The sequence below is a fragment of the Tachypleus tridentatus genome, chromosome 13 (assembly GCF_004210375.1).
Source record: "Tachypleus tridentatus isolate NWPU-2018 chromosome 13, ASM421037v1, whole genome shotgun sequence".
NCBI classification, from domain to species: domain Eukaryota; kingdom Metazoa; phylum Arthropoda; class Merostomata; order Xiphosura; family Limulidae; genus Tachypleus; species Tachypleus tridentatus.
In genome coordinates, this window is record NC_134837.1 from 230,698,442 (window position 1) to 230,770,530 (window position 72,089).

The 72,089-nt window shown below is 31.5% G+C and overlaps 2 protein-coding genes and 1 non-coding gene across 3 annotated transcripts; 1 reads left to right on the forward strand and 2 right to left on the reverse strand.

Annotated features, from left to right (window-relative positions):
• Positions 1-11,986: 11,986 nt before the first annotated feature.
• LOC143239645 (uncharacterized) lies at positions 11,987-14,780 on the reverse strand. Its single transcript, XM_076480965.1, has 3 exons — positions 14,562-14,780; positions 13,439-13,738; positions 11,987-12,821 (listed from the first exon to the last, which is right to left on the reverse strand). The coding sequence occupies exons 1-3, from the start codon at positions 14,685-14,687 to the stop codon at positions 12,324-12,326; spliced, it is 924 nt and encodes a 307-aa protein (XP_076337080.1). The 5' UTR covers positions 14,688-14,780; the 3' UTR covers positions 11,987-12,323.
• A 1,571-nt stretch (positions 14,781-16,351) lies between these two features.
• TRNAV-CAC (transfer RNA valine (anticodon CAC)) lies at positions 16,352-16,424 on the forward strand. Its single transcript has one exon. It is a non-coding gene; the product is annotated as a tRNA-Val (tRNA).
• Positions 16,425-26,788: 10,364 nt separating this feature from the next.
• On the reverse strand, positions 26,789-33,341 carry LOC143237212 (uncharacterized). The gene is made up of 4 exons (XM_076476209.1): positions 33,190-33,341; positions 29,671-29,715; positions 28,215-29,395; positions 26,789-27,725 (listed from the first exon to the last, which is right to left on the reverse strand). Exons 2-4 carry the CDS (start codon positions 29,696-29,698, stop codon positions 27,477-27,479), a joined length of 1,458 nt encoding a protein of 485 aa, XP_076332324.1. The 5' UTR covers positions 29,699-29,715; positions 33,190-33,341; the 3' UTR covers positions 26,789-27,476.
• Between the last annotated feature and the right edge of the window lie 38,748 nt (positions 33,342-72,089).

A 72,089-nucleotide genomic window follows, 5' to 3' on the forward strand; every position in this document is an offset into this window, starting at 1 on the left:
TTTGGATGCACTTTGCAGCCAAATTGGAATTAGGTTTCAAAGCTTGAAAAACATAGCATTCTCTGAGTTTCTTGACGCTGAAAACAAAAAGAGAAAAAAGTACTTCCTGAATTAACATTAAAATCATTGCAAGATAAGTATGGAAAGTAGTTTGATATTCATTGCTTGAAAAGTGGACTTTCGGTTTTATACGCTGACGCTTATTTGAAAGGAAAACCAGTGAAGGAATTACTTTATTGTTTGCGAAATGCCAAGTTAGACTGTGTGCGTGTTTTCTTACAGCAAAGCCACATCGGGCTATCTGCTGAGTCTACCGTGATATTAACGTTATAAATCCGAAACCTTATTGACTTGCGTTCAGTATCCTGTGAAATTTAAACAGGTTAGACAAGCTGGTAATAGATCTTCCTTCCGATTTGTTAAGGTAATTGTCACTGACATAGACAATCTGAAACTGGAGATGTGACAGTAGGAATCTGGTCTGGCAAAAGTGGGAAACAAATTATAGGTTACACTTTTACCTGTAGATACCACACATTAAGCTATCAAGTTAACATTTTGATGTTGTGATCAGGATATGTTAAATTGTTACGTTAAAAAATTACGTTAATTTTTGAGCAGTTGAATTACATTTTCCTGGAAACGAAACTTACCTTGAATTATACACGTGGTTTAGATCACTAAAGATTCAAAGATGTATGAGTTTCTACACTTCAAGAGATGAAATGTAGCAAAAAAAGTCTCTAGCTGCATCTCAATTCTTTTGATGGCTTTAGGCAAAAAAAGGTACAGTGTTTTGATCATAAACAAGGCCTCTATATGATACGCATACCTACAAGTAGTTTCAAGCCCTCAGTGCGAGAAAGATTCAGCTGGAGAAATCAAAAGTCCTCCTGGTGATGGAAAGGATTTATGGTACAGCTGAGAACCTTTCCAAAAAATGTAAGTGTGGTACTGAAGGCATCACTGATCCCATTTATGTTAAAAATCTCAGGCGATTGCACAGAAAGTCATCCACGAATTTTGATGAATTGCTCACAATTATATTCTTGGAAAAGTTGGCCAATTTTGCATAAATGTATCTCTGATAACCTGGATAGTAACTCTGATAACCTGGATAGTAAATCATAGTAAGATTGAAAGTTTCTGTTGATTTTCACCGAGTCATAAATGGTGCCTGAAAATTACACATGTCCTCTAGCATACAAGAAGAGCAACCACTGTTCATCGTAGTGAATAACACGGCAAGCATTGAATTTTTGCATCATGTGGTGTAAGCATATGGTTTTTAATATGTAATGATGAAATAAATATTTGTGTGTGTGCTCAAGCCTACATAGGTTGTCTTATACACAGACCACTTTGATTACTTAAAAGTGTACATAAAGATGAAATATGCAAGGATAAAACTGATCAGACACCTAAATAATCTGTTTTAATGATAGGTATATATTTTTGATCAAAGGTGCAATAATTAGCTTAGACTACAATGACAGCGTGTTTTATGTTTGCTTGATGTGGTAATGAACACATTTCATTTAGTAGTAAACTAAAATATTTACGTGCATGCTATTTCTCCCCTGGAGATAATACATTGTGAAGATATTCTGTACGGTACCGAGTGAGAAATGTGGTGAAAGAATTTTTTTCAGCTGTGGATGTTTGAAAATTTGTAAGTTTTACTATTATAAGAAGAAAATAAAACATGATTTAGAGTTTTTCAATGATCTCGATTAAGAAATAAGGTTGTTCTATGGTATTGAACCGTTTCTGAACTATAGAGGTTGTTCTATGGTATTGAACCGTTTCTGAACTATAGAGTTACTGTTGAAATTTAATCCCTGTATTACACTTGACGGATGTAGTTATTATTTATCAATTTTTCGTTAAGTAAATGTTTCTTTAAAGTTTAATACGTGCGTTGACTGCTTGAGTGAATTTGCATGGAAAATGAGAAAACATGTTGTTTTATTTATTCAGGTCATATTTAACTTGTTTCAGAAGACAAGTTGGTTTTGTGAATAAAGAAGTTATAAAACCTTCAAGGTTACGACGTGCATTTGTCATTGTTGGTACTCTAACTGATTTACTTTCGGTAACCACATAAAGAACTAGTTTACAGCTCTTACCCATTTTACAATTCGAACCAGGGCTCTGTAGTTTTAAGTATACTATTCAGTAGAAGCTTGGATGGTTGGAATTCTAAAGTATTTAATTAATTGTACGAGTCACCAAGTTTTAGTCATAATCTTTGATTGTAGAGGGCAGCAGTGCAGCCATAATGTCGGGAATTTTTCAGTAGCCTTCTTCCAATGAAAATTCTGGTGTATCATGATCTTTAAAATTCAGTTCTAGATCAACTTACATAAGAGCACATTTATCAGTCAAAAAAAAATCATATTCACATAGTAATATTACTTTAATAATTATGCATATACGATTTGTTCATCTAAGAGTCTGTAAATATCATTGGTTCGATTAACACATCAAATATCCAATGGTAACAAACAGGCTATTCTGTTTAGTTGACAACTGTTTATCACTTGGAACTCTCAGTATCTAGTGTTTATTTGTTCAGTATATAAGGTGATGTGTAAATAAAGGCATACGAAAGGAATATGGGTTTATATTGTTACCTAAAATATAGAAATTCTCATATAAATATTACACGTGTTGTTAGTATGCATACATACATATATTACAACAGTCTGATGATTAAGGCGTTCGATTTCCCATCTGAGAGTCCCAAATTTGAATCCCTGTTACTAAACATGCGCTTCCTTTATGGTAGCTGACTAGACTAGCCAACTGGGTGTAAGTCTCTCTTGGCTTACAATAAATATCGGCCAACTGCTAATTCGCTGGGACTAAAATCGAAATATAACAGAAAAGTGAATATATGTACATCCTTTTGTCCTTCTTGCTAAGCTTTTTACTAAGTGATTTTGAAAATCCTTTGATTTTTCCATAACTTTCGTACATATCCATCAATAACCTTGTTCGCCCCATAGTAATTACTTTATCATAGCTTTCTGTTTCACTCGACTATTGGTATTACCCATCATCAACTGAAGGTATAACTTCAACTACTCATTGTTTTTGCTCGTGTTGCTGAAACATCTCATTTTCTGAAATGGTAACTAAAAATTAAATTGTCATTTTCGTTATTGGGATTACGAGCTGCTCTTTTCATTTGAAAAACAAACGGAAACATATATCCAACTCAAAATACTTAATACACTCCCTCTCCAAGATAAACCAGTAAGATATTGATATTTTATGCACTGTAACAGTTAAACCAGGATATTAATTAGTTTTTTAAAGGTTGGGATTATCTTTGATCGTAGGTTGTCGTGACATTTTGTACAAAACCAATCAATAAAGTGAACATGTGATGATTTACTTTGTAAGAATAAAAGGGAACTCTTCCCTTACATCTACAAAATTTCTCTGTTGAATTTCAGTCGGTTATGGTTTCCCTTACTGACACTGATGTATTAGCGACATGAATTACATACTCCATATCATTATATTACAACAGATTTCAGGGTCATATATCCTGAGGCAAGTTATAGGTGTCTTATGCACTATGTTATATGGATGCAATATTTGTCCTTTAACAATAACCAACAAAATGTTGTTCAGTTGGTAAGAAAGTATATTTTGTCTACCCAGTTTTCAGACCAAATGAATTCTGTATAAAAAGTGGAAGAACAAGAGTGTAATGAAAGAAATAATAAAAATGAATAACACAAGGAAAAGTAAGGTAATTTGTATTTTGTATGTACTACTCACGACTGTGACGTTAAGGTAATTTTTATTTTGTATGTACTACTCACGACCTTTGTATTTCTTTACGACTGTAAACTGTGACAGTGCTTTATACCTTTCTCACATATTTTTGGAATACAGAAGCGTTTACTGAAACATTTGAAATATTCACGTAAAAACACTAATAGATGGTTTCAGTTTGGCTGTCAATCTACTCACCATAACTCCCGTGCAGCTATAATAAAGTAACTAATTTTGAAAATGAAACCGAGTTATCTGTGTTTTCAAGTTGACACCAAATGATGCCAAACATGACTTTATTATATGATTTGAATATATTGATCATTTGTGGAAACACAAGATGACTCTTAATATTATTCAACAAAAGTATATTGAAGAAACACAACCACTTCAGTGAGTTAATTACCTTATAGGATTATAACAGCAAAACTACAGAAGTACAAAGATACATCAACGAAGTGAAAAATCAGTAAGATAGAAAAGAATCTCAATAAGAGTATTTGTTAATACACTGACCGATTTAATAATTCTCTGTATACATCAAGAAGTTCCTAACTGAAACACCATTAACCACAAAATGTGAAAGAGAAAAAGGACCCATTTGCTATACCTGTTACCACTTATACAATGCCAACTGTGATGAGAGGACTTTCCTAGACTATTCCAACTACATCATTATGTTCAACAACATATTGAACTGATCCAACAATATTTTCCAATTGTAAAACTAGCACACTGACTATAGTGAAAAGGTAACACGAGAATCAAAGCAGATTCAGTTATAAATAGTGATGAAAAACATACTATTCGTCTTTTTGCCCCTTTCGAAGAATCAGTTTTAATAAAATTAAGCAATCATCCAGCTGAGATCAGTAACAACTGTCAGTTTGGTGTCTGCCTTATTGTTTCAAACATATTTTAAAATTAAAGTTTAGGAGTAACCTGAGAAGGAAACACAAAACCTAAGCTAAACTTGTGGAAGATGTAAAGTCTTGCTTAACTATCATATCCAGATACTCAATGTGATATGATGGATCTATAGCATTTAACTAATTCATAGATGCTATAAAAAGGACGTATAAAGTAAAGTAAACATACATCTGTAGGTGAAGTTCACCATTTGTTGATGAAGCTTGAATCCATTAGACTTATAACCATCTAAAGACACCATACATAAGTTACTGTAATGGATCTTCAAAATATCAACTTTCTTTAATAGTAGTCTAAAGAAACTGACACAATTAACTTGACATCTAATCATACAGAAGAGAAGAAATAAACTGAAAGAACACAGATGTTTGAAATGTAACTTAAAAGGTCAAACATGGTTATCGATATATTACATTAAATTAGAAGACTTTCTGCCATGTTAACTCAAGACATTTCAACTTCATATTTGCATTACATAAAATCATTAAATAAAGGAGTAAATCACACTGACAAACGGACGCTGTGAATATGTATTCAGTTCATAATAACAAACAAGAATTAATATTTTGTTTCATCGTATTTGTTTATTTGTAGAATGTTCTTCAAGGCTTAGAGAAATATTAGTTTAATTACAATATACTTTTGAAATAGACACATTTTTCTTATAACATAAAACATTAAAACTCTCTATATATTTATATTAAGCATCAGATTCATAACAATAGTTTAGTTTACAGCCTGTGTGGTCCTGAAATGGATTATATATGTCACTTCAGGAGCAAAATTTTAAAACCACATAGATACTGTAAGTATCACATTAAACTAATTGTAATGTATCGATATAGTTTGACTTCATGAGTTACATATATGACTATGCAGTCTTGGCCAAAATGCTTATAAACTATTTTAAATTTGCTGTCTACATACAAGGAGTAATTACTGAGTAAATGCCCGAGAAGTAACAGAGAAAGTAGTGTGTGATCTGACAAACATGCACGAGTTATTAGTATGGTCTGTATAATTTGTTTAGAGCGTTTGTTCATCCAAAGACACGTACACTCTTGAGTTGCATAAAAGTTTACTATATATGTTAATTAAATAAAGTTCTGAACTTTCGTTGAAAAAAAAAAAAAGAAGGAACATTGCATTCAAATTATAGATATTATATCTTATGTAATAATTAACGGGTTGCCTTGAAGTTTGGAATGTAAAGTAAGGGTCCAGAAGGCACTTCCACTGAAAATATATGATAGTTTGGGTTGCTACAGCCTAAGTTACAGAAAGTGGAAAATCGACGAAGAATCACCATTGTTAATAATAAAAATAATAAACAGTGTGTCCTGCAAGTTGTTTTTGCCGCACAACACACTACAGTATGTGTGGATTTGTCCTGATGGAGAGGCAAAAGCATAAAAAATGGATTATAAGATTTAAAAAGAAAATGTAAAGGACAGCGAATAAAGATAAAACTAATTACTTGTAGTTATTAGTCATATATAAGATAAAGTACTTCCAATTAAAGATAACAAAGGGCATGTTCTGTACTAGCTTTATTTATGTGTTAATTCTATCATCCTTTATTTTTGATTGAATACATTTATTATATCTTAAAAGCAACTTTCAGTCTTTATTTCCTTAAGAAGGTTTTCCTGAATCGCGATTAACGTTAAACTTGCAAGTCTTTGTTGTTGTTGTACCTTTCTGGCCAGGTGTGCTAAGGCGTTCGACTCGTAATCTGAGAGTCGCGAGTTCGAATCCCCGTCGCACCAAACATGCTCATCCATTCAGGCGTGGGGGCGTTATAATGTGACTGTCAATTGCACTTTTCGTTGGTAAAAGAGTAGCTCAAGAGTTGGCTGTGGGAGTTAATAATTAGTTGCTCTCCCTCTAGTCTCACACTTGAAAATTAGGGACGGTTAGCGCAGATAGCCCTCGTGTAGCTTGGCGCGAAATTCAAAAATAAACAATTTTTTTATTGTCTCCCGCTAATCAAACTGATTAGTAGTTCTTATCTATGCTTTTGGGCTTTGTTTGATCAGAAGCTATATATACTTAATATAATGTGTCAAGTGATATTATTGTGTGCGGTTTAACTATACAATTCATAACTGTAATTTAAAGACAAATAAAAATAAAATAGACAAGCCTATCCGTGAACTGAACAGACTGTTGCTTTTATGTGCATATTTAATCAACTATATGCTAATAAATTTACTGCTATTGGATTAAATAGGCACATGCAGGCTGCAATTATTAGCTACTTGTCATATAACCGAGTAGCATATCTGAATTATACTAATTCAATTTATGATTTACTGTTGTCTATATAACATATATATATATTATAAAATATACATTACTTGCCTTTATTTTTAGTCTTTATTTAAAAAACAAACGATTTCATTATTTTCTAACACAACATTTTAAGTATACAAATTTAATTGTATAAAACATTTTATCTGAAATTTAAATTTATTTATTTGTATTACAAAGACATATACATATTTTAATCAAATAAAAAAGTACTAGACCGGCGTTAGGGTCTTCTCTCGTCTCACTTCATCACGTGCTCTACTAAAGTTATTGAAAGTAAAGAAAGGTTATACACAAATCATAGAAGCTGGAATGTCACATCAAATATGTTTGAAAAGAATAAGATGTTAATTATCACTTTAAATGTTTAAGAAATGACCAAAAAAGTAAACAAATTTTGTTAATATTTTAATGAGTAGTTAATACTTTATAAATAATGTCTAGTATGTAAAGATAAATATACCTTGATCACAAGAAACCCACTTGAAGTAAAAATGTATTCTGAAGACAGCTGGTCTTAAAACTTTAATTAAAATAAAAGAGAGTTAATCTTTGTTAACTTAAAGATGACCTAAGAATGTCGAAACGTTGTTCTGTACTTTATTTTAATTAAAGTTTTAATACTCATACCAGCCGTCTTGAAAATACAAAGATAAATATAATATAAAGCGTATATAATATTTGTACTATTTTTGTCAACAGATGACGGTAGAAGTCCACAAGATAGAGATACTTCATCGGTTGACTACATATTATGTAATTATTCCCAAAGGAGAAAGTATAGTACTGACAAGATTTTATTATAACGTTGAGGAAAGGAGGTATGTGTCCATTAACAAGGTTGTAACATATCATATGAACATAAACATGTTTATCGTTTAGTAGTAGGATGTTTCTTTATGCAAATCATAATCCTTTTCCATTATTACCATGAACTTTAGCCTTTATTTCATTTGAATTTATTTTAGATCTTTACGTTCACAAAGGTCGTCTAATAACAATAGTTTTAACAATAGTACTGTTCCCTGTGAGACAGTGGTAAGTTTAAGGTCTTATAATGCTAGAACCAGGGGCTCGATTCCCCGCGGTGGACAAAGCGGTCAGTTTTCTTCAGAAAACAAAACAAACACTAGTACTACTTTTATTTTTCATTGTTTTAATATATTGTTATTAGACACTAAAAATACAAATGATATTATTACATACACAACACACAAACAGCACTGCTACATAGGTAGTTACGTAGAAATCGTTACTTGTGTGTGAGCAGATAGTATTATTACACGGAGTAGCACGAACAATAGTTTCATAGATGTTAACAAAGAAAATATTTTTGTGTACGTGACAACACACACAACAAACTGTTATAAATAATCAAACCAGGCGTTTCTGGTTGACAACACACACAACAAACTGTTGTGAATAATCAAACTAGGCGTTTCTGGTTGACAACACACACAACAAACTGTTGTAAATAATCAAACTAGGCGTTTCTGGTTGACACCACACACAACAAACTGTTGTGAATAATCAAACTAGGCGTTTCTGGCTGACAACACACACAACAAACTGTTGTGAATCATTAAACTAGGCGTTTCTGGTTGACACCACACACAACAAACAAACTGTTGTTGAAACACAACAAACTAATCAAACTAGGCGTTTCTGGTTGACACCACACACAACAAACTGTTGTAAATAATCAAACTAGTTTCTGAATAATAATAAACTAGGCGTTTCTGGTTGACACACACACAAACAAACTGTTGTGAATAATTAAACTCGGCGTCTCTGGTTGCTCATCAGCAAGTATGAATAAAGCCTTATAATGCTAAGATGTGAGGCTCGATTTATGTGGTGGGTACAGTTCAGATAGCCCGTTATACAATTTTGTGCTCAATAAAAACAACAGAAATAAACTAACAGTAATTAAATAAATAACAGTTAAAATTATTCACAGTAATTATTTGAAAAACGTGTTTAATACAACAAACAAACAAGTCATATTTATATTTATAATATGTTTATAAAAATAACCACAGATCAGAAATAGTGTACGTACTGTACGTATGTATATGTGTACAGAAAACGGCACACATATTTTTGTCGAATTTGATAAACAATATGTAGTAATTGTTATTATTGAAAATATCTTATCGTTTGCTTGATATATAAACAATTCGGAACCTTTTAGAAATGAAATAGGTGAGTGAGTTTAATTGAATAAGTGGAATATTAAATAAAAACAAACCAAGATTTGTTTATGATAGTAATTACTATTTTACGTTTATTTTACCAACAGGAACATAAACTAGATGATTTCTTTCAAATAATATTCCTAAAACACTATAATTTAAATAAAATGTCGTGTAAACGCTTTAAAATAACTTTTTTATGTAGCACGTAGTTGCTATACAGTTGACATCAGCGCAGCCTAATATGTTGTACACTGTTTATACATTTGCTGGCAGTCTTATTATTGTATGGTATACTGTTTATTTGTTTACTTTCAATATTTGGTTTGATAAAAAACAACATATTTATTTTACTGTGTCAATATATGGTTTAATTTGCTCACCTCATTTTTATTTATGATTCAGACTTTTTCCCCTTATTTTATCAGCTGACTCCCAAGTGGTTTAGCGGTACGTCTGAGGGCGTGTGTATTTCGTATAGCAAAGCCACAAAGGGCTATCAGCTCAGCGAACCCCTGATTTTAGCGTTGTAAATCCGGAGACATACCGCTGTACTAGCGGGGGGGCACGTCTGAGTGCTTGTAATATTGAAAACCAGGTTTAAATACTTGTGATGAACACAGCACACACATTTCATTGTATAGTTTTGTGCTTGATAACAAACAAACAAACAATTTTGTATATGTTTAGTCATTCGTGTCAAAGAGTGAGAAAAAATAACATTTAAAACGTCATTTTATCGAACCTTTTTGGTTCCCCTCTTTGAAAATATTTCGGGTCTTCACAGCTTTTTCATCCCAAACAAAACAAAACAAAACAACAACAACAATTGATAGCCAATTACTCTAAAATATAGTTATATCAATATTTATTATAATCTCGAGAATCGTCTGCAATAGCCTTGCTACTTCCTCTTGGGTCGGAACTGCCGTTTGTGAAACACTGGACTGGAGTTATCAATACAAAATAGCTACAACCACTGCAAAAATTACTAATACTGCTTCATCGAGATAAGAAATCAAATGTATAGTTCATAGAAATAAATGAAGCAAATGTTGGATAATGAATAAGTCACAAAATATGATATGCACTTTGAAAACAAAATTCTAGTTAGACCTGTTTTTAAATGCTAATAGAGACCTACTTCTATCACGATTTTTTAGCGAAGATTCCACTTTAATCAAATGTATCATAAATAATTATAACAGTTATTCAAAATAACTATCATTGAAAGATTTTTTAAAAATGAATGAATTGTTGTTTAGTTGTTGATTTTGAATCAAACACAAAGCTACACAATGGACTATCTGCGCTATCCATCATGAGTATCGAAACCCATTTTTAGCGTTGTAAGCCTGCAGATATACCGTTGGTGTCGGTAATATTAAAATTCACCAGTTAAAGGCCACGAGTGATTTCGATAGTCCACAACTAACTCTTAAGTTGTATCATTGACTGATTTGGTGGATTGAATGCTTGACTCGCAGTTTTTGGGCCGCAAGATCAGAACCTGCCGTCGAACATTTTCGACCTTTCATCCGTGAAAGGGTTATAATGTGACGGTCATTCCCACTATTCCTTGTTAAAGGATATTCCAAGAGCTGGTGGTGTTCACTAGCTGCCTTTTGTTTAGTTCATCTCTTCAAAATTAAGGATGGCAAGCTCAAATAGCTCTCGAGTAGGTTTGCTCTAAATTCAACAAATAAACGTAAGCATTACTGACTTTTAAGGTGAGTATTATGGGGAAAGTGTTATGAAGAGCTAAACTTATACAAGAAGTATTTGTGAAAGAAAGGGACAGCTTATATAAGATAAGTGGAAAGATAAATGAAGTAATGTAAAAATACTGTTGCAGCCTAAAGTTAAGTAAGAAGCAATAGCATACGAGAGAAGTTAATATTACTTGAAAATTGTGGAAAATAATAGATATGATGCTTATAATATTAAAGAAATGATCCTGGCAATATTCGGTGAGTCATATGTGTATGTAAGTAGCACAGATAATAGTTGAAACGTTAAAATGTTAAAAGAAGAGGCTACATACAATGTCTAGATAGTGGTAAAATGATATTTATTTCGGTGATCAATTTTGTGTTGGTTAATAATGTTATAAAGTTAGGTATCTAAATGTTGCACAAGGCTTTATCAACATCTGTAAAATAATGGGACTATTATAGTTTGTCTTATTATTAATTATGTCTGCATTAATTATATGTTATAAAATGTAACTCAGATGTTTCGTCGTCAAATGTATTTGGAGAAAACGTTGGTTGAATGTTACAGATTGTTTTCGTGGTGAACACATTTGCAGAATAAGGTGCCTGTTGTACAATGTCTCATTTGTAACTGTGTCTACAGAATAATGTGGCTGAATTTTGTAGAATATTTTACTGGTAAGTATATCAGCAAAATTAAGTAGTTGAATGTTGTAGAATGTTTCAGTAGTAACTAGGTGTGCAGAATAAAGTTGTAGAAAGTTTTATTTTGAAATACCAGTATAGAATAAGGTAACTGAAAATTAAAGAATATTTCGTGCTCACGAGCATTTAGAAGTCAGTTTGTTTGTTTGTTTTTTTAATTTCGCGCAAAGCTACTCAAGGGCTATCTGCGCTTTCATTTCAGTCTTACACTGCTAAATTTGGGACGGCTAACGCACGTAACCCTCGTGTAGCTACGCGCGAAATTAAAAAAAAAAAACAAACAACCTACGAAACGATAGCTTCGTCATAAAAAATCTAAAATCATAACAGAAAATCCACTTGCGATTTCATTTATTACGAACCGCTGCTATACGTACATAAAATTGTTATTTACGTCATATTTGCAAGCAATACAAAATGTAGAACTTTGCATAAACTGTTAGAACAAGCTTTTATTGTTTGGTTGATAGAGAATTTGACGGTCGTTATTCAATTAAAGCATCCTACTACAATCTCAAGTTGAAATATATTATACACATTCCAGTCAGTGTATTATATGCTGTAAAATATCCAGTTTTCCATAAACATATAAATACAAAACGGACGCAAAAACTTATGTATATATATATATATATTCCACTGAAATTTTTCTTAGAAAGATCTGAATGTTCGATTAATAGCCTTTAGAGTTGTGAGAGACCACCTCCAAAGGTAGCCCTCCATATCCTTCGTGAGTAATGGCGTTGGTCTGTGTTTGTAAGTGTCCAAATTGAGGTATGCCATCCTCAGATACAGGGACCTTCAGAAGAACATAGCGGACACCTTTCCTAGTACTCTTTGGAGGAGCTGGATTAAGAGCCTGGTGGTTTCTCAAAGTAGGGAGAATTTGTGATCTTGGAAGATGAGGTTGACTCACAAGGTTTGGACGAACAGGTTGGCTAACAAGAACCTGGCGTTCAGGGGGAGACTCAGGTACAGAACGAATCTGCCCAGTAATTATTTTGGGTTCTGGGATGATATAAAGCTGGGCGTTTAGTTGGTAAAAATCGGAAGCATCTTGGCAAGAAACATTGTACCACCACATGCATGTAAAAGTTTTTTGATTGAAAATGGAACCATTGGGACATAGGAAACTTTTGTGAAATCCCTCTCCGTAGCAAAAGTGAAAAACCTACAGTGATAAAGAATGTTGCTTATATTATACATCACATCAAATTTATTCATGCTCGAAGAATAATTATTTCAAAGATAATTTGATCGCTTTATGCAATCCTAGGTGAGAGATCCTTCTTGAAAGTAGAACTAGATAACATCTTTAAGTTAATATTACATCAAGAAGAAATGTAATTGTTCAGGTATGTTTTCTTCCAAACCAAGATTACATGAAGAAATACAGTTTTGTAAAAGGAAAAAAGAAATCAAGAGCAGGTAATCAATAAATCTGTTATAATTTTCAAAACATGTTTATGGTAAACATTCAATAAATTGTATCACTTGGATAAAACTAACGCTTTCAAGTTGAAGCATCTCTAATACCCAAGCTGACCTATATTTTAAAATTTACTGATATGAAGGTACACACACATATATATATATATATACAGTAAGGTGAACATCCAAATTCTGGTTGATAAAGTTAATCGAATCTTAGGAAACTATTATAATGAACAATTAAAAATTAAAGCGTGGGTACAAGTATCTCAAACCAAGCCAGCTTCTAAGTGGTTTACGGTAATAATATATCAGATACCTCAGTATCCGGATAATTGATTTATTTCACTATCATACCTGGCAGCCGGAGTCGACATCGGCATAATAGCCCGGATATTGACCTTCGCACGAGAAACTAGTCTGTGGTACATAATTGAAAACTGGATAATCTTGTCCCGCTACTCCAACAATTCCATCTGCGTCCGGATCTTCTTCTGTGGGAACTGGAAGCTCGTCTTGAGAGGATGTTAGTGGTCTCAGTTCTGGTCTTTGTATCTGAATTTGACTTTGAGAAATTATTTGCTGCTGTTGTTGTCCATGCGAATAGCCGTAAGACGGTAAATACACTATTTTATAACCTTGTCTATCCGGGCTTGTCTATAATGAATAAAATGCCATTATATAACTATTCGTTTTTAAGACACATTATTAAAATACATTAATAAATATGCTAATCATTACGCTAAATAAAAGACCGGATTAATGAAGTATAGATTTCAAACTTCAAATTTAATTATAAAAAACAACTTTTCTCCAACCACTGAGTCCTTTTATAAGTTAATATTAAACACATTATGAACGAAAATGTAATATTTTAGTTGTGTCCTGTGAATCGACAATTTAAATAAAATTACTCACGCTTATCAAGAAAGAAGTGCTGAAGAAGTTTATTGGTTTGTTTTGAACTTCGCGTAAAGCTACACGAGGGCTATCTGCGCTAGCCGTCCCTAATTTAGCAGTGTAAGACTAGAGGGAAGGCAGCTAGTCATCACCACCCACCGCCAAATCTTGGACTACTCTTTTACCAACGAATAGTGGGATTGACCGTCATATTATAATATCCTCACGGCTGAAAAGGCGAGCATGTTTTGTGTGACGGGGATTCGAACCCGCGACCCTCTGAGTACGACTCGAATACTTTAACCACCTGGCCATGCCGGGTCGAAAAAAGTTGATAGAAAATATTCTTAAATTACAAATTTTCCTGAAAGGATCTTTAATTTAAAATCCAAATTTTAATCATGTTTAATGCTTAAAATTACATATTTCATACTTTTACAAATGTATCGGTTTTGTAAAACTTAATTATTTCAATAGGTTTTATTTTCCTTACATGGTTGCTATTTCCAGAGTATGATAGTATACACTCTCCATTGGATATGTACTTTCAAATATGTTCAATGAACATTAAGACGCTTACCTGAGCAACCACAGACACCAGGAGTGCAAAAACGGCCAGAAGAAGTTTCATTTCAGAATTCTGGAAAACTGCTGTGCTGAGCTTCTGCTTCAAAGAACTAATGTTATTCAAATGTGGATGGCACATCTTTTTATACTTCAGGAAAGCGAACTCTAAGGCGTGACATTGTGATATCGGAAACGATACCCGTTGCTTGTGCAATTTGTTCCAGATCTGCCATATTCCGTTGTTATGGGAGAAGTACATTACCCACTGGTGATTTTCTGCGAAAAAGGGGAGGCGGCTTCTATTTAAGGATTAAGGTCTCTTGAATAGCGAGTTCTAGCACTGGGCGGAAAAAAGATGTTATACATATTTCACTATTAGAAAGTAAAACAACCAAAATCAGGTTGTTGCCGTTGGCTAAAACTCAAACGACTGATCTCTAGAGCAACGGGACATCAACGACTATCCCAGATGACCAATAGGGGGTTGGGTGGTGCAATACATCTTCGTGATCGAGCAAGTTCCGTAACCACCACCTGCTAGAAAAAACTAGTGAGGTATCATCAGGTTACTGACATGGTTGTTCGTACTGTTAATGATTGTTTAATTGAATTGGGTAAGATAGTGAGGAAATAATAAAAATGAACTAGAATTTGATTAATAACATAATTATTAGTAAACTAGCAGAGCTTAAATATTCTTTTTTTTAGCTTTGAAGGATACTTAAAAAATAAAATTATGAAATCACGTAGTCAACCAGTAATACAAAATAATTAGACTGTTTGGAACTCCAATCGAATAGCGCAAAATGAAAATTCTCTACAACGTGGTAAGAAAATGTCAGTGTAAGAACACTGAAACGAAACTGCCTGAAAATAAGAGAAAAGACAACAACAACAACGACACTAAAACAAGAACTCAGACAATTACAAGACATATTTCTGATCAGCTTGATTTGCAACTCCCTCAGTGACTTAGCAGTATGTCTGCAGACTTACTATAAACCGAGTTCTGATAGTCGTGGTGAGCACAGCGCAGGTAACTCATTGTGTAGCTTTGTGCTTAACGATAAAAACAAAATATTATATTTGGGCTTGGCATGCCCAGGTGGTTAGGGTGTTCGACTCGTGATTTGAGAGGGTTGGTTCAAATTCCCGTCACACCAAACATACGAGACCTTTCAGCCTTAAGAGCGTTATAATGTACGATTAATCTCATTATTCTTTGGTGAAAGAGCTGGCAGTAGGTGTTTATGACTAACTGTTTTCTCTCTAGTTTTTCACTGTTAAACTGGGGACGACTTGCACTGTTATTCTTCGTGTAACTTTATATAGTGGTATCAATGCAAGTCACATTAAGCATTCACTGTACATGCCGTCCAAACTTCAGTTCTCCCGCTGGTATAGCGGTAAATTTCGGGATATACAACGCTAAACTCAAGGGTTCGATTCCCCTCGGTGGACACAGTAGATAGCTCGATGTGGCTTTGCTAAAATAAGAACACACCCACACGCCCAGACACGGTAAATTATGATGAACAGTAAAAAATAAAATATAGTTCAGTAACGTAAAGTAAATAATATCGAACACCATTTTTGTTCATGTGTCAAATGAACAAATTAGTTTCAACATAAAACTGTAATTACTCTCTTGTGTTAGCATATACGATTTAAAAGTCAACTTGCATAACTACCTACGAAATTTTTTTCATAACTATGGTCCTGATATGTTGTTATATACTCGTACCAAATGGCAATACTATAGGTTGTATGATTACCTCAACTCCCGTGTCCTTTTTAACGGAAGTGCTAGTGGTGTAGTGGTTATCACATCCGCCTCACACGCGGAAGGTCCCAGGTTTGATCCCTGGCATGCACATTTTGCCCCCCGCTAGTACAGCGGTAAGTCTACGGATTTACAACGCTAAAATCAGGGGTTCGATTCCCCTCGATGGGCTTAGCAGATAGCCCGTTGTGACTTTGCTAAAACAAAAACACACACACACTCCTTTTTAACCGTCCCCCCCGCTGGTATACGGTAAGTCTTCGGATTTACAACGCTAAAATCAGGGGTTTGATTTCCCTCTGTGGACTCGACAGATAGCCCAATGTAGCTTTGCTATAAGAAAACACATACACACAACAATTTTAACAAAATTTACTTTTTGCCAGCCTTCTATTGTCAAAAGAGTCCTTCATATAGTACTATATAAACATTGTATACTGCTGCCTGGTAGTATCTATACGGTAACGTAGATAATTGTTTAATTATTGTCTAACAGCTCAGTCTGTTAGAATATTGCCTAAAATTTAATATTATTGACCGATAAACTCTGTTGTAGTTCTGTCTAAATTATCTGATATTTCTTAGTAAAGTACTATATAAAAGAATTCACATTATTATCTGACCGTTCCTTGTTACATTACTATCTTATGATTTCGTATTACTACATGATCATTCTCCGTTACAAATGCTTTCCAAAGATTTGGTATCATCGATTAGCTATTTCTGTTACAGTGTTGTTTGAAAGTTATATATTATTATTACATTATTACCCCTTATAATTTTGTCTAAAAATTATATATTATTATTATTATTGCCTCAGTGTTGGGCCCGGCATGGCCAAGTGTATTAAGGTGTCCGACTCGTAATCCGAGGGTCGCGGGTTCGAATCGCGATCGCACCAAATATGCTCGCCCTTTCAGCCGTGGGGGCGTTATAATGTTCGGTCAATCCCACTATTCGTTGGTAAAAGAGTAGCCCAAGAATTGGCGGTGGGTGGTGATGACTAACTGCCTTCCCTCTAGCCTTACACTGCTAAATTAGGGATGGCTAGCGCAGATAGTCCTCGAGTAGCTTTGCGCAAAATTCAAAACAAAGAAACAAACAAACAAAACAAACAAAGTCTCAGTGTCACCTGTCGGAATGTTTTCTAAACATTTTATGTCATTGTTTCACTATTTCAAATTGGAATATTGTTTAAATATTTCACCTAAGTGTGTCACATTTATGTTTTGTAGTTTCGTCTAAATATCTTAGTATTATTGTGAACTATTGTTATAGTACTATATAAATAATCTACGTTACTATCTGGCAATTTTATTTCCTAGTAATGTCTAAGTAGCTCATATTATCGTCTGACAGTCTCGGTTACAACACTCTCCCATTGTGTTACTATATTATTGTACTTTTGTTGCAGTTCTCTCTCAAGATGTTATATTATTATGTCTTTGTTGCCGTATTGTCTAGAAATATCATAACATTTTCTTAGAATAATATCTAAGAAGTTTTCTCTATTCTTTAATGCTCAGTTTCAATACCCTCTAGATGTTTTATGTTATTTTCAAACACATGCCCCTATTCTACTTTTGAAATAATTTCATATTAATGTTTGAAGCTTTTTATTACAATAATATCCAGAGATTTTATATTATTCTCAAGTGAATGTCCTTTATAATGTTTTAATATTTCTACTGATATTTCATAGTTGTAGGTTAGTCCTTAATCCGTACACTAAGCTGTCAAAGTAACACAGTTTTTATACTAAAAATATAATAATACAAACTTTAAAATATTAAAAACTAAACATATTTATGTCAGTATGTAACCGTTGTTAACACAGCATTAATTATAGAACATACATCATTATCTTAAGAATTACTGCTGTGGTATTTTCTAAACATTTTATTCTATTGTCTGAACATTTTCTGTTCTAACAGTTTATTCATATGTATTGTCTGGCGTTTCTTACACAGTACTGCCTGAAAGCTTCACGTTACTGCCGAACAGTTCCAATTACAATAGTATCAGAAGGCTGTACATTATTGTCTGATATTCTCTTTTGCAGTGGTGTTTAAATATACATGTATTATTGATTAACAATCCACGGTATGGTAGTGTATAAATATATTATTGGCTAACAATCCACGTTGTAAAAGTGTCTAAAGAAATTACATTATTGACTAGCAGTCTCTGTTGTAGAAGTATTTAAAGATGTTACATTACTTAAAGCGGTTTCTATTGTAGTAATGCTTGAAGATGTTACACTACAAAATAGCAGTCTCTGCCGTAGTAATGTATGAAAACGTTATATTACTGAATAGCAGTCTCTGTTGTAGTAATGTTTGCAAATGTTACATTACTGAATAGCAGTCTCTGTTGTAGTAATGTCTGAAGATGTTACATTACTGAATAGCAGTCTCTGTAGCAGTAGTGTCAAAATATTTTATATTATTGATTAGTAATCTTCGTTTTAGTAGAATTTAATTATTCTGTTGATGGATTTATTTGCAAGGAATCTTGTTTAAACCAACAAAATCAAGACATAAACACCTAACCCCTTTTGGTTGAAAAACTCGACCTTGTCATTAAAACATATGAAAAACAAAACAACTTCTTCCAAAACCTTTGACGATGTCACCACCAATGCTAGGTAAGGTCTAAACTAAGGTTTAAAATATATTTACATACTAGTATTCCCATTGCTTCTATAAATGAACATCATGCTTACAGTTTATATAATTTTTTGTTTCCTATTTAAAACTATGTGAGTGAAAGGAATGGTGACTAGGTTATAAATTTGTTAACTACATTATAATTACCATATCCTGTTTATTTGTTTTTGAATTTCGCGCAAAGCTACACGAGGGCTATCTGTGCTAGCCTTCCCTAATTTAGTAGTGTAAGACTAGAGGGAAGGACACTAGTCATCACCACCCACTGCGTGCTCTTGGGCTACTCTTTTACCAACGAATAGTAGGATTGTCCGTAACATTATAACGCTCCCACGGCTGAAAGGGCGAACATGTTTTGTGCGACGGGGATTCGAACCCGCGACTCTCGCATTACGAGTCGAACGCCTTAACCGACCTGGCCATGTCGCACCTACCATATTCTCTCCAGAAAAGGTTTTTCTCCCTAAAACCAGGGCTCACCCACAGTAACACTCTAGGTGCTAGATGTGTATGTATGTTACCAATTTGCACGAACAGAAACTGTTATAGTGTGGACAAATTCAAGCAAGCGAATTATAATCAGTATCATTTTCATTCAAGGCATTTACAAGTGAGATGTTTAAGTCTTTTTTGTTGCAAAGCTGCAAAATACCTGTGCTGTGCCCAACACAGGCATCAAAGCCCGATTTTTAGCATTATAAGTTTGCATACTTAATTTTGTGCCACCGGAGATTGCAGGTTTTCAGGATAAGGAAGTTATAGCACAACATTTGTACTTTTTATTTTTAACACTGATTATTTATTTATTTAAATTAACCTTACTGTCATTCATAAGAACTGACGAACAAGAGTAGATATCAACAATGACACCATTAAAGATACGTTTTATTTTTCCAATAAACGAATAATTTTCCAATGTTAGACAACTGCGTGATGGCTAACTTTGAAATACCCCTCTTTTCAATAAGGAAAACCACCTAAGTTTTTCTTTTATAACTTTACTCAAAAGGTACTAGGCTGGTAAATTATCTAAACCAATCAGAACTAAGAACTACATAATCTTCCTACCCTTGCCACTAAAATATACACATTTTTTAACTGTGTAGCCAAATACATGGAGTTTCGATAATTTTTCCAATATATTTTACATTTATCTATATCTTTCAATAACATTACGGGTTCTTATGGCTAACAGACTACCCTACTATCTTCACACCTATTCTTTATAAGGCCCGGCATGGCCAAGCGCGTAAGGCGTGCGACTCGTAATCCGCGGGTACGCGCCCGCGTCGCGCTAAACATGCTCGCCCTCCCAGCCGTGGGGGCGTATAATGTGACGGTCAATCCCATTATTCGTTGGTAAAAGAGTAGCCCAAGAGTTGGCGGTGGGTGGTGATGACTAGCTGCCTTCCCTCTAGTCTTACACTGCTAAATTAGGGACGGCTAGCACAGATAGCCCTCGAGTAGCTTTGTGCGAAATTCCCAAACAAACAAACAAACAAAATATTCTTTATAAAGAAAAATATGTTGAGGATTTTTTGTTACTTGTTATCTTTGAAACAATACATTTCTTATTTTTAAACTAATTCAAACTTGTCGTTCTTATTACATGATAAATTTGTTTGTTAAGTACCAAACTACACATTGAGCTGTGTGTACTGCCCTTACTACGATTTTCAGTTTTATAAGCCCTCAGATTTTCCGCTGAGTCATTTTATATTGTAAAAGAAGCACAAACGATTTCTCTACACATTTATATGCAGTTTTATACTTGAAACGTTAAGGTTTATACCCAGAAACTAACTAAAACTTGATATTAAAAACAAACAAACATAAACTGCAGATATTTTGTTTCCATATTTTCTAATTTGTATGTTCGCATTTAAAATCAGAGGACTGTAAAATATATTTCGAATTGGCCTTATATCTCCAACATGTAAATTATACTGTATAACGTTTTAACTAATTAATAGTATTGACCCATCAATTTCTGTCACTTTATTGTGCGCATAAAATGAATTTTGAGGCTGGTGGGTTTAAGTAACAATAATATAATGTTTTATACTACAGATACATTTACTGAAAAAAAAATACATTTTTCAGTGTATTTTATATTTTCGTTTTAACTGATCTGATTTTCTCAAATATTGTTTTGTTTGTCTGAAGTTAAGCACAAAGTTACATAATGGGCTAGCTGTGCTTTAATAATAGTGTAGAACAAGGCTATATTGGTCTATTTGCTGTGTCCACCGCGAAAAAGAACTCTGGACTTTCAGCTTATAAGTGCGTAGACTTATCACTGCTCAACAGTTACCATGTTACTTATAAGACAAGTTATCTCATAACCTGAAGCGTCGGCATACAGTAACAGTAACAACCTCATTTGTTCATATAAGCCTCTACAACTGAGGGTAAAGGTAGCATGTGTTTCATCATCCCATGTAGACCGGGTACAAGAAAGTGGAACACGAATTTATTAAAATCGTTCTTCGCACATTTAGTTTTAGATATTCAAGTGATAAGTCATGTATCATCATAAAAAAAAAATTCTCAGGAAATTCTCAGTAGACTAAATCCAGCGTGACAGCTTTAAACTTTCTACGCATGTCTTTATTTTTCGAACAATTTACCTTCTCTTTTAGTTTTGGTAATAGTGAGTTAATTTACGTATTTTCATTCTTTTGCTAATACTGGAAATATATTTATACTTATATAGAAATATTTTGTTATTTAACTCAGAAACAAGCCGAAAAAACAAACAAAAACAAAAAAGCTGTATTAACTGAAACGATCCCAGGGTTCAAGCTACAGTGTGGGATTATAAAATGTATTCTAAGTTTTGGAGGTGACTGAGAAGTAGGACGAACATAGCGGTGGGGATACAGGCGAATGGAGGTTAAGACTGATAGACGGTGCATCCCCACCTTTATGCGGGTCCTACTTCCGCAGTCACCTTAAAAATCTAGGATACATTTTATAATCCCATATTGTAGCTTGTACCCTGGGATCGTTTCAGTTGATGCAATGTTTTTGCTTTATTTTGTTTCAACTTTCATTTGAGTTAAAATGACAAATTATATAATTAGTCAGAGGTTTAAATTTGCTCTTTTAACTCAGTTCTTCCTTATGATTTTAGTTATTTTACTATTTAATTTCATTTAATTGTAATCATTTTCACTACTTATATATATATATATATTCTTACAGAGATTAGGTTATCTATGCTGTGACCACCATGGGTATGGGAATCCGAAAAGCCCTTAGACTTGCTGCTGAACTACCAAGGGTTTTCTTTGATACTTTAGGTTTGTTTGTTTTTTGGAATTTCGCGCAAAGCTACTCGAGAGCTATCTGCACTAACCGTCCCTAATTTAGCAGTGTAAGACTAGAGGGAAGAATGCTAGTCATCACCACCCACCGCCAACTCTTGAGCTACTCTTTTACCAACAAAGAGTGGGATTGACTGTCACATTATAACGCCCTCCCCCCGGCTGAAAGAGTGAGCATGTTTGGTGCTACTGGGATTCGAATCCGCGACCCTTGGATTACGAGTCGAACACTTTAACACGCTTGGCCATGCCGAGCCGACACTTTAGGTAGCAAAATCTCTCTTTTAGCTCGTGTAAGTAGTGAAGTATAATGTTGACTGTGTAAGTTGACTCATGTAAGTAAGGGTAATAAAGTAGTTATGCGAGGGATAATAAAACATGTATGCTTAGTCTGAGAAAGCAGTATTGGTTAAATGTGTAGCTGTCGTGAAAGTTACATTCTACTCTACATTTAGCTTGTTACATAATATAATTTATTTCCGACAAGTTTCCGATATATTATGTGACATATGTTAACGCATTACTATTTCAAATAGCCGAAAATTTGGATTTGAATTCAAAAGTTAATTAAATGTTAATATGTATCAAATTTATCTTATTTTCGAACAAGATTGATACACGCAGTTTTTTTTAACATAAATATATTTTAATGTACAAACAAAAATTAATACACTTTATAATAACGGTTATTACTAATAATTATTACAAATGATGGTTTACATACAAAGGTTTTATCAATTTACAAACAATACTGAGTCTTCTATTCATTCTAGAACTGAATATTTTATCTATGGTCAGATCCATGACTAGTAGATTAGTAATGAGTTGATATTGTCAAACACCTCGCTTAAGCTAGCTAGATTAGTTCGTGTCTAGTCTCACATCTTTACAAGCTGAGTTTTTCCCGGCAAAGCTATTGCATGTTCTCCTAGAAATAATAACGTCCGAAGTAATTCGTTAAGTTGAATTGTTTGTAATGTTTGAACTCTGTAAACGTTCCTGGCCAAATTCTGTAGTTTTCTGACTAATAGGTGTTCATCATAATTATAGCTTCTGAGGCGTATAGCACACTGATTGTATCTGACAAATAATAGTCTTCTCGGCGCATCGGTTTTATGTAGTTTAAGGTAAATTTCTAGAACAATCACAACATACGTTACGCGAAAAAAGAAAATTATATTGAAACAATCGTAAGTATAATAATAAACGTATAACGGCAAATCTGTTACAAGTTTTTATTTGATAATTTACTACAAGGGTTATGTAAAACGACACTGTAATTTCATTCTTATAAAATTAAATATATATATATATATATTGATTAAATAGGTAAATATACATTGATTTTAGTATGTGAAAAACAAAAATGAACTCAGCTTCCTCATTTATAAAAGGCCCAATAATTAGTTTAACTTTTTAAAATTCGTTTGAATCTGCTACTTACTTTATTTTTATGACAAATATCTGGTCAAGTTGGTCCTAATGTAAGAATTGAAATTTATTTTGTAACATGAATTTATGTAAAACACCCATTGAAACTTTATACAAGTAGCTTCAGAACTTGTAGCTAATTTTAGTAATAGTATTGGCATTAGTTCCCAAAACAGTAGTTGTGCATTTATTCGTAATGATATTTCTGATAGATAGTTTGTGTGTTTTCTTACAGAAAAGCCACATTTGGCTGTGTCCACCGAGGAGGATTGAACACCTTAATTTAGCGTTGTAAACACGAATTCTTACTGATGTTCCACCTAATGGGAGACTAGAAGACACTATTTGTTTTTTTTAAAGAATGTTTATACTTGCAGACACATCAGTTCTGATAGTCAAAGTAAACTTAAAATTACAAACTTATAAATATAAGCAGTAGATATGCATTTGGTCCACAGCGAGTTTATGATGGATTTGCTTGTTTTAACAAGCATTGCTACAAAAGTGGCTATCTGCGCTATGCTCTCGCAAGGACTCGAATCTCAGATTTTAGCGTGGTACGTCTTCTGAAGCACACAAAGGATATTCTGGTGAGAAGAAAAGCAACCGTACGTTTTAAAGAACAATATTCAATGCGCTCTCTGAAGGCGGGAAATACTCACAGAGTAGAGCGATTATTTCAGCAAAAGGTTCCAAAACAACAATCCAAGCCAAACAGAGCACACCTTTATACGCCAAGCAAATGGTATAGGCTTTATGTAACAACATGACACCTGTCTGTGGCACCATGTTGGATGGAAATGAATGCATTATTGTGGCGGTAAATGTTCCACAATAAGTACAACCACCAGTGAAAAGTACAATAGATTCAGCATTTTCAACTTAAGAGAATAACTTGAATAAATGATATACGACAAGTTACTTAGAAAAATTCATATTTTTTCCTAAAACAATATTCAAGTAGTGAAAAGACGCGAGAATGCATACAAAACTGAGGTAAAATCTAAGATGGTCTAACATAAGTCTCTGCACCTGGGACACAGAAATCCTGATATTGGACCTAGTATCTGGTACTAACATACAAGATTTACGATTCCTGGGTGTTTAAAATTATTTAGTAAGCTCATTCTGAGCTGGGGTCTCCAGCTGGTACAGCAGTAATTCTACGTTTTACAACGCTAAAATGATGGGTTAGATTCCCTCTCGATGAACCCAGCAGATAGCTCGTTGTGACTTTACTGTAAGGAAACACACACACACATTCTAAGCTTGGAAGGTCTGTAAAATACTATTTCTTTTAAATACTTTACAGCTGATTTTGTCAAAAGTTTCAGTATTTATAAATCGGGTATTTGGGTAAAAATATTTCATTATTAGAAACAAGAGAAAAACCAAGTTAGTGCTTGCTAGTTCTAGCTCTTTTTTTCTTTTGTCTGATTCACTGCTAGCCTATAGAAATTGTAATTACTACAACTACTGCGTGTCTTCTATCAGAGCTAGTTTCTAAGCAGCAAACTGCAATATCCTTACAAGCCAATTTATTAGTTCAAAATTTGTTATCGTATGTTACTGGTACTTGTTTCTGCCTAAAAGGAGATCCAATCAAAACTTTAGTTGTATAAAATTTCCAAACTTGTTCCATAAATAGTTTTCATCGTGAATAAATTAATCGTTTAAAAGAAACGTATAAATGAACAGCAACAGTTATGAACAGTATCTTACAGTTCTTTCCACATGTAGCTGTTACTCATCTATCGAATCTAAAAGAATGAACTGAGACTGAAGGTGGTGTTTAAAACGACAGATATGGTTATCCACCAATAGTGTTGTGGCACTTTACTACACAACAGGAATCTGCCCTCTTTTTTTTTTTCTCAAGTAAATTTGATAATTATCACTGTACTTTGCATGTGTCGATTATTTATTGTCATCTGTAACCGGAAGAGTCACGTGTATATGGCCTACAGTTAAATAGAGATGTTACCCTCCAACTAGTTTCTCTGTGGCTCAGCGGTAAGTCTGGGGGCTTATAACATTAAAAATAGGGTTTCAATACACGCCGTGTGCACAGCACAGATAGCTTATTATGTAGTATTTTTTTCTTAATAATGAACAAACAATCCAACCGAAGGAAAGATCTAATTAAGCTGTATTTATCTCTTGGTATTGTTGGAAATATAACAAACAAAGGTGAATAAACTTCACACGCTAGTAGTTCACAAGTTTCCAACAATATCATGAATTCAACAACATCTGTTCATGAAAGGTACGGCAAAAAAAAAAGTTAAAATCGTAGTTGTTCTATTCGACCCACATTTATTAAAGGGTATGCGGGAAACTTATCACAATACGCGTTCTAAGCCTGACTTCACTGTCCTTCCTAGGGGTTTGTTACAACATAAATTGAGGTGCTAGACAAAATAGTACGTCACCTTGACCATCAGACTGAAGATGATTAAGTGGGTTCCAAATGTAACCTTCACTACCATAGATATGGTGCATTACAGCTACAGTCGTAGAGTTATACGATATAAACAAATACAGACTTAGTGCTCTATAGTTATGGTCGGGAAAAATGTCATTGTAAATATACACTTTAAACAGCATACATTTTGCTGTATGTAAAACATACTGTAAACAAGTAGTCGGAAAATACATGTACTGTAAAACAAAAATTAGAAAAACATGCAACTGTAAAGCCATATTGGCAATAGCAGATACGGAAATGTAGAGCAGTATTTGTAAGACATATTATAAATGTAGAGCAGTATATGTAAGACATATTATAAATGTAGAGCAGTATTTGTAAGACATATTATAAATGTAGAGCAGTATTTGTAAAACATATTATAAAACACATCGTGATTTTTCGAAGTTACGATAAACAAGTTTCATTTTTTGTTGAAGCAAATCAATTAAATTAGTAATTTGTGAAATGTGATCTTGTCCTTGTTGTCTGTGTCGTGAACATGGCATGATGAAGAAATATTGGTGTTCGATAAACCATACAGTGAGTCAAACGGATGAATCAAGGTATGATATGCAAGTTTATTGAAAATAAGCTAAATATCATTGTATACAATAATTTATACAACCATTGCGAAGAGTCTATTTGACATCATTTAGAGAAAGGCACCCAGGATTATTATCATAGACTGTATGGGGTGTTTACTCAAAATCTCACCCGCTTTACCTGCTTGCTTTTCCTGGGTTTTGTATCTAGTTACTAATAAGAGTAAAAGCAGTCACTTGGAATATTTTCCATTTTTAGTTTGTAATTTAACGCTCTATATTATTCGGCGTTAAATACACTTATAAATATAAAAGTTCATAAGATGAAAGAAACTTGCATATCTAAGCACAGCGTTTTGGATATCAATATATCCTCTTAAATGAAACGTTTTAGAAACGATTATCCAGACATAAAGTTAATAGAATGAACAATAATTGTTATTTAATTTTAAAATACTTTAAAAACGTATTATAATTTTATAACTGTACCATGAAAAGAACACATTATGCTATATTCTTTTTAACACTAATTATTAAGTAGTTCTTTAATAATTGTTGATAAAGTGGAACAATCATTTTAGTTTGGATACTGATATATGAATATTGTGTTTTTGTGACACATTGTGAATTAACCGTAACATTTCAACAGAGCTTTTGTTTACAACAACCCTTTGGCATGGATCAATACTTTAGATTTAGTGTTCTTAATAATACTCGTAATCTGGGCTGCTTTCTTCTGTTTGCCTGGTCTGAGAAGGAGAGGGGGGAGGTGGTGCTTTTTTTACAGGTTCAGGGACTTTATAGAGATTGTCATTAAGTTGGTAAAAGTGAGCAGATTTGGGACAGTCCACTTTGTACCACCATTGACACGAAAACACTTGCTGGTTGAAAACGGTGCCATTTGGACAAATATAACTGTCCTGAACGCCTCCGGCTTGGCAGAGATGAACCACCTGTAATAATTAGAATAAAAATACCTTAATAACAATAACTATATGGTCTTATAAATTATACTTTTGACATAATTTTTACGGGACCCGTAAAAATTATTTGAAACCTTATATATTCGGAGTGAAATATTAGACTGTTTATGTAATTAAGAAACTACTAACAGGAACTATCCATGCATATCATAAATATTTATACTTATTTTTATATACATTAGGAAAGGAAAGCTAGAATTGACCAGTTAATTATCCATAACAATAAACCTGAGTGAGAAGAAAAATATTTTCAGCGCAAGAGAGAGACTTACATTCTATGATGGTAACTAGTTAATATAACATAGTTAATTTTTTTAATTTCTCGCCTTATTATTTTTTGTTTATTTTCATAGATACAATACTAATTGTAAAGAAAGGTCTGTGCGGTTTTGGTACAGAAGTTACAGCAGGTGATATATCATGATAAAATATTGCATAACGGACGTTCATAATACTTACTTGACAAGCTGTTTCCAAGTCTGCGTAATAGCCATTCAGTGGTTGTTGACCACAAGAAAATGACGTCGATGGGATCGAATTCAGTGTAGGATAGTCTTTTCCTGCTTCTCCTGGAATACCATCTCCGTCAGTGTCTCGTGGTAAAGAAGCTACGGTTAAGCTGGCGAATTCTGAATCAGTCTGTGGTTGAGGTCTTGATTCTGGAGCTTGTCTATATTGTTGGGTATTTACTGGATTCCGTGATTGAGAGTAGGTTTGGCGTTGGTTTTCTGACCTTTGATTATATCTTGAAGCCTCCAACGGCTGACTGGGCTGAGCTGGACGTCTATTAGATCGAGGAACTGAGTTATCCTGAGGACGAAGTTGTGGGTTTCTTTGCTGAGCATCAGATATCTGTTGGGGTTGAATATAGGGTCTTCTAGGCTGAGAAACGGAAGCAACCCGACTTTCAGGTTGTGGCTGGTAGGAAACAGGTTCTGGTACAGACTGGGGTTGAGGAGCAGCTCGAGGAGTCGAGACCCTCGCGGCTGGAAGTCTTTGTTCTGATTGTACTCGAGATGGTCTGGTTCTTCTGCGCTGATCTGCCTCCTTTTTTTTCTCCCTCTCAATTCTCTCGAACTCTTCGACTCTCTGCTGGTACTGAGCATATATATCATCTAATGACTGGTCTCTTCCACCAGAAACAGTGGCTGCAGGTAGTCCGTGGTTGTAGGTTTCCATCTGCTGGGCTTGTTCTTGTCGAGCCCTCTCTCGTGACCTATGCCTAGATAAAGCTCGCTGTTGTTGTTGTTGTTGTGCAGAAGTAGTTTGGCTACGAGATCGTACTTCATATCGTTGTGGAGTTCGAGGCTGGTCTTCATAAGGTTTTTGATAAACAACGTTTCTAGGCGGACCTCGAGGCTGACTACCCGATAGATCTTGATTTTGTTGTGGTGGGTTTTCATACAATCTTTGGCGACTACGTTGACGAGGAGGATGCCGAGGTTTAGGTTCCAGTCGTTGTCTGGATACCTCTACACTCTCACTAGATGGCGCAGGGTCACGATGAGGATAGCTTTGTTGAATTGCAGAGGGTGGTTTGTATTTATAATTCTCCGGATCAAACAGCTGTTGTGGTTCTCTGTTATTACTTTCGTCTTGGGCATATTGATATTCTTGACCAAACACTACTGTTGTAAGACCTAAAGGTACAAAGGTCAGCTCACGTTATAAAAAGTTAAATAAGGGGGTAAAACACTTTCTTCATTGTGAAAGATAACGGTTTAATTCTGTTTGAAATCCGTCATTCAAAACATAAGCGAATTTGTATATACATGGTCGAAAGTATTGTCGTCACTTCCGATTCTTGTCAAAAGGTAAGTACACTGTCAGTTAAATATTTTTAATCTTTGGCGCATTATGTGATTATGTAAATATTTCCAAATCTAATAAAAATAAATAGCTTAGAGTATAATACCTAGGAATAGAAGTATTATTCTCATCATGGTGTGTGAACCAGCCCCTGAAAAACAATATAGATAAAACTGATTATTGTCTCATATAATTAATATAGTTTAACACAATTACCTTTTTACCTATGTTAATATTATTTGTAATTACTATTTAAAGTAATCATGTAGAAAAACAAGTCTTTATGTGATTACTATTGAAACATAAGGGGCAATTTACTTTATTGTTTATTAAGAAGTATTCTGCTGTTGGTTAAGAAATTCACTCACTTTTTATAACAATAAAGATAAGCTTAAGAAATAAATAATTTGTCAATAATACTTAAATAATTTGTACAACAGCAGTAATATAAATAATTTGTCAATAATACTTAAATAATTTGTACAACAGCAGTAATATAAATAATTTGTCAATAATACTTAAATAATTTGTACAACAGCAGTAATATAAATAATTTGTCAATAATACTTAAATAATTTGTACAACAGCAGTAATATAAATAATTTGTCAATAATACTTAAATAATTTGTACAACAGCAGTAATATAAATAATTTGTCAATAATACTTAAATAATTTGTACAACAGCAGTAATATAAATAATTTGTCAATAATACTTAAATAATTTGTATAACAGCAGTAATATAAATAATTTGTCAATAATACTTAAATAATTTGTATAACAGCAGTAATATAAATAATTTGTCAATAATACTTAAATAATTTGTACAACAGCAGTAATATAAATAATTTGTCAATAATACTTAAATAATTTGTACAACAGCAGTAATATAAATAATTTGTCAATAATACTTAAATAATTTGTACAACAGCAGTAATATAAATAATTTGTCAATAATACTTAAATAATTTGTACAACAGCAGTAATATAAATAATTTGTCAATAATACTTAAATAATTTGTACAACAGCAGTAATATAAATAATTTGTCAATAATACTTAAATAATTTGTACAACAGCAGTAATATAAATAATTTGTCAATAATACTTAAATAATTTGTATAACAGCAGTAATATAAATAATTTGTCAATAATACTTAAATAATTTGTACAACAGCAGTAATATAAATAATTTGTCAATAATACTTAAATAATTTGTACAACAGCAGTAATATAAATAATTTGTCAATAATACTTAAATAATTTGTACAACAGCAGTAATATAAATAATTTGTCAATAATACTTAAATAATTTGTACAACAGCAGTAATATAAATAATTTGTCAATAATACTTAAATAATTTGTACAACAGCAGTAATATAAATAATTTGAATAAAAATGTTTAAATTATAGGTAGAATACTAATATATCAAAGAACTCATTAATCCATTTCCTGATTTGCCTGAAATAAATGGATCGCCTTCCATGTTTAAACAAATATATATTTATCCAAGTTAATTAGGGCCAAACATTTCCCGCTGTGTTGTTTTTAATTATTTGTCCAAGTTATTCACGTTAATGTCATGCATTACGATTACTGTTCACTAGATAACATTGAAAATTTTGCTTGTGCTGGAGTCTATCTGATTTATTTTGAATTATGTATCACAAACATTAGACAAAAGTATAAATCCAGATATGCAATATTTATTTAACGAGTATATTTTTGAAGAAATATAACAACAGATCATAAAATAACTTTTGTTCTATTAATATATGAACATAAGTTATCGAAAAAAGAAATAACAAACTAGACTTTTTAGCTCATTTCTTAAAAGAAACCTGATATGGAGAGGGTTAAAGGTAGAAATCATAGTTAAGACCCGGTAAACCTACGGATTTGCAACGCTAAAATCAGGGGTTAGATTCCCCTCGGTGGACTCAGCATATGGCCCGATGTGGCTTTGCTATAAGAAAACACACACATACTTAAGACTCTAATGGCACAGCAGAAAGTCTGACGACATGTTATGTTAAAAGCCAGGTTTCGATATCTTGGATGGCACAGCACAGATAGCCTGTTTTGCAGCTTTGTGCTTAACGACAATAAATAAGACTTTTTAAGATGTAAAAGTGCTAAAATAAATGAAAATAACTCGTTTAAAATGTGTGCGTATATCATAGGTTCACGAAGCATCGTTTTTCACTTTTGATTGATAAATTAGAATTACCTACATGAAACACTTCTTCTTTTTCTGTTTTGTTTCTTTGTTTGTTTTTAAATTTCGTGCAAAGCTACACGAAGTCTATCTGCGCTGACCGTCCCTAATTTAGCAGTGTAAGAACAGGATTAGAGGGAAGGCAGCTAGTAATCACCACCTACCTTCAATTCTTGGGCTACACTTTTACTAGCGAATAGTGGGATTGACCATAACATTATAACGACCCCACGGCTGAAAGGGTCGATCCTCATATTATGAGTTGAGTGTCTTAACTGTCTGGCCATGTCGGGTCAACCCCTTCTTTGTTTTAATAACCACTATACATAGCAACTCAGAACACGCTTTTGAGTTTCTGTAGGTACTGAAATTGTAGGATTTGATGTGTAGTCCTTTACTTACTTGGCCCGGCATGGCCAAGCATGTTAAGGCGTTCGACTCGTAATCCTAATGTCGCGGGTTCGAATCCCGATCACACTAAACATGCTCGCCCTTTCAGCCATGGGGGCGTTATAACGTGACGGTCAATCCCACTATTCGTTGGTAAAAGAGTAGCCCAAGAGTTGGCGGTAGGTGGTGATGACTAGCTGCCTTCCCTCTAGTCTTACACTGCTAAATTAGGGACGGCTAGCACAGATAGCCCTCGAGTAGCTTTGTGCGAAATTCCAAAACAAACAAACAAACAAACCTTTACTTACCACTAACAATATAAAATACTTTAGATGTTTGAATAATATGTGACTTTAGATAACCCGATAAGTCCATTCACGTATACAGAACGTAATTACTGCACATGTACACCATCATTTTAGCTTATCCAACATCTTATATAACTCGATAAATCCATTCCCATATACAGAGCATAATTACTGTACTTGTCCACAACCATTTTAGTTTATCCAATATCTGAAATAGCCCGGAACATAATTATCTCACATGTCCACCACCTTGGGTAATCCAACAAATTCATTCACGTATACAGAGAGTAATAAGTTCATTCTACACATCTTAAGTAAGAAAAAATGAAACTTGTTTTAGTTTGATCTATTATACGTAGAGACAGTGTGAACAAATTATTAGTTACTTATTCATCTAATTTTTGAACAGTATCCTAATTATTAAGACGATTTTTAGATGCCCCCCAGTGACACACCAGCATGTCTGCGGACTTATAACCTTAAAAACCGGATTTCGGTACACGTGTTAGGCAGGGTACAAATAGTCCATTTCAATTCACGTAAATCTTCGAACTATAGCATCTATTCCTTCAATAAATAGAAAAGTGCACAAATTAAACAGAAATAGAAATCATTTAAGAACATTTCTTAATAAGGAATCTGAATGATATTCGCCAATTTTTCAGTAAATTGATAAAAATATTAATCTCTAAAATTCAGGATCACTTACAGTTCTACTCTAGCCTTGTTCAAATTATTCTGCGTTTAACAATCGCCAGGGTGGAGTCCACCGCACGACAAAATCTTAAAAGAAGCTAAAAGAATCAACTCAATTTTATATTTATATGATAGCATCGGTTGGTCAGGTAGAAACCAAGAATCGACTGATCTAGAGCAGCTCGATGCCCGTCGTCCTTGTGCTTCTCTAGTCTATCTCAAGGTTTCAAGCCAGAAAATCGGGTCAGAAAGTTAGTTATAATGGTATAATGATTTAAGCGGAAAAAAACCTATAGCCTTTAAAGAAAACTCGTTCAGAAATAATGTAGATCTGATGTAAAGGTTTAAATGCCAAGTAATTCTGTCCTTCAAAATTAAATATAGGATATGTAGGAGAACACGCTTGACTCTGTATTCTCTAGTTATTAATTACTAGTTCATTCTTCGCACCTTCTGATGTTCGAAGACTATACATAAGTTTCGTTCCAAAAATGCTAGGTAAAAGAAATTATTACAATTAGTCAATGCTTGAAAAGTTTTTAGTTCATACAGAATCGAAAAGAAATACGTAATTTTATGATATAACTTGCGTACGAAATAAAGCGTTGAAAACCATAACATCAACGACAAAAAGAGCAGTACATTCGCTTATTTTCACATCAGTTTTACGTTCTGCTTATCATTTACTCTTAATCCATTTTATGTAATTATAATGAAGAAAAGGAGATTGGTCCTTCCATAAACATTGAAACATCATATATCCAGTAAAATGTTACGTAACACTAATAATAATCTAGCTTTGGACAACAGACTTACAATAAAATTCTGGCATAAGTGTAGGAAATAAACGTGTTATAAAACAAAAGATAGAATATTAAAAATAGTTTACGGTGAGTCCAATTGGTTATAATATCGTGATTGGTATTTATAATATTCTTAATTACACACAAAAAATGTTGCTAATAAATTCTTCTGGTTATTCAAACTTGTAACATTATATTTTTTGAAAGCGTAACAGTTTGCTGCATAGTCTCAGTAAAAAATATTGAAAATTTTTAATATGGATACAATGAAACATATTACAAAAACATGTTCTTAAAGAATTTCGAATATTCATATTCTTATTATTAGTGTACAGGACGCTCATAAAATGTACACGCTACCTGGTGAGTAGTGTGATTACTAATGACCTAAAATTTGTCCAATGCCAGTGACAACGTGAGTTTTCTCAAGGAGATAAACAGATTGCCCAGTGAAAACAATCCGTTTGTAGTTGAATCTGGGTCACAACCAGTCTCGAATCTATTTTTTAAAGCTTTTAAAGCTCCTCCTGTACGTAAGCTCCTTTTCATGAATTAGTTTTATGCACATCGCTCTACTTTATAATTCGTAGGAAGAAAGTTTCCAGCATTTTGTGCCGCTACAAATATGTAGTAATACACCTTTCTTTACAGTCCCAATACTGTTTTTTTTCTATCTGTCCAGTTGTTTTTATTTTATTTTACTTTTCATTATATATTCATTTATTCTAATTTATTTTATTTTTCTTCTTTCTTTCTTTTTCTTCTTCCTCTCTTATCATGTACCTCTTCATAATTAAGCCTCTCATGACCCTTAACGCACGATCGAGGTGAAGAGAAAGCAATTTCTGAGCAACCCCGGTGAATTTGTTCCCAAACATTTGTTTAGGGTCAAATAACTTTAAGTCCCTCCAGTGGCACAGCAGTATGTCTTCATACTCGCCCCACTAGAAACTAGGTTTCGATACTCGCGGTGGCCAGAGCACATTATGTAGCTTTGTGTTTAATTCAATTCAATCAAATAATGTTAAACCGATATGCATGCAACGGTTTTTTTTTTGTTCCCAGTGGAGGGCATTAAAAGCATTTTATGGTTAGTAGATGCTCCAGATTAACATATTCTCGTGTTTTTTATTTTGTTTTTCTTTCCTAGTCATTCTTGACATAAATAAATAAATAAAGGCAATGAAAATGTATTAAAAACACATCAAGGCTTATAAAATGATTGGTTTGTTTCGCAAATCTACACAAGGACTACCTGTAGTAGTCTTTCCAATTTTGAACTGATGACTCGGAAAAACGCAGCTGTAACTACCACCAAATCAGAAGCTAATAAATTTGAATGCCACTTTTATAACGCACTCATAGAGTGCGATTTTTGTTTATATATGGCAGTGGACAGTACACCATAAAATTTCATATTCGTAATCATTATTTGCTATAGACCACGCTTCGTCTGTATATTTGATTTTGTTAAATAAAACTTGCATCTACAGATCGTTAGTTCAGGCTATCAGTATTTATACTTTACATTGATGACACAGTTACTAAAGTCTTCTGCCACTAATTTCGAACTACTGACAGAACCTAGGTAGCTAGTCAGGAACATCCTTCAACCCATCATCAGCACTAAAGAATTGACTCGCACTCTCATAATGCACTAAAGCTTTTAATTAAAGGGAATATTTTTTTTAGTATTTTAACGCCATTTTCGTAATCCAGAACTCTAGGTAGCACATAACCAATTGAGGTTCAGACTATTAAATATACAAATTAAGAATGAGCAGATTTAATATGGCAACCTTACAGACGTTAGTATATTCGTGGTTGAACCATAAGCAGGATATTTAAAAGAAATAATATTCATGACATAAGAATGAAAAACACTGCCAGTTTCTTTACTCATTAAGCATCATTAATTTATATTGTAATGTAAGAGCATATTGTACGTAAAACATTGGTTTGCGATCTTTATGAATTCTAAGAAAAAACTAGTATAAGAAAGAATTATCGTCACGAGATAGTACAATTTAATTCATGAGTGGTTGTCAATGTTCACGAGTATTTGTTTATAGGAAGACTAGAGCCTACTAGATAAAACATTTTCATGTGTGTCTTTTGAATTTAGAAGTGATGAAAATGTTATTTATATAACAATAATTTAGTAACCAAACATGGCTTCAAATGCAATAACCTGGAAGTTAAATGACAGTGTCAAAGTTTAACTTATAATACCGCACGAAAAGATTTTGACTTCGAACGACAGTACTCTAGCAATCTGAAGATAGTGTTATCTCTACTCTCCAATGCTGTAGGAAAGCTGTTTATTTCTATGACATTATCCTAGGAACTTGAAGGCATTGTGTTAGGTTAGTCAGTAATACTAAAAGAACTCAGCAATACTCCAGAAATCTAGAAATATTTATCTCATTAATATATGGTATTACAGAAACTATTGAAACAGTAAGTGACATTGCAGGACAATATTCTAAATATGTAGCGAAACTGTAACGTTTCACATCAGAAGACTGTCGGAAAAGTAGATGCCTTTAAATGATAATATTTAAATAACTTGAACATAGCATATTACTTCTTCCATTAATATTGTAGAAAACTTATTGGTCTACACAGCAGTGCTCTAGAAACAGTAATTTATAGTTTATTAGTGACAATAAGTTATCGAACATTTTATTTAATATAATTTTTCTTTATTTTGATTATAAATCAGTGGTTCTTAACGTGTGATGCGCATATTCTTGCAAGGGTGATTCGGGAGAGCCTTTAAAAAATTAAAAATATAATAACTCCACAATCTAGGGTCTTTTAGATTATTGGGCTTTGAAAGGGAAGGGGTTTTAGTCCTGCTGCTTTATTCAGGTTAAATCCAAAACGTGGAATGTGTAGGTATTAAACATAAGAATAAAACATAATAAACTGCATAAGTAATATTTTTGTATGATGGTTCAGACACGACTGTCACTAAAACAAAAATGAGTTTCTCTTGTCTGTCAGGGTGTATGAAGTTCAAAATGTGCCCCTTTACTATTGTATTCCCTAAATTCTAAGCCCCTCCCTAATAATTATTTCTGGAGCCAACTCTGCTAGGTGCGGCATGGCCAGGTGGATTAAGGCGTTCGGCTCGTAATCTGAGGGTCGCAGGTTCAAATCCCCATCACACTAAACATACTCGCTCTTTCAGCTGTGGGCGTGTTATAATATGACAGTCAATCTCACTATCCGTTAGTAAAAGAGTAGCCCAAGCGTTGGCGGTGGGTGGTGATGAGTAGCTGCCTTCCCTCTAGTCTTACACTGATATATTATGGAAGGCTAGCACAGATAGCCCTCGAGTAGCTTTGTGTGAAATTCAAAAACAACAACGATCCCAGTCATTTAAAAATAACTTTTATAAGTATTGAACTAATTTTTTATTCATATAAAATATTCTTAGGAATTTTACAGCACATTATATGCATTAAGGCTTGGAATTGTTAATAGTGCATGCTTTTTGTAGCAAAGCCACATCGAACTATCTGCTGTGTCCACTGAGGTGAATCGAACCCCTAATTTTAGCGTTGTAAATCCGAAGACTTATTGCTGCACAGAAGGGGACGTTAATAGCGCAAACATTCTAGTTGATGTTTAGTGTAATATTAGTAGTAACATTAGCTGTTGATTGATGGTTTGTGTGACACTACTTCATGAGGAAGCTGATAATAAAGTTTTCCTTAATATTTCTTTACTGGCTTTATACTGCCAGCTTCCAACAATAAGACACATAGCAACGTCTCAACCACACACTGTGCGTTGCACGTCACTGCTGACGATTCTTTCACTTTATGTCACAGCTCATTTGTTTGTTTGTTTGTTTTGAATTTCGCGCAAAGCTACTCGAGGGCTATCTGCGCTAGCCGTCCCTAATTTAACAGTGTAAAACTAGAGGAAAGGCAGCTAGTAATTACCACCCACTGCCAACATTTGGGCTACTCTTTTACCAACGAATAGTGGGATTGATCGTCACATTATAACGCCTCCACGGCTGGGACGGCGAGCATGTTTGGCGCGACGCGGGCACGAACCCGCGACCCTCGGATTACGAGTCGCACGCCTTATGCGCTTGGCCATGCCGGGCCGTTACAGCTCATCAGTTTAATTGGAAATGTAGCACAGAAATTTTAGTTCGAAACGCTATTTATATCATATACAATATATAGTTATTATAACATAGCCCCTTTTACCAGTGGCGCAATGGAATGTCTACGGGCTTATTCTGCTAGAAACTGGGTTTTGACACCCGTGGTGGACAGAGTATAAATCGTCCTTTGTGTAGCTTTATGTATAATAACACAACAAACAATAACATTATTCCAGCGATGTATGATCTATTTATCTACAATATGTGCGATATTAAGAAAAGGTAGTTGAATATTTTGTTCAGAACATAGAATAAAACAAATTGAACATTTTAACAGAGATACACTTAACATAAACTCTTTAATAGAAATTTCTAATAAGAGAAAACTACTTCTTAGCACAATAAAAACATTCAATATATGATGTAATGATTATGACTTATATATATATATTTCTTAATTTTAATTTATAAATATTAAGACTTATCGTTTCATCAAATGCATACTATCGAAGTATACAATATTTTCAGCTATAATCCTATTAATATCTTAAGAGGTTTGGTCAGCTTGGGAGATCCAGGTTAGTTTTAAATATATGTTTTAGGCTATCAATGCAAAACAGTTTGTTTATTATAACAGAAGTACAATGATAAAGAAATAAAGTTAGAAAATAAAAAATTACATATGTTAAACATTCCCACTAATTTTGTTAATGAAATTTAACTCTAAAGTAACAATATAATACATTTTATTTACAGAGCACAAAAACACTAGTAATTAGCTCCACACAGTGCCAGACGTTTATTTCAATGGACATCCACACTTGTAGAGATCAGTGGGACACATCATCCTTCTCTACTGCTTCTTACAGCTGTTTTTGTGTAACTTATAGCCATAGCTAGTTGGATAGAATGCCGATTAAACGTAGTAATTATAGTGATGTAACTAAAAAAGAAACATTACAACATAAAACAAGCCCTCTTTAAGAAAAATCCAAACAGACATCAAATAAACCTTTTAACACGAAATACAATACAAACCTTCTTCAAAAATAAACTTACATAACCACGTATATACAAGTGGCCACAGATAATTTTTATCATACCCTTTAACAGTATTTTAATGGACCCTTTTTATTGAAATAACACTATACATTAAAATGAAAACAGGCAATCTTTCACGTAAAGTAAATCACGTATTTTGAAAAAAACTTTATATAAAAACAAATTAAATAATCATATCACCTTTTATAAAATGAAACAAAAACTGAATAATAATAAAATATACAGTAACATAGAACATAAAAAGAAATCATAATTAATACATAAAGAGAAAGCGGATGTATAATACATAGCATTAATTCTGATGATTATTATGATATATCACAGAAAAGAAATATAAACGTAGACTGTATATACATTCGTAGACGGTACATACTATACTGACATTATATATTTTAAAAATAAATGAAAGATAAACGATACGATGAATAAATTACAATAAATCCATAATAAGCAGCAAGAGAAACTTCAGCGTCCTTACTTTTCTGGAGACCTGACGTAAATCATTCAGTACAGCAGCTGACTTTCTGTGAGCCATAAGTTTCTGTGTGTTATCTCTTGCGTTCTACACCAAATCAACCCAGAGTTGGTGTATCTCTTTCTCAACCTGCAAAGGAGAATCTTTACATTTAAGACATGATCTTCCTTCTAGTTATAAAGTGTTCAGGTATCCAGCCACCTAGATGGTTTATCATGGCAATGACATTTTAATACCGGTATATGTTGAAGATGTTGAAGAATGATTCATCTAATTTCAGCTAGAGATATTGACAGCATCTCTGTCTTTCTAAGCCTCGTAAGTTGTGTCCTGAACCCCTTTTTTGGGCAGTAGCGTTATGACAGTCAACATGTATGCTAACACACTAACACCTCACAGTAAAGGAGCTTACTCCACCAGTGTTTGGACCGTCATTACTAGGTGAGCTGTCTCTGATAACCTGAGCTCGGAAAAGTTGTTTTTTTCATTTAAGAATAAGACGATCCCGGTATTTGTTTGAATACATATAATATTCTACTGACATTTTCTAATTAGCACTTACTAATCAGATACGTCTGAAGCCTGAGACATGGTCCATTAGACTTGGTCAGCTCCAACTTGCCCAAGGTTTGTATAGGTTTTGAAAAAGACTTCTTCAGTTGAGTTGCTTGCAGATTGTACTAAATCAGTGTGATGTTGCTTGCTGGTGGCATAGTCTCTACTGATGTATTTCTAAGTCAATGATGTGATTGCTGTCTGGTCTCCAGTGACCTGGTGTGTTGAGTTCTACGGACACTTTCTACAGAATCAAATGCACTCACATGTGTATTGGTTTTAGAAATTTATTCCATTCATCTGTTAATATTCTAAGTCCAGATTTATCATTGAGTCATGTGCATGACATACATCTTCTATTCGTGCTCTTTACTGTTGCTACTACCTTGAAACAGCTCACAGCTGCATTGAAGCTCAGCAACATTCGTCTAACTGCTGTTGGTTGTATACAAATCAAAGCTCCAGATCCAGCAGGAAAGATATCAGGATTGAAACTGCAAATTCTTGTTTCTACTCAAGTATCCAAAGTAGGCCGAAATAAACAAGTATTTTTATCAATATTTTGAGCGTGTGAAATTAATTAACACCGAGATCGTGTTTGTTTCCAGATACAAACCACTATCCATTTGAGATAAAATATATGCCCAATTAGAGGCAACATATAAATGGCACATGGATGTTACTCTTGCTTTCTGCTATACATAATCAGATTGCAAGTTCATGCATTTCAGCTGCAATGATGTTAAAAATATATCTATTAAACTTCAGTCTTTACCAAATAAAACAACTAGTGTAGGAAGATTACATATGATATGACTTAATTTATTATTTGTGAATTTCACTAGCTACAAATAACTTCACCTACCTGTATAGTTCTCAACCAGTAATCTTACATGTATTGCTGATCTAGTAGTTCTACAGTACTAAAACAGTAGCTATACTTTTAACTTTGATTACCACCTACAAGACTAGCTATAATGACTGTCTTTTCAGTAAAAACCTGAATATATGACTGCCTATAATTATATAAATACATTCAGGAATTTATTGTTTCTTAGGCAAATAGATATCATTAAGAGTTAATGCAACCTGATTTCTGTCCATAAAATAGTACATTTCAAGTATTTTTTTCTATAACTACATTACATTGCACCATGCACTATACCATATTTTTAGTAGATCATGGAACACTATTTGTGTACACGAAATAAAGCAAGCCTGTTCACAATATATACTTCTGCAGTCCACAGAGTCTGGCTTGGCTGCCATCAGAAGATTTATCCATTGAAATATAGCTCAATTTTTGCACAGGCAAAACTTACAGATAATTTTCACACTATTTCCATTCCTAAAATATCAATGAAAGATCCCATACTAGAGATAACTACCTTATTTTTGTGGCTCGTCTTTCTTCTATAAGGCCTAAATCTTGCCTCTCAAATTAAGTCTAGTTTATCACTAGTTGTCAAATAAAAATCAGTGTTAACTGCCCAGAGAAATAGCTTCATTCAGAGTGCGTAGTATTTCAGCTAGTGTACTGAACTCAGGATATTAACCATAAGTATTGTCTCTCATCTTTGTATCTTCATGGGCACGTATCAGATTCATTCCACTTCTTATAAAGCATAGCCTGATAACACAAACTTTTCAGTACAAACTGTCTGCTCTACACTTCCAAAGTAATGCATATTCCTGATTAAGACTCGGGTTGGAAGTAGAAGCATTCTTACTTGTCCTACTGCATAGTAAAGTATGAACAGTTCACTTTGAATACATCCTTTTGTCCACAGTCAAAACGAATAATTTAATTCTTCTTTCCAGCGGTATAATTGATATTGGCTGTGGTACAACCATCAAGGGAGTACCAGGGAAGCCTGTGCAGTTGTGTCAAAGTGCAAATATGAGTTGGTTGCTGGTTTGTACTCTGTATATCTAGCTAAACTTGAGGTACTTCCTTAAGTGTAATAGTTTGTCCGAGGTACAACCACAGTAAAACTACTGTGGTTTTTTATCCTCTCATGTGATCTATTTAGAGCCACGATTTTGAATTTTCTTGCCACAGAAACTACTTCTGTTATGGTGATATCACATAATCTTACTGAAGAGCCATTCTACAAACTTATCAATAAATATATTCTCATAATCTTTTAATGTCATTGATGGATGTGCTTTTCCATGCAATTGTCATAGATTGTTAACATAAGTAACCAATTTCTGTAAGGAATCCTTTTTTATGCTTCAAACTTTGACACTAATCAGTGATGTCGAGAAATCTCACTTATAGAGAAGAATATATATGTAAAAACGGCTCATCTGGGTTGAGAAAATTGTTTTACGTAGAGGAGTGAACAACGTTTCGACCTTCTTCAGTCATCGTCAGGTTCACTCCTTTACGTAAAAAAAATTCTTAACCCAAACGAGCCGTTTTTACATATATATATAGATCTTGGCAATGGGATCGTAATGCTGGTATATGTTGAAGCATAAGGATTTATTTAATTTCAGCCAGGGACATCGTCGATACCTTCATCTTTCTTAGTCTCACATATTGTGTCCTGGACCCATTTGTGGATCACAGTAGTGTCAAAGTTTATATGCAAAAACGGCTCGTTTGGGTTGAGAAAATATTTTACATAGAAGAGCGAACAACGTTTCGACCTTCTTCGGTCATCGTCAGGTTCACAAAGAAAGAGGTAACTGACCGGAAGCTGACCACATGTTTGAAAGGGGTTGTGTAACTGTGTGTCGAAATGTAGAGGGCGGTATTAGATGTTTGAATATATCATTTTATTTATTTTATTATATTAATATAGGTATAAAAGCATTCCTTTATATTGGTTTATTTTGGGTTTAAGTTGTTGTATAAGTAAGGTTTCTTTAATTTTGCGTTTGTTTATGTTTGTTTCTTTATTTAGTATTTGAGTGTTTTCTATGGTTATGTTGTATTTATTTGACTTGCAGTGTTCGAAAACGTGTGAAGGTGACTTTTTTTATGTTCTTTGAGTCTGGTTTCCATTTTTCTACTTGTTTCTCCAATATAGAAGTCGTGGCAGTTATCACATTGTATTTTGTAAATAATGTTGGTTTGGTGTTTGTCAGTGTAGTTTTTACATAGTATAGACCTCAGTTTTGTGCCTGGTTTTTGAATAAATTTGGTATTAACTGGAATGTCATATTTTGTTACTAGTTTTTTGCCAAATGTTGGTTATTTGTTTGCTGATGTCAGGAATATATGGTATACAGCAGTATATGGTTTCGTGATTTTTTGATTCGTGAGATATATTTACTTTAGTTGGTTGATTTTGCTTTCTGTCTAGGTGTGTGCGTATAATGTTTTCTACGGTTTGTGGAGGAAACTTATTGATGTTGATGAAGTATTGTTTTATTTTGTCTAATTCATCGTTAATTTTATCTGGTGAGCATAGTTTTATGGCTGTGTTAATTTGGTTTCTTAGTATGTTGAGTTTTTGTTTTGTTTCATGTGCTGAGTCCCAAGGAATGCATAGTCCAGTATGGGTGATTTTTCGGTGGACTTCTGTTTTGAATTGTGTGTCGGTTCTTGTAATGTTGAGGTTAAGAAATGATATTTGATTGCTTTCTTCCTGTTCACATGTGAAGTTAATGTTGGGATGTATAGAGTTAATGTGATTGAAAAAATTAAGTATGCGTTCTGTAGATTTGAATCCAGCAACCGTGTCATCTACATATCTGTACCAGTATAGTGGTAGATGTAATGCTGTGTTAAATTGCTTGTGTTTCAACTTGTGTCATAAAAATATTGGCTAGAACTGGTGATACTGGGTTCCCCATGCTTAGGTCATTTGTTTGTATATAGTTTTGGTTGTTGAACATGAAGTTTGTCTTTATCGTGGTGAATTCTATGAGGGTTGCTAATTGGTTACTGGGAATTTCTATAGTTGGGTTAGGGTCTCGGATATAGAGTTCTAAGGCTATCTTGCAGGCTTCAGTGGTTGGAACTTCTGTAAAGAGGGATATAACATCGAAACTGGCCATTAAGGCTTTATGATTAAGTTGATTTAGATTAGACTTGAAATTAAAAGAGTCTTTGATGAATGAGCTGGCTGATGTTACATATTTGGAGAATGCCCATGCTGTGTATTTCCCAAAATTGTAATTAAACGATTCATATGTGGACATTATTGGTCGTAATAGACAATCTGGTTTATGAGGTTTGGGGATGCCGTATATTTGCGGTGTGCGTGAGTCGGTTTTACGTAGGTAGAAATAAAGGAATAAAGTAGGAAAAACTAAAAAACAACCTTACAAAAAGAGACATTAATTCCATTAAAAACCTAAAACAAGATAAAAATATAAAAATTCTAAAAGCAGATAAAGGTAACGCTATAGTCATAATGAACACGAATGAATACATCGAAAAAATGAATAACATCCTATCAGACACGAACAAATTTAAACCAATACACACAAATCCAACAAAGACACACGAGACGCAACTGAACAAATTGCTACTACAAATGAAAAAAGTCAACACAATTTCACAAACACTTTATTCCTACCTACGTAAAACCGACTCACGTATTTTATCAGCAAGTAACTTATTTTCATCCATCAACACTGTTTTTAGATTGAATATTAGATCAAGTCAACGGCATAACTGATGTAGCACAAGTATCTAGGAAGTAGCAGAAAAACCTGTGTGGTTGTGTCACAGTTTATCCTCTCATGTGACGTATTCAAAGTCACGACTTTGAATGGTTTTGCCACAGAAATGCCTCTGTTATGGTGATACCAAATAATCCCACCGTAGAACTACTCTGCAAAATTATCAATAAAGTCATTCTCACAATCTCTTAATGCTATTGTTGGGTGTGCTTTTCGGTGTAACTTACATAGATTGTCAGCATTAGCAATCAATTTCTGTTAGAGATTCTTTTTTTTTGAAACTTAAAATCGGCCTGATGAACATGATGATTTCCAAACAGTTCTGAATGTTGACACAAATTAGCTATAACTGTATCCTGGCCTTGTGTAATACCATAGTTTTCATCAGTTATCTATTGCTTCTGTGCATTGAGGTTAAACCTTAAAGAGAGAGTCTGAACATCCATTCTGGTGCACCAGATTCATGAAGCTATTCTTTACGGGTCCATGGTCGCAGTAAGAAATAAATCATGGATCTTCTTCGCAGTGACAAAGAGATAATGTTCACGCTAGAACTGCTCTTACACATGACAACTCTCTTGGATAACCTTTACTCCTCTGCACCGAGCTCTATCCACTACTTATGAGTTATTCAACTAATGAACATATCTATATTCTCAAATTCAAAGTTTCAATATGCTAAGTCAAGGTAATCGAAACACCTAGACAAATATATGCATCACGATAAAAAAAACACACTCCAGGATTACAAAAGAAGTAACAGCAACATATTTTATCCTCACTACTGATCCTGTGATATTCATTGGTTTCCTTGGAATAATTAAGTAGGAGTCGCAGAATAGCTGGAGGTTTGCAAAATCTGTGTTCTTTTAACTTTGATTGAGTTCGAAAAAGAGACTAAATTGAACGCATGAAGGAATAAAATGTATCACAGGATGAAACAATCCTTATTAAAGAACTTACAAAGAGCAATCAACGCTCTTAAGGAGAAGTGTATTTTAATAACTTTGCTGAAATGTGATCAAATCAATATCTATCATTGCAATGAATTTTCTACAAAATCGTGTCATCTTGTCCCAGAATGATAAAACATGGCATTGTATAACTAATAACCATACCATCCTTTTGAGGCTTACCCTCACTCACGTGAATGACAGTAAATTTCATTACAAAATAAGGAATGTTGTAAACTGGAGCATCATCTGACTTCCGAAAAAAAAAATACTCTTATTGAAATACCTACTTCACCGAATAACTAAGTTTAGAGAAACTTGGTAGCTTCATTAACTGATTTCTTACGTTGAAAAATCTTTAATATGCACAAAAACCTTTAAAAAGTATACGTTAACTAAAGGTCTAAAAACAATCTAATAATACCTTTTCAGTTTACGAGAAATCAACAGTTTCTGCAATGAGAAAAGAATCTTACAAAGTGCTTTTATTGGTTCCAGTGAAGTACAAGCCATCAGTATCTACATAAATAAGTGAACACAAAAGTCAAACGTTATATAGCATTACAATTGACAACTTTGATTGAGCAAACCAAGTAAATGTAAATTACATAAGCACTAGGCGTGGCCTATGTTTAGAGTTCGAGATGGGAAATATATAAGGTCCAAGGTTCTATCCTGCGATATATCTCGAACACACTCGGCACTTTCAGTTATGGGTGCGTTATAGCTGCGACCGTCAATTTTATTACTTGATTGAATTGTCGTATAGGTTGGCACTGCTCGTTGGTCACCTTCGATTTGTTAACAATTCAAAATTAGGGACAGCTATGCCCTGGCTGTTTATCTCTTGTGTCGCAGAAGGCATAGATCATGTTAAAAATACCAAATTTCTAAAGCATTTACATGTTATATGTTTTAATCCGTAATGTATCATAAAACACTTTTAATAACAAATTTTCAGTAGTTAATCATCTTCAGATAACATGTATAAAGTGCAAAACAACTTTATTTGCACTATGTGCTCACACTTTTCAACATAAAGTTCTATATGTATATACTCAAAGTACTCTATGTACCTGTGTTTTATTTCTAAATATAAGACTTACAAAATGTTATTTAACAAAAATATTCAAAATTAAAAAAGTTGTAAAAAAATGTTAAACGTTATGTTTTATCCCACAATCCCTTTCTGCTTTAGCTTGTTTCATGGTGGCACGCGCCTTTAGTGATTTCAGTAATATTATTTGTCAACTCGCGCCATTTTTATTGATGTTAATAACTTTCCTTCATTCAACTCTATCGCAACTTGATTGTAAGTGTGTGATCTTTAGATATATACATGTCTGTATAGTATATGTTACTAGAATCTATCCAGTTCACAATGTATATGTGTAAGGTGTATAAACACACAGAGAATATATACAATTATTATAAAGTCAGAAAATTATTCAGAAGTCTAAAGCACAATATGTTCTTAACTGGTGCACAGAAAATAACTTAATGACACTATGGAAAGCAAAATCACTATTTACACTTCATATGTACGTGTATTCAAGTACATTGGAAAACAAAATGTAAAGTTAAAATTTGAAGAATATGATAAACATGCAATAAGTCCATTACAACTATATCTGCAAGAGTCTATAATGTCTCAAAAGGTCATATAATGATGATATAGTGATGGGTATATTAATAGTTGCTATAAAAACTAAATAGTAAAGTACGCTTATTTGTTGCTATAGAAACCCGGTATTATGTAATCGTTTGTTTATTTCTAAAGAAACCCGATATTCACAGCATTCAAGTTGATGTTTTACAGAGGAAAGACAAGTATATATTTGTCATATGCACATGTTTTCTGGAACTCAGATCAATGAAGACAAATTAAACAGTTCGAGTTACTCTTTAAGTAACGTAAAGCCCATTGTTCTACTGTATCTGAAACTGTTCTCTATCCTACAAGATCTGAGACGTTGATACTTTTGTTTTTGTGATATAACAATAACATTGCTAAGGTATAAAAACAATTTGATTTCGGATAAACGCTGAAAGTTGCTATGAATGTTTTATCATCCATCAAAGTAATTGTAACTGTTTTCAATATAATAATGTAAGACTGTTTTTAATATAATAATGTAAGACTGTTTTCAATATAATAATGTAAGACTGTTTTTAATATAATAATGTAAGACTGTTTTTAATATAATAATGTAAGACTGTTTTTAATATAATAATGTAAGACTGTTTTTTATATAATAATGTAATGTAAGACTGTTTTTAATATAATAATAAGACTGTTTTTAATATAATAATGTAAGACTGTTTTAATATAATAATGTAACTGTTTTAATATAATAATGTTTTCAATATAATAATGTAAGACTGTTTTTAATAAGACTGTTTTTTTATAATATAATAATGTAAGACTGTTTTTAATATAATAATGTAAGACTGTTTTTAATATAATAATGTAAGACAATATAATAATGTAAGACTGTTTTTAATATAATAATGTAAGACTGTTTTTAATATAATAATGTAAGACTGTTTTTAATATAACAATGTAAGACTGTTTTCAATATAATAATGTAAGACTGTTTTTAATATAATAACGTAAGACTGTTTTTAATATAATAATGTAACACTGTTTTTAATATAATAATGTAAGACTGTTTTAATAATGTAAATAATGTAAGACTGTTTTAATAAGACTAATAATGTAAGACTGTTTTAATATAATAATGTAAATAATGACTGTTTTTTTAATATAATAATGTAAGACTGTTTTTAATATAATAATGTAAGACTGTTTTTAATATAATAATGTAAGACTGTTTTTAATATAATAATGTAAGACTGTTTTTAATATAATAATGTAAGACTTTTTTAATATAATAATGTAAGACTGTTTTCAAATACTAATAATGTAAGACTGTTTTTAATATAATAATGTAAGACTGTTTTTAATATAATAATGTAAGACTGTTTTAATATAATAATGTAAGACTGTTTTCAATATAATAATGTAAGACTGTTTTTAATATAATAATGTAAGACTGTTTTAATATAATAATGTAAGACTGTTTTAATATAATAATGTAAGACTGTTTTTAATATAATAATGTAAGACTGTTTTTAATATAATAATGTAAGACTGTTTTTAATATAATAATGTAAGACTGTTTTTAATATAATAATGTAAGACTGTTTTTAATATATAATAATAATGTAAGACTGTTTTTAATATAATAATGTAAGACTGTTTTAATATATAATAATAATATAATAATGTAAGACTGTTTTTAATATAATAATGTAAGACTGTTTTAATATAATAAAGACTAATAAGACTAATATAATAATGTAAGACTGTAAGACTGTTTTTAATATAATAATGTAAGACTGTTTTTAATATAATAATGTAAGACTGTTTTTAATATAATAATGTAAGACTGTTTTAATATAATAATGTAAGACTGTTTTAATATAATAATGTAAGACTGTTTTAATATAATAATGTAAGACTGTTTTTTAATATAATAATGTAAGACTGTTTTTTAATAATATAATAATGTAAGACTGTTTTAATATAATAATGTAAGACTGTTTTTAATATAATAATGTAAGACTGTTTTTAATATAATAATGTAAGACTGTTTTAATATAATAATGTAAGACTGTTTTTAATATAATAATGTAAGACTGTTTTTAATATAATAATGTAAGACTGTTTTAATATAATAATGTAAGACTGTTTTAATATAATAATGTAAGACTGTTTTTAATATAATAATGTAAGACTGTTTTTAATATAATAATGTAAGACTGTTTTTAATATAATAATGTAAGACTGTTTTAATATAATAATGTAAGACTGTTTTTAATATAATAATGTAAGACTGTTTTAATATATAATAATATAATAATGTAAGACTGTTTTTAATATAATAATGTAAGACTGTTTTCAATATAATAATGTAAGACTGTTTTAATATAATAATGTAAGACTGTTTTAATATAATAATGTAAGACTGTTTTAATATAATAATGTAAGACTGTTTTTACTGTTTTATAATAATAATAATAATAATGTAAGACTGTAAGACTGTTTTTAATATAATAATGTAAGACTGTTTTAATATAATAATGTAAGACTGTTTTTATAATATATAATAATGTAAGACTGTTTTTTTAATATAATAATGTAAGACTGTTTTAATATAATAATGTAAGACTGTTTTAATGTAAGACTGTTTTTAATTAATAATGTAATATAATAATGTAAGACTGTTTTCAATATAATAATGTAAGACTGTTTTCAATATAATAATGTAAGACTGTTTTTATAATATAATAATGTAAGACTGTTTTTAATATAATAATGTAAGACTGTTTTCAATATAATAATGTAAGACTGTTTTAATAATATAATAATGTAAGACTGTTTTTAATATAATAATGTAAGACTGTTTTCAATATAATAATGTAAGACTGTTTTAATATAATAATGTAAGACTGTTTTTTAATATAATAATGTAAGACTGTTTTTAATATAATAATGTAAGACTGTTTTAATATAATAATGTAAGACTGTTTTTTAATATAATAATGTAAGACTGTTTTACTGTTTTTTTTAATATAATAATGTAAGACTGTTTTAATATAATAATGTAAGACTGTTTTAATACTGTTTTGTTTTCAATAATAATGTAAGACTGTTTTTAATATAATAATGTAAGACTGTTTTTAATATAATAATGTAAGACTGTTTTTAATATAATAATGTAAGACTGTTTTCAATATAATAATGTAAGACTGTTTTTAATATAATAATGTAAGACTGTTTTTAATATAATAATGTAATAATATAATAATGTAAGACTGTTTTTATAATATGTTTTTAATATAATAATGTAAGACTGTTTTAATATAATAATGTAAGACTGTTTTCAATATAATAATGTAAGACTGTTTTTTCAATATAATAATGTAAGACTGTTTTTAATATAATAATGTAAGACTGTTTTTAAATATAATAATGTAAGACTGTTTTAATATAATAATGTTTTCAATATAATAATGTAAGACTGTTTTAATATAATAATGTAAGACTGTTTTTAATATAATAATGTAAGACTGTTTTTAATATAATAATGTAAGACTGTTTTTAATATAATAATGTAAGACTGTTTTTAATATAATAATGTAAGACTGTTTTTAATATAATAATGTAAGACTGTTTTTAATATAATAATGTAAGACTGTTTTCTGTTTTTAATATAATAATGTAAGACTGTTTTTAATATAATAATGTAAGACTGTTTTTAATATAATAATGTAAGACTGTTTTAATATAATAATGTAAGACTGTTTTCATATATAATAATGTAAGACTGTTTTTAATATAATAATGTAAGACTGTTTTAATATAATAATGTAACACTGTTTTAATATAATAATGTAAGACTGTTTTAATATAATAATGTAAGACTGTTTTAATATAATAATGTAAGACTGTTTTTAATATAATAATGTAACACTGTTTTTAATATAATAATGTAAGACTGTTTTCAATATAATAATGTAAGACTGTTTTAATATAATAATGTAACACTGTTTTTATAATAATAATAATGTAAGACTGTTTTTAATATAATAATGTAACACTGTTTTAATATAATAATGTAAGACTGTTTTAATATAATAATGTAAGACTGTTTTCAATATAATAATGTAAGACTGTTTTTAATATAATAATGTAAGACTGTTTTTAATATAATAATGTAAGACTGTTTTCAATATAATAATGTAAGACTGTTTTTAATATAATAATGTAAGACTGTTTTCAATATAATAATGTAAGACTGTTTTAATATAATAATGTAAGACTGTTTTTAATATAATAATGTAAGACTGTTTTAATATAATAATGTAAGACTGTTTTCAATATAATAATGTAAGACTGTTTTTAATATAATAATGTAAGACTGTTTTTAATATAATAATGTAACTGATATAATGTAAGACTGTTTTTAATATAATAATGTAACACTGTTTTTAATATAATAATGTAAGACTGTTTTAATATAATAATGTAAGACTGTTTTAATATAAATAATGTAACACTGTTTTTAATATAATAATGTAAGACTGTTTTCAATATAATAATGTAAGACTGTTTTAATAATAATGTAAGACTAATGTAACACTGTTTTTTTAATATAATAATGTAAGACTGTTTTAATATAATATAATAATGTAAGACTGTTTTTAATATAATAATGTAACACTGTTTTTAATATAATAATGTAAGACTGTTTTTAATATAATAATGTAAGACTGTTTTCAATATAATAATGTAAGACTGTTTTCAATATAATAATGTAAGACTGTTTTTAATATAATAATGTAAGACTGTTTTTAATAAATATAATAATGTAAGACTGTTTTTATATATAATAATAATGTAAGACTGTTTTTAATATAATAATGTAAGACTGTTTTCAATATAATAATGTAAGACTGTTTTTAATATAATAATGTAACACTGTTTTTAATATAATAATGTAAGACTGTTTTCAATATAATAATGTAAGACTGTTTTTAATATAATAATGTAAGACTGTTTTTAATATAATAATGTAAGACTGTTTTCAATATAATAATGTAAGACTGTTTTTAATATAATAATGTAAGACTGTTTTAATATAATAAAGACTGTTTTAATGTAAGACTGTTTTCAATATAATAATGTAAGACTGTTTTTAATATAATAACGTAAGACTGTTTTTAATATAATAATGTAACACTGTTTTTAATATAATAATGTAACACTGTTTTTAATATAATAATGTAAGACTGTTTTAATATAATAATGTAAGACTGTTTTTAATATAATAATGTAACACTGTTTTTAATATAATAATGTAAGACTGTTTTTAATATAATAATGTAAGACTGTTTTTAATATAATAATGTAAGACTGTTTTTAATATAATAATGTAACACTGTTTTTAATATAATAATGTAAGACTGTTTTTAATATAATAATGTAAGACTGTTTTCAATATAATAATGTAAGACTGTTTTTAATATAATAATGTAAGACTGTTTTTAATATAATAATGTAAGACTGTTTTTAATATAATAATGTAAGACTGTTTTCAATATAATAATGTAACACTGTTTTTAATATAATAATGTAAGACTGTTTTTAATATAATAATGTAAGACTGTTTTCAATATAATAATGTAAGACTGTTTTTAATATAATAATGTAAGACTGTTTTTAATATAATAATGTAAGACTGTTTTTAATATAATAATGTAAGACTGTTTTTAATATAATAATGTAAGACTGTTTTAATATAATAATGTAACAATATAATAATGTAAGACTGTAAGACACTTTTTTTATAATAATGTAACACTGTTTTTAATATAATAATGTAAGACTGTTTTAATATAATAATGTAAGACTGTTTTTAATATAATAATGTAAGACTGTTTTTAATATAATAATGTAAGACTGTTTTCAATATAATAATGTAAGACTGTTTTTAATATAATAATGTAACACTGTTTTTAATATAATAATGTAACACTGTTTTTAATATAATAATGTAACACTGTTTTTAATATAATAATGTAAGACTGTTTTCAATATAATAATGTAAGACTGTTTTTAATATAATAATGTAACACTGTTTTTAATATAATAATGTAACACTGTTTTTAATATAATAATGTAAGACTGTTTTCAATATAATAATGTAACACTGTTTTTAATATAATAATGTAATATAATAATATTGTCAGTTTTGTATTCAATTTTTATTACTTACTCTTTACAAACTTTGTTATTTTACTTTATAACGAATATTTTATTAACTAGTATTTTTTAACATACACGTGTCTTGGCATGTGAAAACGATTTACAATATTTACATAGTTCTCTCTTTATGTATTTATTATTTGTTTCGAAACAAAGTATCAGACGCGTATAAATCAAAAGAATATTAAATGAATGAACATATATAGCAAAGGTTGTTCTATGTTATTCACACGAAGATCACAAATAATATTTATTATACAATAATGTTTGTGTTTTATTAACATGGACATAACATATAAAAGCTGTACACAAAGCTTGCTCTAGGCTGTTGATGTATGAATCTTAAGTACAGGATCAAAGATAACAGTTGTGTACAAAACCTTCACAGAGCTCCAGTAAACACCTGCATACAACTTTGTCTGGATTATGTCATACAAAATTGCATTTCTGTACGTTCTTTATACGTACCCGTAGAATATCTATTTTTATACACCTGGTTGTAGAGAAATAGTAATAACGTGTATAAGCTCTCAAATTACAAGCTTATATGGCGAATTTACTATTGAAGATATATCGTAGTTTATGTGACTTCGGTTATGTTATATTTAATAGAAGCTTTAGACTTCCAACCGGAAACGTTTCTGATATCGCGCCAACGTGGTCTAACAAGTTTAGATGTATCGTCGTGTTATTCATAATATTTATATAACAAGTACAACTTGGATGACCTACAAATTCAGCTATCAATCTATAAAGTTATCATGTTTCTATACTCATTGTCCCTCCAACTTAGTTATAACAGATATACACCATGGTCAGTTTGGGTGTCTCACTGACTCAGCTACCATCATACTTTTGCTGTCTCCCCATCTTAGTTGAACTATATATACACCCACGCACAGCTTTGGTGACACACTGATGTAACTATAATAGTTATACTTAGCTAACTTACATTTAAATCACAGTTCCAGTGTCTCTCTAATTTATTTATAATACCTATTCATCACAAAAAAGCTTGTATAATTCCATGACTTAGCTGTAATACTTCTAAATAGAAGTATTGATGTCTCGTTACCTCAGCTATCATATCTAAATGACCAAAACCGGAAACAATAACAACTAAATAACGTTTTATGTTATAGTTTCACTTATTTATCGACATATATTTAATGTCAGATACACTTCTATACAGTATCCTTTATCATTACTTAACACTTGAAAAATTAAATATCTAATTATTTGTTGTTCTTGCCAGAGGGTCATGTAACATCCTTCATTACAACACAATGTCAAATAACATAATCACTGAAGATTTACTCAACATTTTATCTTTTGAAGGTGAATGTAAAATGATTTTTATATGATTTTTCCAACGATGTACTCACCAGTAATCATGACATAGAGGCTAACAAAGATAAACAAGTGTTAAAGAGTTCTATATTCCAGGGATGCCCTAAAAATAATTGGTAAAGCATCGAAAAGTAATTAGTATATCACACAGTAAATTTTACATAAATTGAGTAATAGAGAGTTTTATACGTAATAATAATATTTGAAATTGAGTAGATAGTGATAAATATATGATCAAGAAAAGCATAACGTATTTAAAGAAATCCACTGTTACCAACAAGTTAGTAAACATTTAAATCATTTACGTAGTAGATTTGTCATGACTCAAAAGATAAAGCAACTAAATAGAGAACTCGTATTGATTCGTTCATTACCATCAGTAATTTCACTAAATGTGAAGAGATAATTATAAGGTTTGAGGATATAACAATAAAAAAACTGATTTAGGTAAATTTTACTCATCAACATTTAGTAATTAGGTTAAATTTTCATTGAGCAATTTAAAAGGAAAATTCACTCAGTTCTGTGGAATATTCAAGAATATTTTTTCTATATATTATGGTCTTAAAATTTTAACAGCCAAGGCTTTTCCAAAACTTTCACGTTTACACTTTAATTCCGTGGAATATTATTTAGGAAAAGAGCGGACAACTGTAGTCTATTGACCACTGCTAGTTTTATCTCTCATTAAGTTAAGCTATTATCATATACAGTTAATATTAGCTATATAACAGTTTCGTATATAATGTTACGTTACACATCATTTTTGACGATTACTTTATTTGCCTATTAAGAAGAGTTATAACTTCCTTTTTAAGCATTATTGTCATAATTATACTTTCACACTCTAGAGGTTTATCGTCTTTTATTTTACTTCTACAAGAGTTTGAACATTATCTATGTTTTCCCCAGCCAGTTCTATATATATTACAGGGGGTATTTAAAGAGTAGCAATGTTTTTAAGACACAACATGTATTATGTTTACTATGTGTTTTCTTTGTATTAAGCTTAACTTTCTTATGTTTTCATGAACTATTCAAGTATTTTTTGTCTTCATATACAGTAGTTTTCAGTTTTACGGTGAGAAAATTACTGCTGCTAACTCATCACAATTTAAGAGGTAACATGTTTGTCATAAATAGTCACAAATGCTAATCGCTTCTTACAGTAACGGTGGCTTAATGGATTTTATTTGACTAAAAGATGGACTAGTAATAAATGGGAAGAAAGCAAGCTTGCTGTACAGAAATTTAATTTTTCGACAGTAGTTGATGTTTCATTAACAGTATTTAATATATCGAATAAAACTTTTTATTTTGAGTTATTGTTTATTAATATAATATTTTATTTATTAATATTATTTTGCATTATTAGCTTAATATATATGCATTTATAATGAATCTAAATCTCCTAAAGAGCACAACCACGTTATATATTATTGAAATTACGACCGAAAATATAGCTAACAAAGAGGACACCCAGTTGTTGAAATAATGCGTTCTAAGTTTTGTGAATAAAAACGTATAAAAAGTATATTTAATTAGTGATAAAAATAATCAGATTGATTTTTAATTTCTCTTTAAGTGCATAGTTTGCTCTGATCGGAAGCTAACATTATTTTTTATGTTTAAGCAACTTAACTATAATATTTACAATGTTTTGTGAAATCAATGATAACTTGTTTAACAATGGTTTAACGCGTTACTAGCTTCGGTATGATTATCTTGAATGATATTTTTTAAACATTTTTTTCACATTAGATATTTCCAAACAAGGAGAGTATCACTGATATCTCTCAATTTATACCTTATCACAATGAAAATTCTTAACTAATGTGCACTACATTTGCAAAATATTTATAATTACAAAATAATATCTAGCCTGGGCTTCAAACACTTTATATACTTTTTTTACATTATTTATGTAAAACTTTCCAGCACTGGATGAAGTAGGATTCTGAAATTAGCACCTCAGTGGATAGAAAAAAAATACTATTTGGTATTATGTGGAAGAAGAAGACGCGGGAAGTACCTAGCTGTTAGAGAGGATTCATACGAGGGAATGGCAAGATACCTACATCAAATCATTACATTTGAAATAGTTACCTGACCTAATAAATATCATCTCAAAGATCTTCAATTAGCACAACTTATATAGTGGATATAATGTCTAAAACATCGGCACTTTAGATGATAAGGAGATGAAAAATCATTTGCAAGGTCAAAGGTCATTGTAACCATTACCTAAAAACAGTTTTATTGGAAGTTTTTTCTATATTTAATTTTATTTACAAATTGTAGTTTGATGACACGTCAGTGTGAAATGTGACTGTATGACTTGAAGACATAAGTAACAACATTACCTCGAACTATATCAGAAATTAAAATGAAAGGAAGAACGATATTGATGTTAAAAGAATTACTTTGTCAGCAGATAGTGAATAGCCTGGTTTGAACTATTTGTGTAGGATATCATACTAGTAGATTTACATCCTTCCTTCTTCATTTGACCCATTATCTCTTATTGTAACAACTACATGGTGCTATGAAACTCATTGCACAGAGTTGTAGCTATGCTCGCTTGTGGGGCTACTTCCAGAAAAACTACCCTGCAGGGAACATAGCAGTGTACTGATCAGTATAAGTCTCGTATGAAATATGTTCGATTGAAGCATCGTCAAGTTTTGTGAAATAGCTTTTCAGACAATAGACGTATACATACACATACCCGTATAAATAGCACAAGTATAGAATGATGATTTCCTTATCTCTTATCTTAAATCTTCTTATGATGTAGATTTTGAGTGTCTTTTAGTTACAATGTTTCAGCATGTACTATCAGATGACCTCCTAAAAGAAAAGAAACAAAATTGACCAAAATATTTCAGTCCCAGTCTTAGCTAACTAAGCACACTTTATTATATTGCACTCTAGAAGATAATGTGGTTTTATACTTTCAGAGGTTTTGAATATTTTGTAGTTAACTCCAGGATTGACAAAAACAAAAAAAAAAAAAAATTCCAGTCGAATGGAATTAGTTACTAGTAGTCTTACTCGTAAACTCTTTCTTAAGGTGTTGATGGCCTTTCCTGAAATCTAGTGACCAAGTTGCTAAACTAATAACATTGGTAGAACCTGCAGATGCCCCAGTGTTTACAAAGACCTTATAGCAACCAACTCCACTGGCTTCACCACCTGTTCTGTTGATCCTCTAAATGCAGTAATGTCAACAAAACAAGCTCTGTTTAATTAAGAGAAAATAATCCTAGCCACCTTATTTCATTTTTGTTAACTTTCTCAACATGGGCTCGGTCAAGTTGACCGACCATGTGATCTCTTTGTACTCGTTTGAAGCTTCAATAAATTTAATACTTCTACCTTTCAAAATAGTGTGTAATCTCCAAAAGATTGGCAGTGATTCAGATAATGCTATAAGTTTTTCACATATAAAAAATAAAAGTATTGTTATTAAAATAAAATAAATATTTGTTCATGAATATAAAGAGTATTTGTTTTGAATAATCAATGTGCAAAGTAAATTTCATTCCAAGATTAAAAACACTTTTCTTCATCTCAAAAATCTCAGATTTTGTTTTTGCAATCCCGAAATCTTCCTAAATAATTTCAAACGAATTTTACCAGCAAAATTTTATAATTTATCCCTTATTTTCTTTACACTATTTCAAACAGAATCGGTCAATTTGATCGACTTGTAATCATCAAAATATTTAAATAAATCTAAATAATCCTTATTTTTTTCTAGAATGACATGAATTTGTAAGATTAAATCACATTCGTTTATCCTAAATAGCTTTAATCTTCTAACAGTATACACCCATTTATAATTACATTTGTTTATTGCCCCTTGGCTGCCACGTGAAACCTTTCTAACTCTGAGCCATTATAAATTGTAAATCACTCGAGGCACGTGCATCTCACGTTATCCAATCGAATTACATTACCCTCGAGCTATTACAAGCTGCTCGCCTACGTGTCGTAAAACATTTTTATTAGTATTATTTATTTTACCTAATCTAATCTTAACTAACCTAAAATATTCCTATTTTATAAAGAATAAACATGAAAAACAAGAAGTAAAATCAATCTTTTGTTTCCTTGGTGTAGATTGACGAGGAGTCTTAAGCCAATTTTTTATACTAATAGTGTTTGTGTTTTCTTATTGCAAAGCTACATTGAGCTATCTGTTGAGCCCACCGAGGGGAATTAAATCCCTCATTTAGCGTTGCAAATCCGTAAACTTACTGCTGTACTGGCGGGGAGCTATACTAATAGTAGTAATACACTAAATACCTTTTATTTAATTAAATAATGTACCGGAAAACAAAGACTAATAAAATGCAAAAAGCAGAAAATTTCCCTTGTGAATTTCAGTGTTTTTTTATTTCTAGCTGTGAGACAAGAACCGTTTTGATTCTTATGGGAAAACTAAGGTGTATTATAATTGAAATTGACGCTTCTCTGTTTAGAATAGAAAGTAACACTATACGTCATTTAATAGATGAAAACCTTGACTTTCAATTGGATACAGTTGATATATAAAAACTAAGGAGAAAAATATTAACAAATCCTAAAAGAGAAGACGTGAGAGGTGGGTTTGGCAGGACTAGTTTGATTTTCTATTTAATAGCTCTTTAACCAAATAGAGTTGAAGGCCACAAAAATTATGGTTTGTCTCAGCAATAATGATTTTATAGTGAGTAATTGATTATGTTTAATTTAGTACCATTTCAAAGGGTGTTGGATAAAACAGAAAAAGAGAAGATGTCTAAAGAAAATTTGTCACACTATGGGAAATTCAGTACTTAAGTAAGATATTACATTATAAACATAAACTCGTTTAATATTTAAATGTGGTTTATTAACTGAGCTAAATTTCACATCTGCAATTAATAAAATAGAATTAACTTGCATGCACGCACACACATATATATACACGTTTTTGAAATGGATCTGTTGGTACTCCTGGAGGATAAGTTAAAACTTCGGATCTTGGAATAAAAATAAATCTATGTACCAGTTTTGATGATTGGCCACTTTCACTATAAAACGTAAAAGTTACAGTTTAATGTTTACCACCTTAAATACGTATTAGATTCACAGTTTCATTCCATTACTATAATATATAAAAAAACGCTTAAAGCACAGTTTCCACGTCATAATACCTTAGTTATAATATATTTAAATATCAGTTTTGATTTGTTTGCAGTCACTCTTGCTCTGTTAGATGGTTAGGGCGTTTGACTCATAATCTGAGGGTCGCGGGTTCGAATCCCCATCACACCAAACGTACTCGCCTTTACAGCTGTGAGAGCGTTTACTGGTGCGATCAATTCAACTCTTCGTAGGAAAAAGAGTAGCCCATGAGCTGGCGGTAGATTAGTGATGACTATCTGCCTTCCATCTAGTCTTACATTGCTAAGTTAAGGATGGCTAGCGCAGATAGCTCTCGTGTAGCTTTGCGCAAAATTCAAAACCAAACTCTTGCTCTGCGACAGGGGATATTGTTAAGATATGTACAAATCTCTAATGTCTTACTATCTTTATTGAAATCGGAAAAACACGCAAGTTCAAAAAATATTAATATAAAACGATAAAATCTCTATAACCTGAGCGCTTTCAAATAATGAACCTTAAAAGAAACTTATTGGATTCTTAAACTAAATACTATTAAACCTTGTGGAATACATCTAGATTCTGAAATCAGTGATATCCGAACATTGGTTTGTTCTCTGTGAGAAAAAGATAATTTCTTTTTTTATGTAGTGTGAATTTTCAATACTTCCCCAAATACTTCTAACACTTACTATTTATTTACAAAAAATGTTCGTGCTTGTTTTTTTTAATTTTGCGCAAAGCTACTCGAGGGCTATCTGCGCTAGCCATCCCTAATTTAGCAGTGTAAGACTAGAAGGAAGGCAGCTAGTCATCACCACCCACCGCCAACTCTTGGGCTACTCTTTTACCAACGAATAGTGGGATTGACCGTCACATTATAACGACCCCAGGGCGAGCATGTTTAGGTGCGACCGGGATTCGAACCCGCGACAATCGAATTACGAGTCGACAGCCTTAACACGCTTGGCCATGCCGGGCCGATGTTCATGCTTCTCTTTAGAAATTAATCTGCTTACCATTTATTTTTGAGTCATCGTAACAAAATTAAGTTTTTTTTGACTATTTGTGAAACAAAACATCCTTCTTCACATAATGTTCTTACTTAGATCCATGTTGCACTGGAAATGAGATACACTTACTACAGTATATTTAAAAATGTACAAGAGTACTTTTTTAAGCCAAACTGGTCTTCATGGTATCATTAAACTCTCTTTATGTATCACTTATTCAGCTACTCCACCATTCCCAGTTTACTCCAGAAGAAGATAGTCCATCTTTTGAAAATATTTCGGTTGTGGTTTTTTTTTCATGGTTTTATACCTTCATTAAAATTAATTCGATTGATAATAATTTTAATCATATTTTTATACAAATTCAATTTAATTATAAGGATTTAAGTCTCAGTTTGAATTTCTTCGTCATTTTTGTTATAATACTTGTAAGTCGAAGTTATGCACTATCTATACTCTGTCTACAGAGGGAACTCAAACCTCTGGTATTTATTTTCCTTGTAAATCCGTAGAATACTTTCTAGTTTTATTACGTTTTAACCTGTGACTATGTGTCTGTGTACGAACATTATCATTTAAGTACGTTTTCTCTGATTTTAATCAAGTTTTGTACGAAAGCTAATGTCTCAAAGGACCAACTGGTTAACTTTTTGAATATAGGTCAAATATCATATCAAAATTTAACCACACACCATGAAACGTTTTCGTCTGATTTTCATAAACTTTTTGTACAAAGCTAAATATCTCTCATCCATGGGACCAGCTGACTGATTTGGTAAATACAGTTTAAACGTAACGGTCACACTGAAGGTTAACTACTTTATTTATAACGGTAGCAAAAAGGGATTTTCAAAAAACAGTGAAAGTCGACACATTGTAAAAGAAGGAGGATTTTTGTTCTCAGATGCACATTTTTATAATACGTGTTTAAAAGTTAAAGTTCATGGCCTCAACACCTTCATTATAGAAATTTAAATTTACATTTTTAACGTTTCTTTACCTCAAGTATAACACTTTTAAGCCACTCATTTGACGTGTTTGAAACTTACGCATAATACATTTAAATCTCGACTTAATATTTTAACACTTTTGTTAGATACCCATGCTGGCCTCGTGTTTTTGTATCTTACATATAAAAATATGCTTTTGAAATTACATAGGCCAGGATTAACTTAATAACACGGAGCTAGAAATAAGGCGTGTTGTTTTACATGGTACATCCTGTATATTTGTTATTATCTACAAAAAAATAGTTTTAAAATTTGTAATCAAACACTTAAAACGCCTAGTGCAATACGTATACAGCAAAAACAAAGCATTTTAAGAATTTCAGTTTAAATCACATTTGGGGCTTTTAATGAAGGAAAACTCTGAACAGGCTATTTCATGTTTATAGATTTGTAATGATCTAATTCTTACTAGATATGATGGAAAGGACAATTAAGCATTCCTATATCATAGTAAATATCGTGTAAGCTTTCATTAGTTTAAGCCTTGGACAGCTTTGATTTCAACCAGCAGCTATGACTGGCAAATTCAGAATAATTATCAGTGCAATATACAACATATTTCTATCAGGCACTTAAGTCGCTCCTGGTGGAGTTATTACTGATTACATTTGATGTTTAATAAAGTCATCCGGCTTCAAAGGTTTTCAGTTGAAATTGCTGATCTATGAAAACAATGTCCGGATCCTTGTAGTGATTTCTGATGTCATTTGAACTTCCAGCAGAAATAAGGCATAGCGCTGGATTTAGTGAACAAATCATTCCTACTAAAACTGAGTGACAGTGTCAAGAATATTGTAAACACTATTTCTAACCGTTTCCCTGAGAATAAATGGGCTTATCTCTTTCCTTATATTCAAATATAGATACATTTCGTTTTGACAAATTAAAATCTCTGATCGGAAGTTCACATCAATCTCCATCTCTTCGACAAATATTCTTCTATCTCTCAGAACTCTTGAAACACCCTCACCAAACAAAGTACTTTATATAGAATATTTGATGTTTTTCTGTAACAGGAATTTCAGTTGATAGGTTGGAGTGGGATCTTATGTAATGTTTTGCATGTTGGAAAATCACAACATATTAATTAATGAGACAATACAAGACGTGTCTTCAATAGCTTAAAGTTAAACTAGATGAATGTCGTATCTTCTACTGAGATAGTAAATCATAGTATATGTTTGTAGTTTCGTAATGAATAGCATGCATATATTCCAAGGTACTCTTCCACTGAGAGATTTAGAGTTGTTTGAATTGACAGCTAGCCTACTCAAATACTTTTCGAAATTATGCTATATTTGTAATGTAATTGAGAAAAAATGATAAACTTTGATCACCTAAATGTGTGTGTATATGTATATATATATATATAACTTCCAGACAAATCTTTGCAGTGCTATTAGTAACAAGGCTAAGTGTTCTTAGCATGCAACATATGCACTGGAATTTAGACTCAATTCTATAACTCTCTTATATTTGTTCTGTTAACGTAGAATTAACCTTTCTGTCTTCAAAACTGACTGTTAAATGCTGAAGATTTAGTAGGAACAGTTCTTGGTCCGTAAATCTTTTGTTTCATTTGCTTGTTTGGAATTAAGCACAAAGCTACACAACGGCTATATAACTATATAATCTATTTCTAACGCATAGGTGTTTTGTATAATAATTTGTTATTATACACAAAGTTACACAATGAGCTACATGTGCTCTGCCCACTAAGGATATCGAAACACGATTTCTAACAGTATGTGTCCGCAGACATTCTTCTGTGCCACTGGAGGCATCTTTTGTTTCGTTGACTCCTATAAAGTGTTTATTAATTTCGTTAATATGAATTTCTACTTAAAGAAACGAAACATCATTGTTATTCAATTTTTCTTTGAGTGTGATTGATGCCTCTTGTGCATTTTAATACAATGAAATAGTATATTGTATTCTTTCCCAAGCTTATGATGCTGTGATTGGCTTTAACAAAAATCAACTGGATGAATTAATTTTGAATAGCTTTTCAAAGATTATAGCCCTTAGCTTGCTGTATTGTTATCCTCCTAAAGTGTACTTTCATTAAAACAGCAAACATTAAAAAAAATTAAGAACTTAAAAACATTACAGTTTTTGTGTTTACCTGAAAGACCTGAAATGGAAGAGACTGCAGGCGAAGCACTCAATACATTTATCTACTATGTATCATCAACAGTTGCTTTCAGTCTCTGTTTATTTCTTAGGCCTACATCTGTTGTTGTTGCATCATTTTAAAAATATTTTCCTATGTTTAGGTGACGTCACATGTTTATGTGCCTTTGCTATATATTATTATATATTCCAGTCATTACTAGTCAAGGAAAATTGTGTTTAAGCTGGCGTTATACACCAAACATTGCTTCTCGTTTGAATGAATAAACAAGCAAAGGCTTCTCTTCTTTTATTTGTTACTTGATATCTTCATTATTCTTTTCATTAGTTGAAAATTATTATTCTCAAATTTTTCAATGATTTATTACTATATACAAAGTTACACAATGGGTTATATGTTCTGTGCCCACCACAAGTATCGAAACGTGATTTTTAGCAGTATTATCACTCAAAATTGCTATTTAGTCACCGAAGAGTATTTTTGAAATTAACCATTGTTCCTTTTCTGCTTTCTGTCTATTGCAATCCGTGCTAAACATATGGCTACTACATTTTGTTATTGCACACTAATAAATAGACTGATCAAAGACACTGAAAAATAATTTAAAAAACTATTTTTATGTCGACCTGCATTTCCTTCAAACAAAATAGAAACTGCCGTCTACGTCATCATGCCTAACTATACAACAATAGATGAGTAATTATGGAATGACCCAGGTTAAGTACTTCTAATAAGGAACGAACAAGTTCGTATCAGGTTTATTGACATTTAATACGATATTTACCACTTTGACATTACTGAAACTCCTTTTGTCTAATTGTTTGTGGATTCAAGGTTTTGTTGATTACAAAGTTTATAACAGATGAATCACATAAATATTTCCAAAACCATATCATCCATATTGTAATTAACTAGTAATTACTAGTTAGTTTTTCTTAGTTATTTAATTCTTTATGTATTTGATTTGCTGCAAGTTCGGGCATACAAAAAAGCAAACCGTATGATAGCAAGTCGTTAATTGGTTGGTAAAGTCCCAGTTTCAATAACTCCCTATCTTACCTGTAATATATAATAATTCCATTGTGTTTACGTAGCAATTTCGTAGCCCTCACTTTAGTCATGATACTAGTGAGAAATTCTTTATACACTGCCATCTAAGTACTGTTTATTTAAGTCGTAGTTTCGTATTTCTCCACAGTAGTTATAAAGCAATTAATTCACAGTTTTAACATTCTCCATCTTGTTCATAATATAATCGACCTGATGAGCTCTAACATTGTGAAAAGGCCTTCTAAGCATTAGATGTAGCTGACATAGTATAATCGACTTTCACTCATAAGTTATTAGGAGTATTAGTAATACTGATAAATCAACTTTTATTATTGTTACTTTAGTTATAATTGACAGTTTCAGCATTTCACCATTTTAATCAGTATATGGTAGTGTTGACAGTTTTGATGTTTCTTTATTTTAGTTTTAACAAATTTAAATCACAATTCTGAAAGTTCTCCATTCTTTACGACACAATTTTAAAGTCTCACTACTTTGGTTATAATACACTTACATCATACTTTAATGTCTCCTCACATAGTTTCAAAACCACTTAAGTCATATTTTTCTAGTTGTATTGTGTTAACTATAGTACGTTTAATGTCTTGCCATCTCAGTTGTCACGCGCGTATGTCACAATTTGAGTGTTTTGTAACCATAAGAATGAAGCATTAAAGCGTTAGTTTAATACTTTTCCATATTACTTATAAAACGTTTAATTTACAATTTATTTACACATTCACCTTCACACTACAGTTTCTCAGTCAAGTTTATCTTACATTTGTTCATTCCATTATAAAATACAATTACGGAACTTATGTCGCAAAACCCACATCACAAGATTACTGTTTCAGTATCAGCTCTTATTAGATCAATCACAATCTCTTACTAGGATTATGTTTGTATTTAAATGAAATTTTTCGTTGTAGCGTTTAGACTTGAACAATCTCCTCATCTTATTTAATAACCAGATAAAATGTATTAAACAACAACGACACTAAGTTTCATACTTTGCTCGAAAATTTTATTCTCAACTGCTCATGTTTTAGTTGTTTGTTTGTTTTGTCCTTCACCGGATGTGCAACTTTTTGCATTGAATCGTTGACCTTAATGCCATCTCCCAGATTTTAATCTGTTTGCTCAATGTTTTGAATATTAGATGACATGATTCCAAGACACCCAGGAAAGATACGAACAACAACGCAAAATCAACCGTTATATTCCACCGTTAAAGAAGCTCTTTTTTAAAGACTCATTAGTCTAGTCAGTTGCCTTACACGTACTTAGTAGTGTCCAGTGTATGTTCCTAGTTTATCTTACCTTATGTTTAGATATTTGGGTTAATTTCACTGAAAAGTAATCACGTGGTTCGTGAACTTATATGTATGGTTCTTTTACAAGGATTTTTCTTTCTTCGGTTGCTTCTTTATTAAAAAGTGTGGAATGATGCATTTTACTTTATTAACAGTGTAGAGTGATGTATTTTACTTTATTAACAGTGTAGAGTGATGTATTTTACGTTATTAACAGTGTAGAGTGATGTATTTTACTTTATTAACAATGTGGAGTGATCATTTTATTTTATTAACAGTGTGGAGTGACGTATTTTACTTTATTAACAGTATGAAGTGATCATTTTACTTTATTAACAGTGTAGAGTGAGCATTTTATTTTATTAACAGTGTGGAGTGACGTATTTTACTTTATTAACAGTGTAGAGTGATGTATTTTACTTTATTAACAGTATGAAGTGATGTATTTTATTCTATTAACAGTGTGGAGTGATATATTTTATTCTATTAACAGTGTGAGTGATATTTTATTCTATTAACAATGTGGAGTGATCTGTTTTACTTTATTAACAGTGTGGAGTGACGTATTTTACTTTATTAACAGTATGAAGTGACGTATTTTACTTTATTAACAGTATGAAGTGATCATTTTACTTTATTAACAGTTTAGAGTGAGCATTTTATTTTATTAACAGTGTGGAGTGACGTATTTTACTTTATTAACAGTGTAGAGTGATGTATTTTACTTTATTAACAGTATGAAGTGATGTATTTTATTCTATTAACAGTGTGGAGTGATATATTTTATTCTATTAACAGTGTGAGTGATATTTTATTCTATTAACAGTGTGGAGTGATATATTTTATTCTATTAACAGTGTGGAGTGATATATTTTATTCTATTAACAGTGTGAGTGATATTTTATTCTATTAACAATGTGGAGTGATCTGTTTTACTTTATTAACAGTGTGGAGTGACGTATTTTACTTTATTAACAGTATGAAGTGACGTATTTTACTTTATTAACAGTATGAAGTGACGTATTTTACTTTATTAACAGTATGAAGTGATCATTTTACTTTATTAACAGTTTAGAGTGAGCATTTTATTTTATTAACAGTGTGGAGTGACGTATTTTACTTTATTAACAGTGTAGAGTGATGTATTTTACTTTATTAACAGTATGAAGTGATGTATTTTATTCTATTAACAGTGTGAGTGATATTTTATTCTATTAACAATGTGGAGTGATCTGTTTTACTTTATTAACAGTGTGGAGTGACGTATTTTACTTTATTAACAGTGTGGAGTGACGTATTTTACTTTATTAACAGTGTGGAGTGACGTATTTTACTTTATTAACAGTATGAAGTGACGTATTTTACTTTATTAACAGTATGAAGTGATCATTTTACTTTATTAACAGTTTAGAGTGAGCATTTTATTTTATTAACAGTGTGGAGTGACGTATTTTACTTTATTAACAGTGTAGAGTGATGTATTTTACTTTATTAACAGTATGAAGTGATGTATTTTATTCTATTGACAGTGTGGAGTGATATATTTTATTCTATTAACAGTGTGAGTGATATTTTATTCTATTAACAGTGTGGAGTGATATATTTTATTCTATTAACAATGTGGAGTGATCTGTTTTACTTTATTAACAGTGTGGAGTGATATATTTTATTCTATTAACAGTGTGGAGTGATATATTTTATTCTATTAACAATGTGGAGTGATCTGTTTTACTTTATTAACAGTGTGGAGTGATATATTTTATTCTATTAACAGTGTGGAGTGATATATTTTATTCTATTAACAATGTGGAGTGATCTGTTTTACTTTATTAACAGTGTGGAGTGACGTATTTTACTTTATTAACAGTATGAAGTGATCATTTTACTTTATTAACAGTGTAGAGTGAGCATTTTATTTTATTAACAGTGTGGAGTGACGTATTTTACTTTATTAACAGTGTAGAGTGATGTATTTTACTTTATTAACAGTATGAAGTGATGTATTTTATTCTATTAACAGTGTGGAGTGATATATTTTATTCTATTAACAGTGTGAGTGATATTTTATTCTATTAACAATGTGGAGTGATCTGTTTTACTTTATTAACAGTGTGGAGTGACGTATTTTACTTTATTAACAGTATGAAGTGATCATTTTACTTTATTAACAGTGTAGAGTGAGCATTTTATTTTATTAACAGTGTGGAGTGACGTATTTTACTTTATTAACAGTGTAGAGTGATGTATTTTACTTTATTAACAGTATGAAGTGATGTATTTTATTCTATTAACAGTGTGGAGTGATATATTTTATTCTATTAACAGTGTGAGTGATATTTTATTCTATTAACAGTGTGGAGTGATATATTTTATTCTATTAACAATGTGGAGTGATCTGTTTTACTTTATTAACAGTGTGGAGTGATATATTTTATTCTATTAACAGTGTGGAGTGATCTGTTTTACTTTATTAACAGTGTGGAGTGATATATTTTATTCTATTAACAGTGTGGAGTGATATATTTTATTCTATTAACAATGTGGAGTGATCTGTTTTACTTTATTAACAGTGTGGAGCGATGTATTTTACTTCATTGCTTTATGGACAACTGTATAAAAGTTATGTATACAAATACACGTACGCTCATAAATATACATGCAAATTCACCCTTAAATACAATCTTGTACGTACACTAAAACATATACTGTTAGGACGATGTATAAATATTTGTATTATTTCTTTTGACACTTTTTTAACAAACAGTCTTCACAATTCATATATAAGTACCCACGTTGTTTTGTACACATTTTAAAATAACGTATATACGTTTTTGTTTGTTTGTTTAGGCACTTCTTTTTAAGAACACTTCCTACTAAGTAATCGTTCATCATAGCCTATAGAGAATGAATAAACTTACTTACAGAGACTGGATGTAAATAGATTTACTGCGAGTTCTGGAAACCTCCCATAACTAATTTACATTTTAATGATGAATTTCATTTTTCCTGTACAAGGGGAACAAAAATCACGTGTGAGACTAAGTAACTTAGTTTATTTATCATTGTATTTCGCAAAGGCCGTGCACGTGGGGAATAGTAATTATCTATAGCTACAAGCTTCGCTAACCGACTAGGATCACAAGGTTTCGGTGTCAGAATATATTAAAAGGAAAATCCAGTTTCTGATACTTAGAAACTTCCGTTCGAGTTCACGTGTATCATTTTTTGTTAGAACACGCCCATTTCTGAGTTGTTGGGAAATATTAGATTCTCTGTTTTGAAACAGTTGATGAAGTTGAAAAATAATATTTCCTTCGTATGATTTTGGTAGAAAATAAAATGTTCTCTTGCAATCAAATAAAAGTGAATTTTAAACAAATTTTACAACAGGATATGCATTCACATGACTGTAGCAAATGTCTACAGTTCTTAGTTAATTAGAACATACGACGTGTTCCTTCGCGTGACTTTTAAACGGCTAACACATGGTTAAGTTTGAGAAGTTAGAAATACCAAATATTTCATCTTTAAAGAGAAAATGTAATAAAGCATTACTATACGATTTTTTTATTATTTTGAAGTCAGGTCGTTAGATTGGTCAGTCAAAGTACGTAGTTACTGTCCATTGTTTGACAACGGAAGCAATTTAAATATCTTCAAAGGAAAACATTAAATTCCAAGAATAAATTCAAATGATTAGCTGTATATATTGATACACACAACGTATATGTTCCCTCACTTCTAAACATTCACTGTCAACATTTTCATTTCCCACGGACCCAGCATGGCCAGGTGGTTAATACACGCGACTCCTAATCCGAAGATCGGTGGTTCGAATCCACATCGCACCAAACATTTTCCTCTCTTTCAGCCGTGGGGGCGATATAATGTGATGGTCAATCCCACTATTTGTTAGTAAAGAATAGCCCAAGAGTTGGCGGTGGGTGATGACGACTAGCTGCCTTCCCTCTAGTCTTACACTGTTAAATTATGGATAGCTAGTGCATATGGTTCTCGTGTAGCTTTGCGCGAAATTCAAACCAAAGTGTCCATCGCGAATACTACAACTAAATTTGGAAGACCCTAAGCTTACACAATAATAATGAAGTTTAAAAGTGTATTAAGTATAATAACAGTACTGAAGCATGTACCAACATTTACCTTGAACAGAAATTGAAGTTCCAATGTTTGGTCTAAACTTGTAAATATTAACCAGTTTCTATATGGAACCGTACCGTTACATGTAGTGAAGCAACAAATAGAAATATTAATTATTTGCTTTTGGTGTGCGTTAGATTTCTATAACTTTTAGCTGAAAGCTTTGTTGACCAGATAAGTATGATCATTACACTCTACACATTTGTATATCTTAGATACAACGTCAGAAATCTGATAATAGATGTCATAAATTGTTTTAAAATTACGAAAACTTTATTTCACAATTACATTGGTTTATTAAATAACTAGAAAGGAACAGAATACATGTATTATTTATTTACGTTCACATGTTTTTATTTGTTTAATCGTATAAATATAATAGGATTCACTTCATTGGTTAAGTATGTGAGTCATCATTTTTGTAGTTTAGCATGCATTAGAACAACAAAAGTGCCTCTAATGCTGTTACACATATATCAGGATACTAAAGGATTTTGTCCTCTATAGCATTGGTAATAAGATATTAAACATATACGTTACATTGTTACATAAATATAGTTATTTTAAGACGATAAAAGTACGTTTTGTTGGTACATATATTTCATGAACATAAAAGCTTTCCTTACATCATAACAATATGCATGTGTAATCTATAAAAAAAAATATCCGTCGGTTTATTAAATGCATTAGGACAACAATGGGTTTTAAAGGATCGCTTACAATATTGCACGTACAGAAGTTGGACAAAAATTAGAAACATCCGACGTGAAAGTATTAATATTGATGGTCTCATTTTAGGCTTTTCGAACTGCTTAAATTGTTTATAGTAATTCTGATTCATGTTACTCAAAGGCTTTTGAGGAATTAGATTCTATTTCTTAAGAACACACGTTAACGTAACATGGTGGTTTTATCCAATCATGATGATTTTCCAACCACTGTTATCTAACGAGACTTATGGGATAATCCTGAAACTGTAATAATCTTTGATGTTGTTCCTTTTGCAAAGAAAATAATTTTGCTTTGGGGTCACTAAAGAACCTGTTAATAGAACTCCAACAAATTGTTCTCCATGAAAATCCAATAAGTTACGTTTCTTTTCCGTGCTGCTTGAAAACTAATATGGAACATAGTCTGTGTATGTTTAAATAATACAGATCATATGTGTAAGAGATTATTAGAATAACAAATTAGTCAGTTTACTGTGAATCTAGTCAGTTTAACATCTGTTGAAGAATAGACACATCTTTTAGTAGGTAATTCTAGCTTTTTGTCCAGCTCTTGGACATTAGAATAG

What these genes read in the sequence shown, in the direction of transcription:
- LOC143239645 (XM_076480965.1), bottom strand. Translation starts at nt 14,687, where the DNA reads ATGTGCCATCCACATTTGAATAACATTAGTTCTTTGAAGCAGAAGCTC. An exon ending in TGGTGTCTGTGGTTGCTCAG is followed by an intron (nt 13,739 to 14,561) that starts GTAAGCGTCTTA and finishes TATTCATTATAG; the next exon opens with ACAAGCCCGGATAGACAAGG. An exon ending in ATGTCGACTCCGGCTGCCAG is followed by an intron (nt 12,822 to 13,438) that starts GTATGATAGTGA and finishes TTATCACTGTAG; the next exon opens with GTTTTTCACTTTTGCTACGG.
- LOC143237212 (XM_076476209.1), bottom strand. Translation starts at nt 29,698, where the DNA reads ATGATGAGAATAATACTTCTATTCCTAG. An exon ending in AATAATACTTCTATTCCTAG is followed by an intron (nt 29,396 to 29,670) that starts GTATTATACTCT and finishes TTGTACCTTTAG; the next exon opens with GTCTTACAACAGTAGTGTTT. An exon ending in ACTTGGAAACAGCTTGTCAA is followed by an intron (nt 27,726 to 28,214) that starts GTAAGTATTATG and finishes TAATTATTACAG; the next exon opens with GTGGTTCATCTCTGCCAAGC.